Below are 72,089 nucleotides of genomic sequence, written 5' to 3' on the forward strand. Positions count from 1 at the left end.
ACGATTTCTTTTTGTGGGTTCATGTAAGAAGTCTTGCACATGAGAGATCAGCAGAGACCACATAGGATCTACTGACACGCATTGTTGATGTCTGTGACATTATCCGAATGAAACATGAGTTGTTCTAATGGGAACGACAGAACATTGTGCGAAAGTGATTTGCCTGTAATTTGTGCAGTTGTTGTGTATGCATTACCACTTTTAAGTTGCAGAAATAAACATGTTACGTTAAAAATATATCCACTTCAGGCTGAAGAGAATAAACACATGGTAAGCTGGATGCATCAAACTGGTGTCTGGATGTAGAAGGTAGATTTCTGCCATGATGCCACTCCTTGGTTGACAAGGAGTGGGATCATGGGAACTCCCTGTATTTTCTTCTTGCTGTGTTATATGCAACTTCATCTTTTAGCTTCATTGTATCTATCGTGGACTCTCCTACCCACATAATTCCTTTATCACGTTTTATTCTTCTTCTACTACACTACTATCAGTGTATTTTGCTTATTCCTTTGGCCTCTCACTGGAACAGTTTTCATGTTGTTACATTCAGCTTTGTTACAAACATATTTTTCCTTGATCCCTTTAATTCCGGCCAACTGCTCATCATTATTAGGTTGTGAGGAGTCTTCCCACATGGATTATCGTTGAATTCAAAATCTTCATGTGTCGAGCAGTGTTTGAAGCTCTTAACATCAAGAGAAACATCATTTACTATTTTCTCTGTTGATACTTTTTTGTTTGGCTTCACAACAACTGCAACCGGAACTACTACTGCTTCTTGATTCAGTATGACAGACCATTATCATAAAGCAAGAACATTAGTGGGCCATTTATAGAACCTTGTGGTACATCCATTGTAATTGGTCCCCCAGTAGCTTATGTAGTGTACATCTTTGTATTATCCTGACTGGCCAAAATAAATTTCAACATTCTGTGGTTTAAATAAGAAGTACAGGAAACACACACTAAACTATTTACTCCATAAAAACTTAACTTCTCTAAAAGAATATTGTGATTTACACGATGAAATTCATTCGGTAAGTCACGGTACATCCCAACTGGGAATATTTTATATCTTTAAATAACTGACGCCGTAAGCGGCTTTTTTTAAATCGAGCCAGTTATAAGAGAGATTCAAAAAGAAAGTTGACGGAGGCTGCAAAATGCATACCGCTGAAGGGATCGCAATGCTATTGTCTACGGAAGTAGTTGTAGACCCCATATGAGCGCTGAGGCCGCGAGAGAGAGAAATAGGTGCACAACCATGTGATGCCAGAGCGAGTGCGTGGAGTACCCATCGACCGTCCACTGCACTCAGTGGTGTGGAAAATGGTGACATGGAGGCATCAAAAGAAGAGCAGAGGGATTTAGCGCCTTTCCTATTAGCGGAAGAAGTGCTTGTGATGGAAATTCATAAAACTAAGACACAAATGTCTGGAGAGTACTGCATATACGTTCGAAGAGTCAAGGCGTGACACAAGCAATTAAAGGAAGAATACATGTCGTTGGTCGATGGAGCACGATCTGTAAAGCCACACTGCAGTATCGATAACATTGTCCAAAAAATGGTTCAAATGGCTCTGAGCACTATGGGACTTAACATCTGAGGTCATCAGTTCCCTAGAACTTAGAACTCTTAAACCGAACTAACCTAAAGACATCACACACATCCATGCCCGAGGCAGGATTCGAACCTGCGACCGTAGCAGTCGCTTGGTTCTGGACTGAAGTGCCTAGAACCACTCGGCCACAACGGCCGGTGCATTGTCCAGCAGGTGAATACCCTAATTATTGTCAACCGTTGTCCCTGTGGATGACTGAGGTTTCGAAATGCAACTGACGTACATCCATACTACTCTTCGGTGAATTTCCGTCCGCTGTAAGGAAACGCTCTACACCCTTGCATTTTGAAGCATCCCTTTGTTTTCATAGCAATTGAGTGTAGTGGACGGTCGATGCGTGCACTTACTCGCTCTGTCGTTGTTCGCTCTGTCGTCGAGCATGTATGTCCCTCTATCTTTGAGTTTGAGGCGCCAGCGCACTTGTAGGGACCACATCTTCATCCGTCTGGAATGGCATTACGATCCCTTCAGTGGTTTTAATTTGACATTCTCTTGCTAGTTTCTTTTTGAATGCATTTCACACTAGACGTATTTGCGTGTCTGCAAGCCTTTTCTAAGTGTACCTACACATCTTGTGGTTTTTCAAGTGAGAACTAGCTACAAGGGTTGAAACTTACTGCAGAATCTTGGAGTTTCTCCCATCTCCATTACACTCACCTACAACTTACCGTTGAGTACTTCAACGTTACGAGCTGGCGTCTGCTGCAGCATCCCAGTCGTGTTAAACATTCATAACTTCAAGTATCTACTTAATGTCCTTTTTCTCTACATTATTTTCTGGTCGTTAGCTAGTGACTTACGTACTGACTTGTTCAATGAAGCTTGTAATTCATTTCAATTTAGACCTCACCATAGTAATTCGCACTCTACCTAAATCGTATAGAACACGTTTGGGATGTTTTAGAACGCCGACTTCGTGCCAGGCCGCACCGGCCGACATCGATACATCTTCTCAGTGCAGTACTCTGTGAAGAATGGGTTGCAATTCCCCAAGAAACCTTCCAGCACTTGATTGAATGTATGCCTTTGAGACTGGTAACTGTCACCAAGGCAAACACCATATTGAATTCCAGCATTACCAATGGAGGGCGACACGGATTTGTTAGTTATTGTCAGCCAGGTGTCCGGTTATTTTTGATCATATAGTGTATATACCCGAGTACCTCACGAGTGGAATCCCCATCTGGTACAAATTTTAAGCTGTGGCTATTTATCCAAAGCCTCTTGGGTAACCATACAGTCTGCCTTTTCCAGAGGTTATTTAATGAAGACAAATAAGATCGTTGATTCAAATTGGTCTGTCGATTATATCAGTCAGCATCGTTTAAAGTTATTACAGCGATCTGTAAAGGGAAATGAAAGAAGCACAGAAAATTATCAGTATCAGCTACATCAGTGACTGGTATAAGAAACAGGTAGTGCTGCTGTTGTGAATTAAAGCGCCCTCTGGTGATGGTACTGTGTACTAGGTCAGTTTGAGTCTGGAGCACTTGGCAACCACGCTGGAGGGTGGTAGTGTTTCTAATTCTTTAAATAAAATAGTGCATGCAAAATAATAATGACTTTTGTCCACAACTGGTCGCGTCCTTTTTCCGCAAATACCTAGGAGGAGGTGGCTGTTGGGTGACTTAGGTTACTGGAGATGGCCTTTCTTTCCCGCCAGTTTCTTAGGTTGGTAGAGATACCCCAATTGGCCTATCTTGCAGCCAAAATTGGCGCCAGTTCCTAGGATGAGGTGGTGGTCAGATGATTTAGGTTAGTGGGGGCAGCCCAACTGAACTATTAGGTTAGTAGAGATAACCATGATGTGATGAATTATCCTGTTGGAATTTGAACTTACCGACATTTTTCTTGGGGAGAGGAAGGGGGGTGGGGCTTACGTTAGTGGAGGTAGCACAATTGACCTATCTTCCCCCCAAAATTCAAACTTTCTGCCAAAATCCACCATCTTGGATGAAGTGACTGCCGCCATCTTGGATGAAGTTATCACCGAGATCTTCGATGACGTCATCGCCACAATCTTGGATAACAGTACTATGGCATAGAACATTGTCCCGATATACACAAGTCTGGTAATCTGGCAAGACCTTGGCAGAAGGCTGGCGTCCTGTAATGCCAAGAAGGCACGTGTTCTTGCAGCAACATATGGTCGTGCTTTGTCTCGCTGAAAAATTGTGTCTGATGTGTCGTGCAGAAAGGGTATGGCTACAGTTCGCAGCATGTCGTTCACAGTGCCCTGGACACTCACCAACAATGATTTGTGGTTGTACCCAATGTCACCCTGCACCATAAGGCCTTGACGCTGTTTTTCGTGTGCGAATGCATTCACTGTGATGCCGTTTCCCCTGACTGTGTCGAAAGAAAATGCGGCCATCATTATCAAAGAAACAGAACCTAGATTCGTCCGAAAACAATATCTGATGCCATTCCTGTTCCCTGTGATGTCGTTCCATAAACCATTGCCGTCTAGCATTTTTCTGCACATTCGTCAAAGGTAAGCGGAGAAGTGGACGACACTCACGTAACCCATTCCGTAATAAACGGCGATGGGCTGTCACTCTTGATAGTATACTATGTGTGCTACTGTTCCACTAAAGCCGAGAAGGACGCAGGTCTGTCCTGCAATGCCATTCAGATGAGGTGTTCATCTTGCACTTCCTAATTGTATGGCCCGCTCGTCTGTGGCGGCATGTAGCGGGTATTCTAACCATGTACGTGCAACAGAATTAACCTTTCTAAGCAACCTCCTTAAGAAGCTTGGCCTCGTGTACTGCTGACTCTCTGCTGTATCTCAAAACTAACTCTAGCCGTTGAGTATTTCTCATTCTTTGATATGTGATCCTTTGTTGTGTATATAATTGTAGTATTCAGATTGTATAATTTTATTTTGCTTCACTATGTCCTTGTCTTAAGACAGTACCAAACTGGATGAAACCAGAAATTTTAATTTGTTATAGAGCGGTCTTCCATGTATCCCATATGTTCTGATGGTCTGTTGTTGAACTGATGCCTATGAGGAGTCTGAGACCGAATGGAATAAGCTGTAATCCGAGGAATAATCAAATTGTATATCCAACCCATTGAAACTGTGATGTCATTGGATGTCATTGTAAGTGCATATTTATTCTGTAGTGGATTTGTAGCCAATAACTAATGAAGCCAGAAGCATGCAATAGTTGTAGTACCTAAATTTCTGAGGAAAACCTTAATCACTTAGCATTTGACCCTAGATTAACGCAGAAAATTGACCTCAGGTGAGCCTGAGATACGTAAACGTAATCTCAGATTATTTCGCCGTTGGGCCATCTTGGACGGGCGAAATTTCCCGGATCTAGCCGAGTTGACCTGCAGTTAGGTTACAGCCTAGAGACATTACTAAACAACACATTTGTTTTGCGCAAATTCGAGGTAAAAAGGAGTAATCAACGAATAAGTTGTTATTAACCCAGCAAATTTGAAGTATACATTTGGATACACAAATTTAATACTACAGAAGTTCTAAATACCTTTTTAGATCTATTAGGTTAAGTTAAGAAATTATTGGCTATGTACGAGGCAATGAATGCAACGTAATAATTGATCTCATAGCAATTTTGGGCTGTGACTTATAATTAATGTGATTAGAGGATGGCATTTTAATGATAGCGCCATTGCGAGAAAGGGAAGTTCGAAATACTAGCAGCGCAAAGTTAAGAAGACGGAGTTTCACAGCGGCCAATAACGATTGAACGTCTTATCAAAAACTTTCCTCTAGCTTCGAATAGCAATAACTGAAAGATCTGCATTTAATTGTTAACTACAAAGCAAGTATTAAAACTCTTATACCAACTGTTTGTACGTTGACTGACAGGATTCTTAGTACACAATAGCAAGTCCGTTTGTAATTATCAGATGGTACGTCAGAAAACGGTTCACTAGATATACAGTAAAGCAAAGAAGAATTACTTATTTTCTTTTATCTTTTGATAGTTTATTAACAATGGATTAACATTAAAAGCTGACGACGGTTTATAAGCATAGACCACGATGAAAAACAAATAGAAAGTTAACCTCAAAAGAAATCTAACAGCTGTGGAAATGGTTCATTTGCGAAGCAGGCCGGCCCTGGTGGCCGAGCGGTTCTAGGGGCTTCTGTCTGGAACCGTGCGACCGCTACGGTCTCAGGTTCGAGTCCTGCCTCGAGAATGGATGTGTGCGATGTCCTTAGGTTAGTTAGGTTTAATTAGTTCTACGTTCTAGGGGACTGATGACCTCAGATGTTAAGTCCCATAGTACTCAGAGCCATTTGAACCATTTTTGCGAAGCAGGAGCAGAATATTAAGATTCTAGAAGAAACCTAATGATCTATCAAGATCTAGAGTGAGGGAAACTGAAACACCGGTATAAATACTTGAAATAAAATTGTTAAATGGGTATGGGAATTTGTTGAGAATGCCTGATCGTTGGTGGCCAAAGAAAATGTTTGAAACTAAACCACCTGGCTAATTTAAACGCGACAGACCACAACATTCTTGGAGAGACCACATCAGCACAATGCGAGTAATGGAGCAAGTTTGGAGGAAATAGTGCTTGCATGTTGGAATGCTGCTCAGAGTTTACAGGGTTTAATCCACAACAGTCCTTGGAATTATTTTTCCACATGTCATTTCTTTCGCCACTGATAATGTTAAGATCTTTCAGTGTAGCACTCAGAGCAAAATTAAATCGCGGTGCCGTTATTACAGCTGCAACATTTGACTTGCACAATACAGTATAGTTGTGAGTGCGTTCGATGAGGAGCCTAAAGGAACTATAGCCCGTTGTGCTTTTAAAATCTGTATAAAAACAAGAATGTAAGGAATAATATTATAAACTATCTACTAAGGGGAAAATTCGTTACAAATAATTTACTCCAACGTATTAGAACGTACGCAAATCACCGCACTTATCTTCTGAAGGAAAATCTGCATTGCATCGTGGATATGGGGTTGGGGCAGGGGGAGGGGGGGGGGCGAGTGATGGGGGATGGAAATAGGAATAAATTACGACTACAGACCTGTCATTAGCTTCTGCCCTTTTTATGTAAGAGTAGAACTGACGGAATTACGGCTTCTGATTTTATGCATTTAAACCTTGAAGAGTTTTGACATTGTACTTGATCGAGCTAGCTCATCACTCGTACACTGAGGTGACAAAGTCATAGGATAGCAATATGCACATATACAAATGGCGGTAGTATCGGGTACACAAGTTATAAAGAGAAATTTTTTGGCGGAGCTGTCAGTTGCTGTCAGGAGATTCACGTGAAAAGGTTTCCGACACGACTACGGCCGCGTGACGGGAATTAACAGACTTTGAAAGCGGAATAGTAGTTTGAGCTATACGCACGGGACATTTCATTTCGGAAATCGTTAGGGAATTAAGTATTCCGAAATCTACATTGTCAACAGTGTGCCGAGAATACCAGATTGATGGCACTACTTCTCACCACGGACATCATCGTGGCCGAAGGCTTTCACTCAGTGACCGAGAGAAATAGCGTTTGCGTAGAGTTGTCGGTGCTGACAAACAAGTAACACTGCCTGAAATAACCGCATAAATCGTCAAGGGGCGTATAACGAATGTATCCATTAGGAAATTTGGCGTTAATGGTTTACGGCAGCAGCTGTCTGGCGCGGGTGCCTTTGTTGTGAGCACGTCAGCGCTTCTCCTGGGCTAGTGACTATATCGGTTGGATCGTGGACGACTAGAAAACCGTGGTCTGGTCGTATGAGGCCAGAATCATTTTGTAAGAGATGATGGTGCATCAGTATGTGGTGCAGACCCCAGGTAGCCATGTACCCAAGCTGTCAACAAGGTACCGTGCAAGTTGGTAGTGACACCTAATGGTATAGGCTGTGTTCACATGCAATGGACAGGGTCCCCTGGCCTAAGGGAACCGATCATTGGCCAGAAACGGCTATGATCGGCTACCGTGAGACCATCTGCAGCCATTCATTGACTCCATGTTCCCAAAGAATCATGTATTTTTGTGGATGGCAATGCACCACGTCACCGGGCCACACTGTTCGCGTTTGGTTTGATGAACATTCTGAACAATTGGAGCGAATGATTTGGTCACCCACATCTCCCGACATGAATCCCAGCGAACATTTATGGGACATAATCGAGAGTTCAGATAGTACACAAAATCCTGCATCGGCAGCCCATTCGCAATTATGAACAGCTATAGAGACAGGATATTTCAACATTTCTGCTGGGGACTTCCAAAGACTTGTTGAGCCCATGCCATGTCGAGTTGCTTCAGTAAGTTGGGCAAAATGTGGCCTGACACAATACTAGGAGGTATCCCTTAACTTTTGCCTCTTAAGTGTAATTACATAGGGACAAGATCCAATAGTGTGTCATTAAATTAAAGGATATCGTGTGTGAATGCTTTCTTTCTTTTTCTCTTAGTACTGACCTAACAGATTTTTAAACATTTCCAGTTACGATTTGTCCCTATGCTATGTGAAGTCCTCTACATTATTGGTCGTTGTCAGTTTATCAGTTTCTTTTCCTTCTGGGGTGCCATTATGCTGACACTATACGATTTCAAGCATAAAATCTTTTTCTGCTGGGGAGATGTTAGAAGATCGCAAATTTTTTGATTACTTTCGTTAATGTTTATGAGACGACCTTAGTTAATAAACACTGTGTATCTATGATGCACAATTAATAACTGCGGTCAAAGCGTGATAATCGTATCAACAGCTGATTTTAGCTGTGCTGCTAAGCACGTTTCATGGTAAACTGGATCAGCACTGAACTGCAGTCGGTAGACCCAAGTTCAGTGTTATACAATAGAGTGGAGCAGTAAACATACAGTAGTTCAGTTTCTGAACTGTGATATAACTGGCGTTCATTCATCTGTGTTTTCTCATACGTATCAGTGAAGGTGGGAATTAGACTGTGCAGTGCTGATGTGAGTCACATACATAATAAGAAACAAAGACTTTTCAGTTTTTCATAACTATAATAATTATCTCAGTCTTTGGGAAGACTAAAAGGCGGTGAATTTGATTCAATTTGATTTTCGGGAATTTGTTTTGTAATTTCGTGTAAATCGATTTTTGAACTGGGATTGGTCTGAAAACGCGGAATACCAACCTATGTAAATCGAAGTATGAAGCTGATTGGCTGTTGCGTTGTATGACTAATCAGAAATGAGATCTTCTGTTCCCATTCGTACTGGGAGATGGATTTTGCACGTGAGCCGAGAAGAGTGTGTAGTCATCTTTTGCAACGAGAGGTGAAGTCTCACAGACGTTTAAGCATATTCGTTAAGAGTGAGTAAGGAATGTATCTTGAGGGATATAATTAATCAGTAAAAGTTTTTATCATGCTTAGATGCCACCTATGGAGATTTAGGTCATTTTTGTGAGAAATGAGACTGCCTATCAATAGGTATAAATTCCAGGTGTACAGTCATCACCATGAACTTACGGAGTACTGAAAGTGATGAACTGCGTAGTATTTGAGCGAGCATTCAAAATTATTGAACACCATGTGTTTTTGAGAAACCGGTTATTAAAGGGAGTTGGAACGCCCTATCCCAACAACGTTAAATTTAGTGAATTGGCTTCCCTGTATTTCGGGAACCACTGTAGCAGTTGACAAGAAACTTTTACAGGACATTAAACTGTATGTTCTGAGTCTACTATACTACAATAATTGCATTTCAGCCACTGCTTAGGAAATAAAATTTTTCAAGTACACAGTTTGAAATTTTGTGTAATTTTTGTACGTTATCCTAAATAATTTTAATAATACATAACGTTGTGTTCTTCTTTTAGTTCAGTAGACTCAGGATATGTATGCTATTACTCTTCGAAAATTTGAATAATCTACTGGAAGTGGTTTATGAGATTTAGGGAAAAATGCAACAGAAAATGTAAAATTTCAGGAATGGATTCTGATGTTTCAAGAGACAATAACTCATTATATGGTTAATTTTTTATTTTTAGTCGCTCAGAAGCATCATGCACCATACTATATATCATCCTCTTGATCGATTTCCAAGTTTTTTGTATTTTTCTACTTTCTGGACTCCTTAGTGGCCCACTGTGCTACATACTCTGCTTTATCAATGCGAACCTTGTCCATCCATTCAAGTTCTGTGATGCAGTTTGCTCCAGGATTAATTTCCATATGCTGTAGCACTTCCACCCTACCAATGTTTCCATCATTACAAGCAATAACAGCATCACTGTCTTCATTCCAACAGAAACATATTTTGGTAAGCGAGTCTATATAAGTATAATGAAAAACTCATTGGGATTTTGAGTCTGACCTTGCAGACACTTGTTCAGTAATTCAGGATTTGACAGGTTTAGGTTTTATGGTATCTGCGACTGCTGGTGGAATGGAATGTTTATGGCTGTATTAACTGTTTGAGTACTGGGCATTGCGGTAATTGCGCCATGAATCAGGTCCAGGAGGGCAAAGGCGGTGTAATGGTTTTTCATCAGTTGACAGTTTGTGGAAGAAAGCAGCCCATACTGCCTGCTTCATTTTCAACAAATCCTCAGTATTATTTCTAATAGCCATCCCATAATACTGATGTAGTTCATCAGTAAATTTGTCTGTCAGCCTGCCTCTTATGGTTTTCCATCAGAAAGCTTGTAGCCTCTCAAACTTTTTTCAGCTTCCACAACTTGATGCCTATACTCTTCTGGATGTGACCTACACGAACATGTAATTTAACCTTTATAACACAGCAATCCACAGCCTTCTACATAAAAAATTACGATTTTATTAGATCTTGAAATAATGCAAGTAGGAATTTTAATATTTTCAACCAGTGTAGATCATATTTTGAAAAAATGAAAAATACTTCCCATGTGAGTCTATATATATATATAATTCCGAAAATTACAAATTTTATGAGGAGATAAAAATCCGAAAATGCGAAAAAAATTGAAATCCTGTTCTAACTCCCCTTAAGTAAGAAAAGGAAGATGTCTTCAGCACCAGATGTTAGTCATAATAATGAATAATAACTACATTGCACAATATTATTGACCATCTGAAAGCGGTATTGAGAGTCTGCAGAATATACTGAAGGAGACTGCAGAACTTGAAAAAAAAGTGATATTGTACAATACATGGCAGTTCATGCCGGGACTTGTACCAAAATTCATCCTTTCGTTGGAAGTTTCGTCGTTAAATCATAAAAAGTGCCATCAGTCATTTTTCTGTGCTGCAAATTGTCTTAGATTGGTCGTGTATAGATCGCCTTCCAAGCCACTTTTCTCGTCAGTCACCGCTCCCTCTTACTTTTTCTTCTAGTAGCTCGTAGCAGTACGTGAAAGTCAGATACCACCGGACGCTGACATGTTCACTACCAAGGCAATGTTCTAATTGTCGCTTACCGGGAGATAATTGCACAATGAGATAGTATCCTTAAATCCTTAAAGGACTTGCACTTTCGTGCAATGCATTCACACTTTTTTATAGAAGGGTGGGGCTTTCCATACCCACAATGACGTTGTACCATCTCATAAGATCTACAGGCATTCTCCTCTGTCTTTGTTAGTTGTTTAAGGGATGTGGGGCCGTGATGTTATCCGAGCGTCTGTGCAGGATTAGCCACTAACACGTTCGCATCGAGGAGATAGGTAGTGGACGAAAAGCGAATGAAGGATAGCGGTTTCAAGGGTAGAGGAAAAAAGGTGGCAATGCAAGCGCCAAGGGGAAAAAACCTCTGCAATAGTCTCGTCGAGAGTAAGAACAGCAGCGGTTTTTTACTACCTGCAACAGATAATGCAAGGGTAGGGTGGTTGTTAGTTTTGCGTATCGTACAGTGCTCGGTAGTGTTCTCATAGCTTAGCTCGTTATAAAGAGTGTCCTTTCGAGGAGGGGTATTGCTGTTCAGTGCACCTGCGATGTGTCCTGGGTCAGCTGTGGCGTCTGTATCTGTAACATGCCAAGATTGTTATATAAGCGGTCGATCCTTCATAAATCGAACACTGTGTAAGGTTTTTGTTTGAGTTTGATTGCGTTTAGTGTGCAATACGGCTTCTCCGGGTTGCCAGGTGTTCAGTCAGTTTTTGCTGAAGTGCAGGAGTTACCAGTATTTGTCATGTTTATGTGTTGGTAATATTCTTAGGTTCTTACTTGTTCCATAAGTACCAGTGGTTATGAGTGGTTCTGTTTCCACCTATGGTTGTGATCGTAGTTACCCAGGTTAAGGACGAAACGGTTGTTCAAATGTCTCGTTTTCTTGAACAGCCGTGTGACAAGTTTTTCAATACTTCTGGAAGAGTCTCGCGGAGGTATTCTCTGTAAAGATCCGCTGTGCGTATGTACCGTGGAACGTTCCTTATGATACGTAGCACTTTGTTCTGTATGATCTGCTGGCGGTGCAGACGTGTTTTAGCTGTGTATCCGCAAACTCGAACTGCATGAGTCTTCAGTGGTCTAATTGGTGTTGTGTACATGGACCTCGAAACCCTCCTATTCAGTGTGCTGTAACAGAGCATTAAGTGGAAGGAGTGGGGGAGGAGGTAGGCGTAATACAACAGTTCTGAGCATAACCTTATTGTAATCAACCATCCAGTAAAATCCACTGATACTCTTAAAACCAAACAAAAAAAAACATTAGAGTGAAACGTTTAATTTAATTTAATGCGGTACCTATCTTTGCTCAATGCAGTTACAAAGGAAAACACAACTATTTGACTTTGTCTCTGGAAGGGACACGAAAATAACCATCTGAATACAGTACATATGAGTAGCATGAAAAGTTTTCGTACTCTCGCCCCCGCAGAGCTCTCTTAGTTAAATATACGCCGCAGCTGAACCATATAGAACACGCCCGGTATTCAGATCCCTGGGCGACGACCGTTCCAATCACCACAGCTCACTATAACTCAAAAAAGTTAATTATCGATGTCTTCGATACCGACCAAAGACATCTTCTGTCCGGAACACGTCGTGTAGCAGGTTGACGCAGTCCGGGCTTCCGCTCTTCCGTCTCGATCTCTGGTTGCAACCGTTCTCTCGTAGCTGGCTCCGGCCGTCCCTATTGGCAGTCGGCAGAGGGCGACAGCGGAGCGACACAGGTCGCGCCAAAGTGTGGTACCGGTGCGGTAAGGTTGCGCGCGGCATTCAAAGGCGTCGGACATGTGGCGATGATACCATCGGCATAGTGTTTAGCCTGTTGAGCATGGATTGAAGTTGTTTAAACCTCGCGTTTGCTCTATTGGTTCGTATTCAGTATGATCTCCCACGTACGTTTCTGGTCCAGCCAGATACCGAGGTATCTGACTTTCTTACAGAAACGGATTGGGCGCGTGTGTGGTGTTATTTGTCTGCAATTTTGGTGTTTGTTCAGGTGTTTCGGTTTGTGTGTGAACAGAACTGCCTCGCACTTGTCGACGTTTACTTTAACACGCCATCATTCCAGTCAAATCTCGGCAGTTCTGAGGGCTGTCTGTAATTGTCAATAAATGTTTGACGGATTCCACTCTCGCGCTAGGATGGCTGTGTCATCTGCGTAGATGGCTACCGTAGTGTTTCGTGTAGCTGTGAAGTCACTGATGCACAGGTAAAACAAGAGGGGATGCTGCCATGGGGTACTCCTGCTTGTACACCGCGTTGTGTTGACTATTTACCCTGAACGTCTGTGTGGAAGCATCTGTTGGCGAGATATGTGTGTATGAGACGGACGAGTCCGTGGGGGAAAGCAGCATCACTGAGTTTGCGAATGGGACCATTGTGTCTTAGACGATCGAAGGCCTTTTTCACGTCCAGGAACACAGCCCCTGTGGCTTCGTTGGTGTTGCAGCAGTATGTGATATCTTCACTTAAAACTTCCGGGCTGATAGGCCGTGGTCGAAGTATAAGACTATCCCCTGACGTTTCGTCTCCGACTGCGGGAGACATCCTCGGAGGTAAAGCGGCGAACTGCGAAGAGAACTCGAGGAAGCACTGATTATAAAGGCAGTACAGAGGGGGCCACTGTCGATCACGTGGCATCGGCTATGAGATTGTCTCTGGTAATGCCAACATTCACGCTTGAAAGTAATCGATAGTCACGCTTGCGGTGCAACACTGATGTCCAAATTTTATCCAGTTTAACACCTTCATCTTTCCTGTTAAAATTATTCGGTCTTCATCAGTCTCTATAGTGTCTCTATACATGCGTGCATAATAATGCGAGGTTTTTGATATGACGCTCGTCTCGCTGAATTTTACTTCATGATCACCTTCCTGGTAACCATATTCCGCTACGGCCGATTTATCCGTGTGACCCAGGTGGCAATTCCTCTTATGCTCAACAAGACAGGTGTTCACACTACTCTTTGTGGTACCACAACTACAAGAAATTTTATATACCCCCGATGTAGCCAAAGGGTGTCGTGCATCTTTTGCCGATCTTAAATATTCTTTTATTTTCCTGGTGGGTCTGAAAACAGTTTCCACCACATACTTGCTTAAAACTTTCCCACTGCGATCTGTGACCTTGCTAATGAACGGAAGAAAAACTTTGCCCTTGGGCGACTGTTGTTCGTCGTTGCTCCTGATTCTCTGCGTAGAGCGAAGTGCTCGATCTATATCCTTGCTAGAATAGCCATCGTTCATGAAAGTTGACCGTAGATGTTCAGTCTCAGGTTTTAAATAAACAGGTTCACAAATTTTGTACGCCCTGTCTTCCAAGGTTTTCATTACACCTCTTCTTTGTCTAGCCTGGTGGTTTGAATCTTTATGCAGATAACGATCAGTATGTTTGGCCGTTCGATACACCTTATGGCCGAACTTTCCGTCCCGTCGTTTAGTCACAGACACATCCAGGAATTGCAAGTGCCCCCATCCTATCAGCCCAGAAGTTTCATGTGAAGACAATACCGACCGTGAAATCCTACATTGCATGAGTATATGGTCCACTACGCAGAGGGGGAGGAGTTGTTGCGTTCTTGTCTATTCACACAATTTTATTGCACAATAAATAGTGAGCATGTGAGGGCGTCTTACCGTAAGTGCTTTCTACGGTAAGTAATTTCTGTGATAGTAGGAAGGTAGGAACTATCGGCGCCGCCTCGAGCAGTTGCCGGTAAGCGGTCTAGGGGTCGTCACCAGCTGGGGCGATATGGGCAGCTGGGATGTAGCGCGGGCCTGCCTGCCTGCAGGGGTGTCACGGACAGCGGGCCGAGTCCCGCTCCGCACAGACGTCAGGTCCAGAGCGCGGGCTACGCGGCGGTGTCCGGAGCGCTGATTACGGCACAATGGCGGGAACGAGCAGAGAGTGCCTTTGTCTCGGAACGGGCCTCGCCGTTGTTCGCGGTGAAAATGCGCAATCACAGGACATCGACCGACCGACCGGCCGGCCAGCAGGGTGCATGCAGGCGTCCCGTGCAGAGCGGACACGGCCCGTCCGGACCACAAGTACTTCTAAATACCATGCGATCACGTGACGTCATTTTCCTATTGCACTTCATCTCCCAACCAGCGAAATTTTGTAGCGTACGGGTATTTGTGCGTAAATGAGACAGTGAGAGAGGGAGGGAGGGAAGTAATAAGTGCTATCGACAGGGAATGTCAAATTGATTCCATATTTTTAGTTTTCCAGAAGGCTTTCGACGCCGTTCCTCACACACGTCTTCTATCCAAACTGCGTGCCTACGGAAGTGCGACTGCATTCGTGTTATCCTGTCAGAAAGGTCACAGTTCGTAGTAATAGACGGAAAGTCATCGAATAAAACGTAATATCCGGCGTTCCCCAAGGAAGTGTTATAGGCCCTCTATTTTTCCTGATCTACATTAACGACCTAGGAGACAATCGGAGTAGCCGTCTTAGATTGTTTGCAGATGATGCTGTCATCCATCGTCTTGTAAAGTCATCAGACGATCGAAAGGACTTTCAAAATGATTTAGATAAGACATCTGTATAGTGCGAAAAGTGGCAATTGACTCTGAATAAAGAAAAGTGTGAAGTTATTCAGATGAGTACTAAAAAAGTCAGCTAAATTTCGATTACGTGATAGGTCACACAAATCTGAAGACTGTAAATTCAGTTAAATCCTTTGGGATAAATTGGAACGATCAGATAGATAATATTGTGGGCTGAGCAAACCAAAGACTGCGATTCATTGGCAGAACACTTACAAGGTGCAACAGGTCTACCAAAAAGACTGCTTACACCACGCAAGTCCGCCCTATTCTGGAGTATTGCTGTGCGGTGTGGGATCCGCATCAGGTGGTACTGAAGGGATGACACCGAGAAAGTACGAAGAAGGGCAGCTCGTTTTGTATTACCGCGAAAAAGGGGAGAGAGTGTCACAGACACATTGGAGTGGCAATCATTAAAACAAAGGCGTTTTTCGTTGCGACGGGATCTTCTCATGAAATTTCAGTCACCAGTTTTCTCCTCCGATTGCGAGAACATTCTATCGGCTGCCACCTACATAGGAAGAAATGATCATCAAGATAAAATAAGAGAAATGTGGGGTCGCACAGAAAAATTTGTGCTCACTTTTCCCGCGTGCTGTTCGAGAGTGGAACGGTAGAGAGACGGCTTGAAGGTGGTTCATTGAACCCTCTGCTAGGCATTTTACTGTGAATAGCAGAGTAGCAGTGTAATCACGTAGATGTAGACGTAGATGAGAGAGAGAGAGAGAGAGAGAGAGAGAGAGAGAGAGAGAGAGAGAGAGAGAGTGTAAAAATACACCTCGTATGTCAATGATATTTATGTGATTCCACAATGCTTTAACTTACACGCGAAAGAAGATAGCAAGTCGGGGTGAATTTTACTGAAGAAGTTGTATATTGTTGAAGATTTGACTGACAAAGTTGTATGTTGTTGACACGAGTATTTACTGGCAAAGTTTTGCTGATGTATTGAGGTTCCTAGTCGTTTACTTGATATGCTTCGGGTCCAGATGGTAATAATATAGCACCAAAGGCGTTCTGGTAATTCAATTGCAATTACGCTGCTACAGCAGTGTAAGAGGCATGCAGATGTCGTATTTCACCATAGGCCGGCAAGGACACCACGTATATACCAGATGGCCCTCTGTAGTTTTATGTTTCCCCCCATACGTTAGTGCAAGAAGGATTGCCACGTCACTGCTATCTAAAGATGACGTGGGCGTACAAGCGAACCTCCACCAAGCTGTGCCGCCATCTGCGTGCGTGTTCCTCCTGCTTCCGCTGTGATAAGGTCGGATGGTCGTCTGTTTTTAGCTCGTCAGGTCATACAGTCAGAGAGTTAACAGGTGCACTGGACTACAATGAAGTCTACACCGCTATGGTACGATCTCTGGGGACATGCACCACAATGCAACTGAAGCCCGAAGGCTGTATTCACAACGTTTTCCAAAGCGACGTTTTTAGACTACAATGAAGCGATTAAGAACCGAAGGAGCTTTTCAGGCACAACAAGTTGTGGAAAGACCAATATGTGACACACACGATGTTATTGAATATTTTGGAGCACAAAAAAAAAGTTCAAATGTGTGTGAAATCTTATGCGACTTAACTGCTAAGGTCATCAGTCCCTAAGTTTACACACTACTTAACGTAAATTATCCTAAGGACAAACACACACACCCATGCCCGAGGGAGGACTCGAACCTCCGTCGGGACAAGGCGCACAGTGCATGACTTTTTGGAGCACATCCCACGCACGGTAAGCATAGCTTAAATGAAAATAACGCGTATGTTCAAGGCAGTATAAACGAAAGTGCTATCGTCTATTACATTTAAGTCGCAGCGGACCTGGTGATATCGAGGTCTTCGGTACAAAGGATTGTAGGGAGACAAGAATGGGATTCCTATAAGCTGCACCACACCAACAGCTATATGGAAACTATTTCCAAATTCGGGTATCGTTCTGCATACATTTCGTAAATAAAACACCCCTAATTCCGGATTTCATCTGGCAGATTTTATGGAGGGATGAGTGCTGTTTCACCAATGACGCCACTGTCAGTAGACACAATCTACATTACTGGGCTCCTGCAAATTGTCACTGGTTATGACCATAACAATTACAAGCACAGTGGGATGTTAACCTGTGGTGCGGCATTCTAAGAAGGCACTTCATTGAACCAGTTTATTTGTCTCCAAAACTAACTGCTCGACTGTATTTGCTAATGAGCTGAATCTTGGGCATCTCCTAGAAGACATCCCACTTGAGTTAGCTGTGAGGCACTGGTTTTATCACGATGTTGCACACCCACACTATTGCAGAGAGGATGGGGAATATCTCAACAATGTGTATTCCGAAGACAGCCGGAGTGGCCGAGCGGTTCTAGGCGCTTCAGTCTGGAACCGCGCGACCGCTACGGTCGCAGGTTCGAATCCTGCCTCGGGCATGGATATTGTGTGATGTCCTTAGGTTAGTTAGGTTTAAGTAGTTCTAAGTTCTAGTGGACTGATGACCTAAGATGGTAAGTCCCATAGTGCTCAGAGCCTTTTTTTGTTCTTTTTGTATTCCGAACGGCGGATAGGTCGTGGTGGTTACATTCGATGGCTAGTGAGATTCCCCGATTTAACGCACTAAGATGTTTCCATATGCAGTTATATCAATGCCACGGTTTACGGAATGGAGCCGGAAAAATGCAGATGTTTTAAAAAAATGGATAGGTCACGCTTGCGCTTCGGCATATGTAGAAATATAAAGCATTCACGCTAACACGACTGGCACTTACATCAATGCTTCCAGCAATGAATAATGTAATTGTAAAGATCTGTCACCCTATGACATAGGTTTAAAGGAACTTCATCTGTGATATTCATTGTATTCATTGCTCTTTATTGCAATAAACGATACCATAGCATTTATATAATAGTGCCAATTAAGTGCACGAATTGGTGCGTTGTGTGTTGCTAATATACTAGCTATCATACGTTTATGTGTCTTAAAACAGATAATTAATATGTTTTGGCCCTTGTGCGCGTTGTTTTGGTCAGGGACAGTTATTCTTCTATACAAACACCTTTCTCGAGTCAAGGAATCGAACTTGGCGCCCCTTGTACGGCAAGCGAGTGTTTTAGCGAGGTGCTACAGGACCAGTTATAGCTGTTTTCAAGCGCTAGTCTTAAGTTTAGCAGGACCTCCTCTCTGTTGGTGAGGAGTCACCTTTACTGTTATGCTTCGGGAAACCTTTTGGAGTCTATGGTATCTGCGATTAATTAATGTCAACGGGGGATGGTTTAAATGAGCCACCTGGTATGTAAAAAGTGACGTAGATGTCAACCTAAAGTTTGCCTTGAACACCACAACACTTTACTAGGCGCCGGCTTGTTGTAGGTGATATAAGGGACCCACAATCTCCCGGAGCTAACTAGAGGATTATTGCATTTTGTTTGGTTGCTTGCCCCTATTACCCTTTTATTTACACACCTGGAAATTGAAATAAGAACACCGTGAATTCATTGTCCCAGGAAGGGGAAACTCTATTGACACATTCCTGGGGTCAGATACATCACATGACCACACTGACAGAACCACAGGCACATAGACACAGGCAACAGAGCATGCACAATGTCGGCACTAGTACAGTGTATATCCACCTTTCGCAGCAATGCAGGCTGCTATTCTCCCATGGAGACGATCGTAGAGATGCTGGATGTGGTCCTGTGGAACGGCTTGCCATGCCATTTCCACCTGGCGCCTCAGTTGAACCAGCGTTCGTGCTGGACGTGCAGACCGCGTGAGACGACGCTTCATCCAGTCCCAAACATGCTCAATGGGGGACAGATCCGGAGATCTTGCTGGCCAGGGTAGTTGACTTACACCTTCTAGAGCACGTTGGGTGGCACGGGATACATGCGGACGTGCATTGTCCTGTTGAAACAGCAAGTTCCCTTGCCGGTCTAGGAATGGTAGAACGATGGGTTCGATGACGGTTTGGATGTACCGTGCACTATTCAGTGTCCCCTCGACGATCACCAGTGGTGTACGGCCAGTATAGGAGATCGCTCCCCACACCATGATGCCGGGTGTTGGCCCTGTGTGCCTCGGTCGTATGCAGTCCTGATTGTGGCGCTCACCTGAACGGCGCCAAACACGCATACGACCATCATTGGCACCAAGGCAGAAGCGACTCTCATCGCTGAAGACGACACGTCTCGATTCGTCCCTCCATTCACGCCTGTCGCGACACCACTGGAGGCGGGCTACACGATGTTGGGGCGTGAGCGGAAGACGGCCTAACGGTGTGCGGGACCGTAGCCCAGCTTCATGGAGACGGTTGCGAATGGTCCTCGCCGATACCCCAGGAGCAACAGTGTCCCTAATTTGCTGGGAAGTGGCGGTGCGGTCCCCTACGGCACTGCGTAGGATCCTACGGTCTTGGCGTGCATCCGTGCGTCGCTGCGGTCCGGTCCCAGGTCGACGGGCACGTGCACCTTCCGCCGACCACTGGCGACAACATCGATGTACTGTGGAGACCTCACGCCCCCCGTGTTGAGCAATTCGGCGGTACGTCCACCCGGCCTCCCGCATGCCCACTATACGCCCTCGCTCTAAGTCCGTCAACTGCACATACGGTTCACGTCCACGCTGTCGCGGCATGCTACCAGTGTTAAAGACTGCAATGGAGCTCCGTATGCCACGGCAAACTGGCTGACACTGACGGCGGCGGTGCACAAATGCTGCGCAGCTAGCGCCATTCGACGGCCAACACCGCGGTTCCTGGTGTGTCCGCTGTGCCGTGCGTGTGATCATTGCTTGTACAGCCCTCTCGCAGTGTCCGGAGCAAATATGGTGGGTCTGACACACCGGTGTCAATGTGTTCTTTTTTCCATTTCCAGGAGTGTATATTGCACTTAAAATAGTGCACAGTAGGGCTGTGTATTTATTTGGAAACAAACGTGTTCCATTCACTTACGGTCCGTTATCACATAGCAGTAATGCCCACTTTACTCTCTGTTCTGCAGCTTGCATTCAGTATCGTTCTGTTCCGCCTCACGTTTGTTATTCAGCCAGTGTTACTTGTACGTTAACAGTGAAACACAACAAAATGAGTAGTTTACTATTGAAGAAGTGGCCAACATCCACCTCGTGTACTGGTTCACCGAACGCAACAGAGCAGTGGCACAGCAATCCTATGGCGAGCTGTTCCTGCACCCTCCGCAACCAGATCATAGCACTGTACTTCCGCATCTGTGGGTTGTTGCATTGATCATAGTTTTGTGTTGTGCGTTCGATGACAGTCTAATACAGACTTTTTCACTTTTGTGAATGTATTTTCAAACAAACAAGGGTAGGTAAGGTAGCAGACCGGTGAATCATTATAACATTATTACTCTGTAACGTGCCGCCGGAGACTGTCGTTACTTACTACAAAAGATTGAAAAGATATCCTAGAAGAACCTTTGCAATATTGTCGGTGGAGTTCTGGTTCACCGTATGTATGTATAGATACTGCAATTTTTGCTGTGTCGTAGTTCATCCACAGTTGTTGGCAGAGGAGTCTTTCACAAACAACAGTCATATATAATAAATAGTGTGTATCACCTAAAACTTTTACCACAAATATTGAGGAATTGGGAATTGCTACTGATGTGCGGTTTTCACAGAATGGGTTGGTAGAGACATACTATTAGCCAATCAACAGATTGTAGTAATACTTCGAAAGTGTACTTTTAGTGCAAACATGCACTTTTTAAATGAAATAATGTCTATTGACACTAACAAACTAAACGTACGTTAAGTTAGGATATGAATGGTGTTTCTTGCACGATTCTAGAGCAAGTCGTTCATGAGCTATCGTATTTTGAAAGTTTTACACAAAAATACCTGTACAATGCCTACGGCAGCACACACCAAACAACAATTAAGATCATACACTAGTTATATGGATTTTGACCAGTAATGAGACAACTGACCATCACAGATTGTGTTCAAATGAGCACTAGCAGTGGCAATACACGCTTCTAGTCTGGTGTCAGGCCACTGGTGCACACGTGGTAGCACTTACGTAGAGATGGCCGAGCAGGCTGAATTAATACGTTGTTGCATATCATAGGATGTAATCGATATTTCCTTGTAGACAGCGTCTTTCAGCTTTCCCCACAGAAAAATGTCTAAAAGCGTGAAATCCTGGGAATGGATCAGCCAAGGTTCACGTCCTCAACGTCCACTCCAACGACTTGAAACAATTCGTAAAGACGTGCTGTAGTATTTCGGACACTTTGGGCTCGGCAGTAATCATTTTGATACCACAGGTACCTTCCAGTCGGCAGAGGAACGTCTTCTAGCATTCTTGAAAGATGGTCTGTCAGGAGGCTGCGATACCTGTGCATGTTCAGTGTCCAGCCTATGGAAAACAGGTCTACGAGCTGGAGCTTCACTATCGCATACCACACATTTACACTCCATGGATGTTGAACTTTCACCTCACGAAGCCAACGGGACTATCAACAGACCAACAATGCATCTTAATGCATCTTTCGGCGGTTTACCTGTCCATGATTGGTAAATGTGTCTTCATCACTAAACAAGGTTCATGATACATCTGGATTATCCTGTGTTAATGCCTATGTACAAAAGTTTACACCATTCTCATAATCGTTCCCATGCTGCTCTTGACACAGAGAATGCGATAGGCATGGAATCTATGTCGATGGAGAATGTGTAGGACACTTACCTGAGTCATGACACTTCCTCGTGCGATAGTGCGTTAGCTTAACGTGCGGATCAACTCCAACAGCAACAAGAACATTAATTTCACCCTCTTCTGTCGTCATTTGTTTCCTTCTGTTACTTTGTCGATGTTACGGCACCATTTTCATGTAATTAAGTTGAAGAGACTGATAACTGACTGCCCGTCTATTGGGATATCTTGCCGCATACACTGTACAAGAACGAACTGCATTCTTCCTACACTCCCCTACACCATGAGTAAGTCGGCTTTTACTGCGGTGGTAAATCCCATCGTCCACTCACGACCTACTGGTTGGACTGTCACACACTAACTAACAATCGGAATGGACTAAGGAAACACACAAACACATTGGAAGCAAAAGTGACGACATAGTACCTAGCAAGCTGAAGTGCACAAACAATTGCTGGAGTGGAAACTTTTTAAAATATATCTTTTAAGCGACTCGCACTAGAATCCTGCCACAAACACCACAGATATTCTAATTTGCCGTATTTTTAGTTTGTCAATATCAGTAGGCATTGTTCCATGAAAAAAACGTACGTTTGCACAAAAATACACTTTCTACGTATTATTACAGTCTGTTTATTTGCTAGCAACACGGCCACCTGACTACCAACACATTATGTGAAAACATGACATCAACAGCACTTCCCATTTCCGCAATATTTGCGGTAGAAGTTTAAAGTGATTCACTCTGTATATAGGGTGTAATGGGTATAGGTGCAGTTATTTTTATATGTGTGGTACCGCAGTATGCACACACGTTGAAGAGAAAGACTGAAGTGTATTGTCTCAGCGACAGAGGAACATTTTGGCGATTGCCTAAGCGGCAACATGACAGACGTCTACCATGGCGCTGATTATCCACTCATACTGCCATCACTGAATTAGCAGATGTGATATCGCCACTCGTTGCCAGTAAAACGAATGGACTAATTGCTCATCGAGATACTTGCGTTCCTTGCTCTTCTGGGCATCAGTATAATGGATCAAGTTGCGAGCACAAACTTCGCGCAGTTTTTATCTGTGCTGACGCACGTATTAGCTGCAGTTCAAAGATAATATATGCAAAGGAATTAAACGTTCTGTACGCTGTTTTTCTAAGCTCGTTACGTATGCGTGCAAAAGTTCATTTTCACTGGCGGGCGTGGCTCGTTGTACTTGCGGCGTAAGGTACACAACCCTCAGGGTCGATAACGTATGGTTGTGCATCAGGTTAAAGTCGATCTGTGCTCGAAGGCGTCGCCATAATTGCGATGGAGTCTTGTCACTTAAAACTTGGTCGTAAATGTGACAGATATATTCCTCTAGTGAGCGGGTGACGCGGCCGAGTGCTAATATTTTCACGTTTCGATACTTGACGTCCGCTGTGAAATGGGGAAAGGGGGCGAAAATAATATCACTTATTGTGTCCACATGTTCTCCTACGTGGGTCTGTAGGGTAGAACGTGCCGCCACTGATGACGTCCCTCGATGCTAAGATGCTGTCCACAAGAGTGAATCAAATCGCTGGATGAACTGGCAGGAATTGTGGTAGTTTGTGGTGTGACCTGTGGCTGGTGCGTTGACAATGTTCGTAGTGGGGAGGACGGGCATAGCAGATATTGTTGCTAAGCAACATAGTATCGTACGCGGTAGACTACGTGGGAGGTGATGCAGCTGTCTCCGTGAGGTTCGGACTGATCAGATTCGTACAAGGCACTGCTGATGTCTTTTCGAAAGACAGTAGGTATGAATTCAGCCTGCTGGACTGTTGCGGCTCGGATACAGCCTGGTTTGCCAAAGGAACAGGGTCCTGAACGCGATCACAGTTTACATTCCATTGTTCAGTGGTGCTAACGTAGCACTATCCAAGAGAGTGTCACTGTTACTTATTGCCATGCGGGCTGTATGAGTGGTGTCATCTGAACTGTCAGACGTCGTGGAGTGAAAAACGTTATCCTCAGGCGTAAATTGGGCTCCAATATGGGGGCACGAAGGCAGCATTGCAGTTGCGCAATATTCGGAAATTAGGAAATAACCTGTGAATACGGTCGTCCGGAGTGACCGTGTTAGTCTACAGGGCATGGGCAATGACTGCGGTGAATAAGCACCAGTCAGGATACAATGTAGAACACTTTTATTATCTCACAGTGCATACACAAAACAAGCGTCCGAACACAATAAAGCCATAGAGTTCCTGCCCTGGGTTCCTGTCGACCTCCAGCGATGTGATTCGTCAGTGAAGTGTTCCCACAAATTTATCGAATTTACTTAAGAATATTTGAAATGCTTCCAATGGAGAGCATTAAAATTGATATAATTTGTCTCGAGTGAACCACTGTAACAGGGGCTCCCAACAAAAAAGTTCCAGGCTTATTTAATTTAGCGATATTAAAATCATAGCGGGGCTCTAGAATTCGCATGTGGTTCGCGACGTAGCTGAAAAAGCAATTGAGTTTAAAGTGTTAGGACAACGACTAAATGTTTGATTTAGCTCTATGAGCGATTTAAAAACTGCATGCAGTGCAAAGCTACTGAAAATAACTAGCCACGGTTTCATATGAATTTCACTCTATAAGTTAAACCGTTGTTCACGGAATTAAGAATATAATATATTCTCCAGGAGAATTACATGAACTGCGACTGACGTTATAGTAATAGGAGGGTACCAGTTTCATAACAAAGACCCTCATTGCCGTCCTTAATGAAAAAGAAAACCAGTCACATGTGCTAGTCTAATTAACTGACCGTTAAATAAAGGATCCGTTCACTTGGGTACATATGTTGTTTATTCAATTCATAATTAATGGTGATTAACTGTCATGATAGTTACCGTAATTTGCGGGCATGATGTCGACCTAGTTGACTCATGTTTACTCACGTGTTCAGTGCTTTTAGTATAAAGTAATAAGTGCAGTCAGTTTCAGTGACGGAATTTGTGACCCAAAGATATGATGCCCCACCATTTACTGTGGTGCCACTGACCACGTGTCCACCACCGCCCGCACTCCTCACCATCCTCAGACTATCTTTCTTAAAGTCGATCCCATTGGAGCAGCAGCATCAGTAAACAGAGGTGATGTTGCACACTTCCAGCACAGTACAGTACCCAGCATTTTCGGTACATTTTTCGCAAATGTTCCCCAGCCACGCTATTTTCTGCAACATATGACGCTATTTACGGTTTTGTGTCTCATTTTTAACGATTTTTAGCATGGTACAGTGTGAATACTGTTTTTTTTTATGTTTTACTTATTTCTTATGAGGACACACCTAAGTGTGGGTTTTGTTACTACGAGGGTTGGAACTTTAATAGTGGCAAAAATTTATTTACAGCTCGTACAAACTAGATACGTGTTTCATAGTTTCAGTAGTCATCAGAATTGTGTTTAACCCTTTGCCAGCCATGTGGAAGTCGTAGGATACTCTTGGCAGTGCTAGTTGTGTTGACAGTTCGAGCGGCGCGGTCTATTGTCCGACGAATTCGTAGCAGTTCTGAAGCGAATGCCGTGAAGTGTTTCCTTCAGTTTAGAAATCGAGTTGAAATCACGAGGGCTTAAATCAGAGGAGTGCAGTAGGTGGTACAGCATTTAGCAGCCCCATCTGTCAAACAAATCAGTAACAGCTTGCACTGTACGTGCTTGAGCGTTGTCCTGCAAAATGATGGTCAGGTCCTGTACAAAGTATCATCACTTCTGTATCTATGCTGTTCATGTTTGTAACACACCCTACGATCAGCTTAGAGCCGAGTCTAGAACCACTCGGCCACTGCGGCCGGCCTTACTTGTTAAATACTTCAAATGATAAGGCAGAGCAGTTATATGAGGAATAGAGAAAACCAAACCAGTGGTATGCTCCCACCACAACCGACACCCCTCATACGGTTTTGGTGTCAACTGTCGGGATTAATCTCCGAAATCCCGCGATTCTCGAAGTCAAATTTTCTTTTCACTCATTTTAGCCGTAGTGGGTATAATAAATGAACATCATCAAATCCACACTAACTTTAAACGTATGTACTTTTACTAAATTGTGCCTTTTTCCCAGCAAACAACATAATGTTAGTGAAGAGAGGTCTATCATTATCCGGAGTACTTATCGTTGAAATTTTGGGTTAAATATTGTTATGTTTTTGTCTGCGCAGAAACATGTCAGGCTATCTAGCAGTTGAAGAGAGGTTTGTGCGGCAAACTGCATTGCGTGATCTGCCTCATTTCAGGGGTAAGATGCATGAGATATATAATTTACGTCTAGGTGCACTCAGTGAAATATTAGTTGTTATGGCACATCTTGTAACAATTATGTATCCCAATTACGTGAAAGTTGTAAATGTCGTGGCACTCCGCACGTGATTTTCAAGAAGGTACGAGGATATAAAAATGCAGTAAATGAAGCAGGCAAAAAGGAATACAAACGTCTCAAAAATGAGATTGACAGGAAGTGCAAAATGGCTAAGCAGGGATGGCTAGAGTACAAATGTAAGGATGTAGAGGCTTGTCTCACTAGGGGTAAGATAGATACTGCCTACAGGAAAATTAAAGAGGCCTTTGGAGAGAAGAGAACCACTTGTATGAATATCAAGAGCTCAGATGGCAACCCAGTTCTAAGCAAAGAAAGGAAGGCAGAAAGGTGGAAGGAGTATATAGAGTGTTTATACAAGGGCGATGTACTTGAGGACAATATTATGGAAATGGAAGAGGATGTAGATGAAGATGAAATGGGAGATAAGATACTGCGTGAAGAGTTTGACAGAGCACTGAAAGACCTGAGTCGAAACAAGGCCCCGGGAGTAGACAACATTCCATTAGAACTACTGATGGCCTTGGGAGAGCCAGTCATGACAAAACTCTACCATCTGGTGAGCAAAATGTATGAGACAGGCGAAATACCCACAGACTTCAAGAAGACTATAATAATTCCAATCCCAAAGAAAGTAGGTGGTGACAGATGTGAAAATTACCGAACTATCAGTTTAATAAGTCACAGCTGCAAAATACTAACGCGAATTCTTTACAGACGAATGGAAAAACTGGTAGAAGCGGACCTCGGGGAGGATCAGTTTGGATTCCGTAGAAATGTTGGAACACGTGAGGCAATACTAACCTTACGACTTATCTTAGAAGAAAGATTAAGAAAAGGCAAACCTACGTTTCTAGCATTTGTAGACTTAGAGAAAGCTTTTGACAACGTTAACTGGAATACTCTCTTTCAAATTCTGAAGGTGGCAGGAGTGAAATACAGGGAGCGAAAGGCTATTTACAATTTTTACAGAAACCAGATGGCAGTTATAAGAGTCGAGGGGCATGAAAGGGAAGCAGTGGTTGGGAACGGAGTGAGACAGGGTTGTAGCCTCTCCCCGATGTTATTCAATCTGTATATTGAGCAGGCAGTAAAGGAAACAAAAGAAAAATTCGGAGTAGGTATTAAAATCCATGGAGAAGAAATAAAACTTTGAGGATCGCCGATGACATTGTAATTCTGTCAGAGACAGCAAAGGACTTAGAAGAGCAGTTGAACGGAATGGATAGTGTCTTGAAAGGAGGATATAAGATGAACATCAACAAAAGCAAAACGAGGATAATGGAATGTAGTCAAATTAAATCGACTGATGCTGAGGGGATTAGATTAGGAAATGAGACACTTAAAGTAGTAAAGGAGTTTTGCTATTTAGGGAGTAAAATAACTGATGATGGTCGAAGTAGAGAGGATATAAAATGTAGACTGGCAATGGCAAGGAAATCGTTTCTGAAGAAGAGAAATTTGTTAACTTCGAGTATAGATTTAAGTGTCAGGAAGTCGTTTCTGAAAGTATTTGTATGGAGTGTAGCCATGTATGGAAGTGAAACATGGACAATAACCAGTTTGGACAAGAAGAGAATAGAAGCTTTCGAAATGTGGTGCTACAGAAGAATGCTGAAGATAAGGTGGGTAGATCACGTAACTCATGAGGAGGTATTGAATAGGATTGGGGAGAAGTTGTGGCACAACGACTAGAAGAAGTGATCGGTTGGTAGGACATGTTTTGAGGCATCAAGGGATCACAAATTTAGCATTGGAGGGCAGCGTGGAGGGTAAAAATCGTAGAGGGAGACCAAGAGATCAATACACTAAGCAGATTCAGAAGGATGTAGGTTGCAGTAAGTACTGGGAGATGAAGAAGCTTGCACAGGATAGAGTAGCATGGAGAGCTGCATCAAACCAGTCTCAGGACTGAAGACCACAGCAACAACAACAACAACGAGGATAAGTATAAGGAAGTACGCAATGCAATGGTGACGTCTACGTAAGAGCAGCGTGTAGAGAATCAGACCGTGGGAGGTCCTGCCACACTATTTTTTTCGGTTTAAATAAAGGAGTAACATAGCTCTCTTTTCATTGCTTTTGTGATATAAAGACGAGGACTTTGAAACGTTTGGTGTGGCTGAAGTACGGGAAGTTCTCGTTTTTTAGGACAGAGCATAGCTGTCCTCTTACTGTAGTGGTAGCAGTGGAAGTGTGAAACATACCAGAGAAGTATACCTTTCTCTGTATAAACTTTTCCAGCCGTTATTTTTTTACACGTCCACTATGATCATACATCAGCAGATGGTTACATCACACACTCAAAGTCCAAGTGATAAATTCGTTTCAAGTGAAAAATGTGCGTGGTGCATATTTTGTTGTTAAATAAAATCTGTTTAGCGCTGGGTAACCGTGTAATCTGTTAGATCAATGCAAGATCAGGATGGGTCGATCCGTATTTTTACGTGTGTCTCCCTGAAAAAAAGTAACAATTTGTGAGATAATACGAAAAAACTTATTTCAACATGTGTGGTCGTATATATCTACATGTGTTTCCACGAAATCGATAAAATATTAGTGTTAACCGTATGTTTATTGTCCTAAAATCGGTAAAATGAGCCAGCAAACCACTATTCACGTTTACCTTATTAAAAATGGTTCAAATGGCTCTGAACACTATGGGACTTAACTTCTGAGGTAATCAGTCCCGTAGAACTTAGAACTACTTAGACCTAACTAACCTAGGGACATCACACACATCCATGCCCGAGGCAGGACTCGAACCTGCCACCGTAGCGGTCGTGCGGTGCCAGACTGTAGCGCCTAGAACCGCTCGGCCACTCCGGCCGGCTATCTTCTTAAATGTTGGTGCAGATAGTAACAATACCTTTATTTACGTGTGTCTTCATAAGAAATCATCAAATATCCAGAAAATCAGTATCTACAATGTCTCTTCTTAAAAAATCGTTAAAAATTAGCCAGAAACCGTAAATACTTTCATATGTTGCAGAAAATAGCCTGGGTGGCGTATATTTCGGAAATAGGCCAAACTGCTTGACGCTACACTATGCTGGAAATCTGCAATGTCACCTGTATTTACAGATGCTGGTGCTGCTGTGAAACCCACGTTAAGAACGATAGTCTGAGGTCTCTAAAGAGGAGTGGGGATGGTGGTTCGGGCATGGTGAAGAGCAGCATAGTGGGGGCAATGGTATGTCTGTTCTTGGGTCATAAGTTATCATAATAAAAAATGAAGTGCATTGAACACCTAAGTAAACATGAACCCACTAGTCTGCCATCCTGCCCTTAAATTTGGTAACCATCATGATATTTATTGAGAATTAACTGTGGCATAGATGAACAATACATGCGCCCTACAAAAGAGTTCATTTGCATAAGGATCATTAAATTAGGCTGGGCAAATGGCTGGTCTGGTTAGTTAAGGAGAAATGGGGGGTCTCTGCTCTGAAACTGCCAACCCCATACTGCACTTTCTAACAATCCCTAAAATTTAGTAACAATAACTACGGTCGCATTGGCCTGGGTCAACCATATTCATGTAGTCTTGATGAAATCATTGTTACAACATCATATTGGTCTAGCTTCGTTTGGAAAGATAAGCTGATTGTGGACGCAATGCCACTCAGGTCACCGTTCTGCCGGCTCACCCCATTCAAATCAGTTTCCGAGGGTGGACTCGTGCATTCCAAAGAGCACGAAGCTGGGTGATGGCTCGTATGTTGTTAGTCCAGTACAAACAGTAAATTTCTTTTCCAATTGATTAATAAAATGATTTTCACCTGTTTTCGCTCTTCTTTCATGACACGACCACAGTTTAGGTTTCATTCTCCGGTTTTTGCGCTTGAAATTAATATTTTTGCCGGAAATACAAGAACTTATGCAAACGAACCCTTATAAACTGTATCAATAGTAATAATAAAATTATAACTACTAGTTGAATTTTCGTGGAATTTTCATAGGTGAATTCCGAGCATGACTTCGGGCAACTTACAGGCTTTATTTAATCAATAGGAGATAGCACAAAAAGAGATATCGTGCTCTGAAGTTCTCTCTTAAGCCGTCGTGCCTGTCAGTCTGTTTGACCTCGCTAATGTCCAATAGCACTAGAAGAATGCTCATGAGATTTTCACAATTAACCTCCTTGTAGCTAAGGGGCAACGATAGGCTTTTTTTTCCTGAAAATCGTCTCGCGGAAAAAAAATTATTGGAATTTAAAAGTTTAGGAGTCTGGTCACAATAATAGTTCGGATGTTTACCTTAGATACGCAATGGTCATGGTATAGTATACTGTTAGTTTCTTAATTCACCCAAGAACCAATAGATGGCGCAATTAGATGGTCTACCTCAATGACTGAAGTATTTTCGTAAGTTTAAGTCAGTGACAGAACTGACGCAATCACACGTTTACCTGGCTAGGTTATAAGGACTTGGTGATCTCCCCATTGTTTATGATAAAAATTACGAAATTGCTTTGCTTCTTTCGATAGGATTTAGAGTTTATTTATATTTAACTTCTTGGACCACGGCCGTTCACTGCTGTAAGAAAATGAAACGCCAACAGCCATCCTTATGATCCTGTTTATTGTGTAGGTGCCACAATGTGCCAGTTTCGGCGCTCCCGGGTGCCATCTTCAGACCATGTTAATTGGTTTACGTTGGCTACTGATGCAGCGTGTATGTGGATCGTGTATCGATATCTTCAGTATCAACTACAGCATGAACATAGTGCACTCAAGCACCGAAACTGGTAGCTAAACATTAAATAAGATGATAAGGATGGATGTAGGCGTTTCATTTTCTTACAAAACTTATGCAAACGCGTTTCGTTAACTTATGTTGCGATGCACGGGTCTATAATTAGTACATACACTACTGGCCATTAAAATTGCTACACCATGAAAATGACGTGCTACTGACGCGAAATTTAACCGACAGGAAGAAGATGCTGTAATATGCAAATCATTAGCTTTTCAGAGCATTCACACAACGTGCTGACATAAGGAAAGTTTCCAAACGATTTCTCATACACAGCAGTTGACCGGCGTTGCCTGGTGAAATGTTGTTGTGATGCCTCGTGTAAGTAGGAGAAATGTGTACCATCACGTTTCCGACTTTGATAAAGGTCGGATTGTAACCTATCGCGATTGCGGTTTATCGTATCGCGACATTGCTACTCGCGTTGGTCGAGATCCATTGACTGTTAACAGAATATGGAATCGGTGGGTTCAGGAGGGTGATAGAGAACGCCGTGCTGGATCCCAAAGCTCGTATCACTAGCAGTCGAGATGACAGGCATCTTATCTGCATGACTGTAACGGATCGTGCAACCACGTCTCGATCCCTGATTCAACAGATGGTGACGTTTTCAATACAACAACCATCTGCACGAACAGTTCGACGACGTTTGCAGCAGCATGGATTATCAGCTCGGAGATCATCGCTGCGGCTACCCTTGACGCTGCATCACAGACTGGAGTGCCTGCGATGGTGTACTCAACGACGAACCTGGGTGCACGAATGGCAAAACGTTATTTTTTCGGATGAATCCAGGTTCTGTTTACAGCATCATGATGGTCGCAGCCGTGTTTGGCGACATCGCGGTGAACGCACATTGGAAGCGTGTATTCGTCATAGCCAAACTGGCGTATCACCCGGCGTGATTGTATGGGGTGCCATTGGTTACACGTCTCCGTCACCTCTCGTTCGCATTGACGGCACTTTGAACAGTGGACGTTACATTTCATATGTGTTACGACCCGTGGTTGTACCTGTCATTCGATCCCTGTGAATCCCTACATTTGATCAGGATAATACACGACCGCATGTTGCAGGTCCTGTACGGGCCTTTCTGTATACAGAAAATGTTCGACTGCCCTGGCCAGTTCATTCTCCAGATCTCTCACCAATTGAAAACGTCTGGGCAATGGTGGCCGAGCAACTGGCTCGTCACAATACGCCAGTCACTACTCTTGATGAACTGTGGTATCGTGTTGAAGCTGCATGGGCAGCTGTAGCTGTACACGCCATCCAAGCTGTGTTTGACTCAATGCCCAGGCGTGTCAAGGCCGTTATTATGGCCAGAGGTGGTTGTTCTGGGTACTGATTTCTCAGGATCTACGCACCCAAACTGCGTGAAAATGTAATCACATGTCAGTTCTAGTATAATATATTTGTCCAATGAATACCCGTTTATCATCTGCATTTCTTCTTGGTGTAGCAATTTTAATTGCCAGTAGTGTATTAGGTTTCTTACGTGATCATCCTCTGGGTTCGTAGAGAACTTAGAAAAATCATATCGTGAGCAACTGAAGCATTGCAGTACAAGAGAAAGAGATAGAGAGAGGGGGAAGGAGGGAGAGAAACTGTGATACGCGGAAACAGAGGAACATGGTTTTTTGATGGAAATTGTAAGATCTAGTAGTTACTCCTTTCTGTTCTAAGCCGAAATAGAACATTGGACAACAATTTACGTGTTACGTGCAATTAATTATTTCTGTCTCAGCTAACTGCTGATATTTTTCATGGTGATTTAGTGTACGTACATGACGTGCGACGTTAAGAGTAAAAAATGTGCTGGCGGGGTACGGATCGCTTTTCGATTCATTCTAAAATCCTCCGCAGGCCGTTACCCGCGCGCAAAAACCCTAGGCACGCAATTTGTTTAATGGAGTCAGATAAAATCGCTCATCTATCTCGATATTAACCACGGGCGTAGCAGTGTAGGCGCAGAGCTGGAAACGGCGTTGCGAGTCGCGGCACGTAATCTGGCTGTGTTTTATCTGGCGGCGGCCGTTCATAAAGTATTATGACGGCCGCTGTCATCGCTCTCACCAGGGCTCAGCCGCGTCCCGGTCGGGCGACCGACCGCGAAGCCCTATCGTGGGGTTCAGCGGTGTATGTGGTCTGCGGTCCGGTGGAGATGAGTCCAACACACCGTGGCTACCAGCTCTGTCAAGGATCTCGGTCCATTTCTTACAGTCTTCAGCAGTTACTCTACTGTTCTGGCTTATGGAATAGCTGTTCTACAATATTTCAGACCACTTCGGGATTCTGACAATTACTCGGGAACGCTTGCTAGCTGTTCAGAGTAAGTAGACCGTTTATTTAGGATACGGGATGTTTTTTCTACTATTTCCGCCAGTCGTTGTAACACACAGGACGGTTCGTGTCCGATACAGAAGACTGTTCAAAAATGTTCAAATGTGTGTGAAATCCTGTGGGACTTAACTGCTAAGGTCTTCAGTCCCTAAGCTTACACACTACTTAACCTAAATTATCCTAAGGGAACACACACACACCCATGCCCGAGGGAGGACTCGAAACTCCGCCGGGACCAGCCGCACAGTCCATGACTGCAGCGCCCCAGACCGCTCGGTTAATCCCGCGCGGCTTCAGAAGACTGTTACACGATACTGACATTAGGAATTTGGCATCTTGTTTGGAGAGTTACGCTGTTGTTTTGTGATTCGTAATTCTGCTCTATATTTTGGACTTGGTTTGTTATTTGGCCAATAAGTTTTGGGGATTGGACTGTTGTCCATGCTTCTCGCCACCTTTATTTTATCAAGCAAGATACTTTGATTATCCCAACAAAGATTTGTGATTTAGCGTAATATCTGTTTTCGGATATAGTTACTTTCAGTGAATAGCTTTATTTAGATACAAAGTACAGTAACTTCATACCATTCATAAGAAAAATTCAGTACTGGAAAGCTGTAAAATTGTAAATGCATACATTTTGACTGTCAGGCCAATAAACTGGTACTTGGCCTCAAAATAGCTAATTACGTTTTTGAGGTGTTCATTCAGGTACACATTTGACAACGTGCACTTTACAGTAACAATTTATTGGCTCTGAGCACTATGGGACTTAACATCTATGGTCATTAGTCCCCTAGAACTTAGAACTGCTTAAACCTAACTAACCTAAGAACATGACACAACACCCAGTCATCACGAGACAAAGAAAATTCCTGACCCCACCTGGAATCGAACCCAGGAACCCAGGCGTGGGAAGCCAGAACGCTACCGCACGACCACGAGCTGCGGACTAGCAATTTATCCTCTCTGTTCATTTGAAACAGGGTTTCTTCCGGTCTCGCTTTCTCTTGATATCACAACGGTGCCGGTAATTTGAAACACTGAATCTGGATCACTATTGTTCGAATGTCAATTGCACACGCTTTCAGCGCGTCTTGTACTTTCACTGAGGACAGCCATGTCATCAGGGATCTTATCAGTGATATCCTTTCATTCTTCAAACTTTCTTTTATTTCTGTCCTTCTTCGATGTATAGATTGAAAAATTATGGCATAAGACTACATCCCTGTCTTACACCTTTTTTAATCAGATCACTTGGTTCGTGGTCTTCCACTCTCGTTTTTCCCTCTTGGCTTTTGTACATATTGTATATTACCCGTCTCCCCTTAGATCTTAACACTATTTTCTCGAAATTTCGAACATCTCGCTCCATTTTACATTGTTGAACACTTTTTCCACGTCGAAAGATCCTGTGAACTTGTCTGAATTTTTCTTTCGTCTTGCTTCTATTATCAACTGCAACATCGCAATTGCGTCTCTTGTGCCTTTACCTTTCCTAAAGCCATACTGATTGTTATCTAACAGATCGTCAATTATCTGTTCCGTTCTTGAGCATGTTATTCTCGTCATATATTTGGATGCATGAGATATAAAGCTTGTTGTACGATAATTCTCGCACTTATCAGCTCTTCCAGTCATCGTAATCTTGTTGATGACTTTTTTCGAAGTTACGTGCTATATCGTCAGACTCATACATTCTACGCACCAACTCGAATAGTCAAATGGTTCAAATGGCTCTGAGTACTATGGGACTTAACATCTATGGTCATCAGTCCCGTAGAACTTAGAACTACTTAAACCAAACTAACCTAAGGACATCACACAACACCCAGTCACCACTAGGCAGAGAGAATCCCTGACCCCGCCGGGAATCGAACCCGGGAACCCGGGCGTGGGAATCGAGAATGCTACCGCACGAGCATGAGCTGCGGACTTCTTTCTAACTTCCGTGATTACAGTTGTTACAGTTGTCGTAAACTGAACTGCTTACGGAGATATTTACAGTCACACTATCTATGGCCTCAGAGTACTTGAAGTGTATCTCTTCATTCCTTAGTACATCCGTATTCCGCATCTTTGGACATTGATTCTTCCTGGATAGTCTCTTAAACTTCGGCCTGATCTTCATCACTACTGAAATGTGATCTGAGTTTATATCTCCTCCTGGATACGCCTTATAATCTAGTATCTGTTTGAAAATCTCTGCACAACCGCGATGTTGTCTAACTGAAATCTTCGCGTATCTCCCTGCCTTTTCCTAGTATACCTCCTCCTCTTGTGATTCTTGCACAGATTGTCATTATTATTAACTGAAATTTATTGCAGATCTCAATCAGCTTTTATCTTCTGTTGTGGCGTAACAAGCTAGCTACGCCACACTGAGAAGGGAGCCGAAAGGCACGCGTACACACACGCCGACTGGCGTGAAGTCTGGAACAGGATAACTATTGAATGCTAATAAGAAAAGTATGCAGCTCCTCAAATACTTAACTTTATTCCATGTTGTGGTACATCGCTGTTGATAATACAAATAAGACTATCTTCAGATACGGTTTATGGCGCCTTGCTAGGTCGTAGCCATGGACTCAGCTGAAGGCTATTCTAACTGTCTCTCGGCAAATGAGAGAAAGGCTTCGTCAGTGTAGTCGCTAGCAAAGTCGTCGTACAACTGGGGCGAGTGCTCGTCCGTATTTCGAGACCTGACTTGTGGTGGCGCTCGGTCTGCGATCACACAGTGGCGACACGCGGGTCCGACATGTACTAAAAAGACCGCGGCCGATTTAAGCTACCACCTAGCAAATGTGGTGTCTGGCGGTGACACCACATCTTCTCTCATTCCTCGTACCTTGCCCATGTACTCCGGTAAATCTTTCTTCGAGGTTTTTCCCTGCAACAGCATTCCAGAGATTTTCATCTCTCTTTACATACTGTATTACCCGTTCAATATCTTCCTATACTTTCTATAAGGAATAGCGCAGTAGGCAGTACAGTTGAAGAGGAATGGACATCTCTAAAAAGGGCCATCACAGAAGTTGGGAAGGAAAACATACGTACAAAGAAGGTAGCTGCGAAGAAACCATGGGTAACACAAGAAATAATTCAGTTGATTGATGAAAGGAGGAAGTACAAACATGTTTTGGGAAAATCAGCAATACAGAAATACAAGTCGCTGAGGAATGAAGTAAATAGGAAGTGCAGGGAAGCTAAGACGAAATGGCTGCAGGAAAAATGTGAAGACATCGAAAAAGACATGATTGTCAGAAGGACAGACTCAGCATACAGGAAAGTCAAAACAACCTTTGGTGACATTAAAAGCAACGATGGTAACATTAAGAGTGCAACGGGAATTCCACTGTTAAATGCAGAGGAGAGAGCAGATAGGTGGAAAGAATACATTGAAAGCCTCTATGAGAGTGAAGATTTGTCTGATGTGATAGAAGAAGAAACATGAGTCGATTTAGAAGAGATAGGGGATCCAGTATTAGACTCGGAATTTAAAAGAACTTTGGAGGACTTACGGTCAAATAAGGCAGAATGGATAGATAACATTCCATCAGAATTTCTAAAATCATTGGGGGAAGTGGCAACAAAACGACTATTCACGTTGGTGTGTAGAATTATGAGCCTGGCGATATACCATCTGACTTTCGGAAAAGCATCATCCACACAATTCCGAAGACAGCAAGAGCTGACAAGTGCGAGAATTATCGCACAATAACCTTAAGAGCTCATGAATCGAAGCTGCTTACAGAAGAATAGAAAAGAAAATTGAGAATGCGCTAGGTGACGATCAGTTTGGCTTTAGGAAAAGTAAAGGGACGAGAGAGGCAATTATGACGTTACGGCTAATAATGGAAGCAAGGCTAAAGAAAAATCAAGATTGGTTGGTTGGTTGTTTCGGGGAAGGAGACCAGACAGCGAGGTCATCGGTCTCATCGGATTAGGGAAGGACGGGGAAGAAAGTCGGCCGTGCCCTTTGAAAGGAACCATCCCGGCATTTGCCTGGAGCGATTTAGGGAAATAACGGAAAACCTAAATCAGGATGGCCGGACGCGGGATTGATCCATAGTCCTCCCGAATGCGAGTCCAGTGTCTAACCACTGCGCCACCTCGCTCGGTATAAAAATCAAGACACTTTCATAGGATTTGTCGACCTGGAAAAAGCGTTCGACAATATAAAATGGTGCAAGCTGCTCGAGATTCTGAAAAAAGTAGGCGTAAGCTATAGGGAGAGACGGGTCATATAGAATATGTACAACAACCAAGAGGGAATAATAAGAGTGGACGATCAAGAACGAAGTGCTCGTGTTAAGAAGGGTGTAAGACAAGACTGTAGCCTTTCGCCCCTACTCTTCATTTTGCACATCGAGGAAGCAATGATGGAAATAAAAGAAAGGTTCAGGAGTGGAATTAAAATACAAGGTGAAAGGATATCAATGATACGATTCGCTAATGACATTGCTATCCTGAATGAAAATGAGGAAGAATTAAATGATCTGCTGAATGGAATGAACAGTCTAATGAGTACACAGTATGGTTTGAGAGTAAATCGGAGAAAGACGAAGGTAATGAGAAGTAGTAGAAATGAGAACAGCGAGAAACTTAACATCAGGATTAATGGTCACGAAGTGAATGAAGTTAAAGAATTCTGCTACCTAGGCAGCAAAATAACCAATGACGGACGGAGCAAGAAGGACATCAAAAGCAGACTCGCTATGGCAAAAAAGGCATTTCTGGCCAAGAGAAGTCTACTAATATCAAATACCGGCCTTAATTTGAGGAAGAAATTTCTGAGGATGTACGTCTGGGGTACAGCATTGTATGGTAGTGAAACATGGACTGTGGGAAAACCGGAAGAGAAGAGAATCGAAGCATTTGAGATGTGGTGCTATAGACGAATGTTGAAAATCAGGTGTACTGATAAGGTAAGGAATGAGGTGGTTCTACGCAGAATCGAAGAGGAAAGGAATATGTGGAAAACACTGATAAGGAGAAGGGACAGGATGATAGGACATCTGCTAAGACATGAGGGAATGACTTCCATGGTACTAGAGGGAGCTGTAGAGGGCAAAAACTGTAGAGGAAGACAGAGATTGGAATACGTCAAGCACATAGTTGAGGACGTAGGTTGCAAGTGCTACTCTGAGATGAAGAGGTTAGGAATTCGTGGCGGGCCAGTCAGTAGACTGATGAAAAAAAAAAAAAAAAAAAAAAAAAAAGCTTTCTATGACTCTTCATCTTGAGCTTGCGATGTCGGCACGTGTACCTGAACCACCGTTATCGATGACGTTTTGCTAATAATTATAGTGGGAACAACCCTACCAGTGAACTGTTTATAATAAATCACTGTCTGATCATCTTCCCTATTCATAACCAATCCTACTTCCCTGGACACCAGTCTCCCCTTATTTAAACCCAATCGGGGATGTGCGGAGCCTCATCTATCGGGATTTCCGCCCCATGGACCCTCAACCAAATGCTAGTGCTCCTTGCGTTCCTCCACTTCCTTGTCCGTACCTTCCCGAACCTCAAGTGACTCTCATCCTGCTCGCCAGCTCTGCAGAAGTTGGTTATTCAGGCTTTTGACTGGTTCTCAAATTTGTATGACTGGACCCTTATCTAATTGTCAGAATCTTTTACAAAGTATACCAAGGAGTCAGTAACGTTTGGCGGTATTTCAATTATCGCAGAGCTACATGGTCATAAAAAAGTTGCAAATTATCATAAGACATAAAGAGCAGAGTCCGATTCCTTTAATGTAAGCTCATCACCACACTAAGATCAAGGCTGAGTTGATTTCGCCTTCTGACAATATCTCTCTCTCGCATAGACTTCTGCGATATGAAGGACTTCATCGTACTGATATTGCATGAGACCGAGTACCACTTTACAGAATAGCATGGCATTATCTCTTGCACCGAATGAATTCCAGGAACCACCATATTTCACTTTAGACTGTTTTTGATGGCTACAAGGTGTGGTGGGCGTTTCGTATATCAGTTCAGCTTGCTGTTTTCATTTCTCACGACGCAGTTGTCGTTAGAAGGATTTAAATACCTGTCAGTAGAGTCTTGGATAAATCTTGCCGTATAGGAGACGAAGCATGGGAAATTACGTCTTAAACTATGGTCTGTCATGGAAGGCCAAAGAAGTGAAAGTAGAAAATGAAATTAAATATCCATTTTGATAGCACGTTTTCTATGACAAACTTTTGTTGTTCTCACTGGAGATCGTAAATCGTATGTAGTTTTCGAACCTCGTTTTCCCTTCAGTTTATTTACATCTTTAGTCTGATAGTGTACTTACGTACGGACATCGGAATGTAAATTACGATGCCATTCCATGCTAAGACCAATGAGTAACAAGAGCGGTGGGTTGTCAGAAGATGGTGCATATTACGGGTATCCTGCAGATAGTTCACCTGCGGAGAGGATAACAAGTGCATCACACTATGGAAGTGAAATGGCACGGCAATAGGAAACATACGCCAAATTACGCGGAACGGTACGACTCTTGTGGACGAAATAGCCCAATTTTACAAAGGTTCACTGTGAAATTCTTACGGTATAAGTGCCATACGCAATTTAGCTTGCAGCCGCAGGGAAATGGTACCAACAACATAAACAACGCATCATCGATCAGGAAGGTCATCAACGTTGGCAGCAGAGGACAAAGTATAGCTAAACGAGGAAGAACATTTGGCGCGAAAGAGATTTTTCAAAGAACAGAATGTTCACACGGTAGCTCTCTAACGTCTTTGTGCCGTGACCTCCTGCGATGATCTTGCTTTCGAGGAGCTTTCTCTGACTAAACGAGGTGCTTTGCGGCGCGTTGAATGGCGAGAGCCTCCTTGAAATGCAGGCCCGGCGCTCTGCGAGCGGAAGGAACACGGTGTGGATCAGCAAGGGGCATCAGTTGGCGTGTGGTGTACTGCTGTGCCTCACTGGTGTTGTCATTGAAGCGCCTATGGCTGTTGACGAGCGGAACAGTAGTGTGGCTGCACCGACCGGTAATCATAGGCTCTCCTTAATAGTCGTTATGGGCTTGTGTTGGGACGAGTCTTTGGCCTGCAGTTCCCTGGATTAATTTTCAGATGGTCAGCTGTCTGTCTGGTTGATCGTTTTCAGACTTCGATTGCTCCGTGTTGCCACCCAGTTTGTTCGACCAGTTTGCCTCCCTGTTAATTGGAATGGAATTAGGAACTTGTGGCCTGGTTGATTTTACGATCAGTTCTTGATAGCAGTCAGATGTGGACGATATTTGCCGAATTTTTATCTTATCTGAGTGATTTTGCAAAAACAGACATAATGTCTTATGGGATAACAGCAATAAGTGATTTTATAATGTTACTATAAATCCGTCTTGATTGCACATTTTTTTAGTATTCATATGACCGGTTTCGGTTCATTCAGAACCATCTTCAGATCTGTAAAAATAATTATACTAATTTACTATTTCACGAAAGCAAATCTTTTTCATCCTATCTAATCAACATCAAATGTACCAGAACGTACCTGATATTTAAGTTACAGGAGTAACCCGTCCAATTCAGCAACTTTCACATGCCACATCACATAAAATTGGTTGGCAGAGTGCACGTCATTTATATTAAATATAACACTATTACCGACAGGTGGCGTGTGGTACATTTGTTACATTCCATTTGCACATACTGTATTCAGTAGATCTTTTTTATATTAAAAATATTTAATTAAAATATGTAGATGTCAAAGCTAAAATCTGTACTTGACAGGATTAAAAAACAGTAAAATTATCATTTTTATACGATCTAAAAGGCATAGGGCGATTTATATATATATGGTGCTGGTGTGAACTTGTTTTCTTCTACGGTCTGCTTCCGTGGTTCCCGCCACTTTGGTGTTGTGCCGCGGTCCGCTCAGTCGTCTGCTGTCCATCGCCGCGGGCAAGAGGGCCGCACAGGAGGGCCCCGTCAACGACGCCAGGCGTTGCACGCGTCTTCCGGCTTCTCCACCGCGCACCATCTCTCATCCCTCGGCCTGGATCTCCATACGCAAGAGCATTTATTACGACCTACTAAGATGACAACTGTTGCGTATGGAGATCCAGGCCGAGGGATGAGAGATGGTGCGCGGTGGAGAAGACGGAAGACGCGTGCAACGCCTGGCGTCGTTGACGGGGCCCTCCTGTGCGGCCCTCTTGCCCGCGGCGATGGACAGCAGATGACTGAGCGGACCGCGGCACAACACCAAAGTGGCGGGAACCACGGAAGCAGACCGTAGAAGAAAACAAGTTCACACCAGCACCATAGATATATATATCGCCCTATGCCTTTTAAATTGTATAAAAATGATAATTTTACTGTTTTTTAATCCTGACAAGTACAGATTTTAGCTTTGACATCTACATATTTTAATTAAATATTTTTAATATAAAAAAGATCTACTGAATACAGTATGTGCAAATGGAATGTAACAAATGTACCACACGCCACCTGTCGGTAATAGTGTTATAATTAATATAAATGACGTGCACTCTGCCAACCAATTTTATGTGACGTAGCATGTGAAAGTTGCAGAATTGGACGGGTTACTCCTGTAACTTAAATATCAGGTACGTTCTGGTACATTTGATGTTGATTAGATAGGATGAAAAAGATTTGCTTTCGTGAAATAGTAAATTAGTATAATTATTTTTACAGATCTGAAGATGGTTCTGAATGAACCGAAACCGGTCATATGAATAATAAAAAAAAAATAATAATAAAAATAAAAAAAAATTTGCAATCAAGACGGATTTAAAGTAACATTATCTGAGTGAATTGCTGCTTTCACGATTTCTCAACGAATTCCTCGTCTATGTGCTAGAGCTTAACTTTCAGCCTAAGTTGGACTTTATTGTGCCACTTTCTGCTTGTGGACGATTGTAGCCTGTTAAAAACCTTGTGCCGTAAAAGGGCGCCATTCTTAGTAGTTAAAAGAGCATGCTGGTTTTCGTTAAGGTCAAAGTCCTTAGTGGGTATGCAGATGAATATTAATTTGATACAGGCTATCTTAACGACAGATTAACATCAACTGTAGCTGCAGTTTACCACGCAATACCGAATTTAAGAGAACTTGAGCCGAATCTTATCTCGATTTTTTTGTACCTTGATGATACTGTGTTTCGCCGTTGTGGTGATTGGTTTAAGCGAACTGTACATTAATGTTGCTTTGTGTATTGTAGAAGCTGTTGTCAGTGTACAGCCCGTGCTGGTTGTTGTTTCCGGTCGGGTCTCACACACGAAACTCGGATCCACGGCCGATGTTGAACGCCAACCGTCAATAGTGTGCTAGCTCGTGTTTATTCTTTTCAGGCTACTGTATTATGTAATGATCACACTATATTCGTTGCTTTGCTTTTCTCTGTGAGCTGCACATTCGTTCGTTATTAATCAAGTTGCTCAATTATGATAAACAATTTCACTCTTAAGACATCTTACATTAGAATGGTTTGAACCCTTCTAGCTTGTTGCAAACTGTGTTACCGTATTGGTATTTGTAAGGGACTATCATGCTGCCTGGGTCAGAATTAGTTCATTCAACTTACCTCAGTTTAATTGTGAAGTTAATTCTATGTTGCAGTAATACTGTTTTATTAAGGTTTGGCCGCAAGGCTGTTAATATAGCACACTATCAGGAATTGTTTGCTTAAATGGGTGGTTACTTTTTTTAAATTTTGTTTTAATTATTCTGTTACCACAAGTATACCACCGGTTGCTTATGACAGTGTTATTCTGTAACTGTGTTTGGTCAGATAAACGGGTTTTTAATTTTAATTTTAATTTATTTGTTTTCACTGTATCCTGAAACAGTGACTCAGCATTTCACTCCAGCAGCCTTCTGCCCTACTCCTTGCCGGGGAGCGGATTTCTGTCTTCGAGGAATTAGACAATTCGTAGATTTTTCCGTCCATTGTTTACAGAGACTTGTACAGAACGCAGAAAGAAGTCTCTGTGCCAGTTTGAAGTGTAGTGAAGCATTCAGTAAAAGTTAACTGGCACGTGTAACTCGCTTTTTGAAGTCTCTTTGTCCATTTCGCGTCCTAAAATTAACTTGTTACTTGACACGACGCCATTAATCATTTATTCTCTTTGTGAAGAATGGTTGCTGTCTGTAAATGTTTGCATGTACGTTGTTTCATATATAATATTCACACTTGTTTCTAATTACTAATTTGTTTAGACCTTTGGTTGAAAACTTATCCCTTTTTAAAAACGAGGGCTATTCTCATGGGATCCGGATCCATTCACTGAACTGTCATTCTATATTTAAAGCTCACAGAGCCTCGTTTACTTGATAGTCTTGTTCTTTACTATCTTCTGAAGACTGCAAGAGCGTCGTATGGGGAAGTCTGATACGAGAAGGTTACTACGTTGGCATGTTCATAAAAAAAAATTTAAAAAAAATAATTGAGACGGGGTATGGGGAATCAGTAAACAGTTAAATGTACGGAAACTGTACGGAAACGATGCTTGTGAAATTTAAATTTTTGTAGCATTATGTACAGAACTGAGGAATCAGAAAATAGAAATAAAAACAAGCCTTCCTTTTTCGGTAAATATGTTCACGAAGAGGAGGGTCAGTACTGTCTTTCTAGGAAATTTTCTGCTCTTGGCCTTCCTCGAGATGACTTGTGAAGAACATAGCAAAAGTCAGTTACTCTTTTCCTAAAAGTACACAAAATTAAACAGTGGTAAGTGAAGTTTACCGCTCATTGGATTCATCAAAGGAAACCAACAATTCTCTGAGCTTTGAAATTCTGTTCTTACTGTCATTCATTTTTCTTAATTTATATACATAACCTTGGGTTTTTGTGCTAGATGTCCAGTTTAGGACACCTTTTGAAAATCTGCGAAAGTGCATTGATTTCGAAAAATTGTTCTTTCAGAAATTATTAATGTTTATGTAAAATATATGTATTATAAATCTTTACTAAGTGCAAGTGAGATACTTTAAAAGTTAATTGTTGGCAACAATCTATATGAAGGAAATATGAACTAGATGAGGTCCTGGATTTGTAAATGAATTAAAAATAACACGACATTGTGTGTGAGTCGTACACAGATTGCACAGTGAAGAGTTTGGCATACGAGAGGAAATTTTACTGTTCAATACGAAAGGAGTCAGTAGGAAAATGAATAGTAAATGAAAAACAAACAGAAAATGTTAAAGAAGACGGATAAAAACGCGAAAACACGTTCGCATTTAGACTCATAAGAGCCGAGATTTGTGTGTTAAAGCAAAGCAGTGAGTGTTGATGGGACACTCTGCAATTACTGGAAACCAAGGAACGCTGGGAACGCAAAAGAGAGTTCGGCCTGGCTTCAAACATCTATTAATATGAGTTGTACGATCATATTTTCAGAAAAATTTCTTCATCTTTCAGAACAGAAACGTTTCAGCACGAGAGTAAAAGATATCATGAAATTATTTTCACTTCCACTTTGATGCCTAGTATCATACGTAAATGTGATGGGTGAAAAACTGAAAAACTTCACAAAAATCAGTTTGATTTCAGAACGGTGATATAAAGGAGATATGAAGCGTTTATCAGTAATGCAGGGATGGGTTGTTTTGCGGGAGGAGACCAGACAGTGAGGTCATCGGTCTCATCGGATTAGGAAAGGAAGTCGGCCGTGCCCTTTCGAAGGAACCATCCCGGCATTTGCCTGGAGCGATTTAGGGAAATCACGGAAAACCGAAAGCAGGATGGCCGGACTCGGGATTGAACCGACGTCCTCCTGAATGCGAGTCGAGTGTGCTAACCACTGCGCCTCCTCGCTCGGTGGTAATGCAGGCAAAAATATATCAATGCTGATTGTAGACGAAGATAGAGCGTTTCAGAGTAGAGTGCAGCACAAGATGTTTGGATTACTGAATGAAAAGAGAGCAGCATCTGGTACAAATAAATAGTAAGTGGATTATCAAAACTGTAATACTTACAAGATACTGTCTCGTGTTACGAAGAACATAAAAGAGTTTTCACCTTTTTTCCATTTCACCATTAAATCTCTATTTACTTCGCCTTCAAGTTTTTCAAAGAACATACTCACAGCAAACTGGATACTTTTACATGCATTCTTTGTTATTACGCTATGTAATAACAGAATGTAGTAAGTTTGAAATGATGACACAAATATCAGATATTTCTGTTATTCAGAGCAGAAAGTCTACGATTTTTGACTAAGGACTGTTTTCATCCTTCAAGTCATTACTGCACATAACTCAAAGATTTTGTTTGAGTTTGCAATACGCGACAAATTTCGACAAATAATAGTGTAAGTGTCTGAGATTCGGACCATATAACGTTTGCACGAAGTTTTCTCATTCTGATGAAACTTTATTCCGACGATTTATATTGAAATGGTTTGGAAAACTAATGGCAAAATTTATGTCTTTCTTCATTAGTGTAGTTTTAATGTGAGATTAAGTAGCATGTCGTGTTATACAAAGGAAATTTGAGAGAAAGAACGCTGCTTAAAACAATAGCTTATTGATGTTTCACACTTAAAGCAACAGCTTCGTGATGTTTCACATTTAGTGTGTACTTAATGATTAGAGATCTCTTAATAAGTGAAGTGACTTAAGTAAGAAGAAATCTACCTTAGTTCATTGATATAGGAAAAAGGAGCAGAGCTGTGCTACTTATAAATGTGTACTTCCATATCCACGAGATCTTAGTTGTAGATACAATCATTGTATTAACCAGTAAGGGCTATCAGTCTGTGGAATATACCTTCCACCGAGTCAGTTTCGTATTTTTCCCACGTTTATGGGAGATTTTAAAGCCCACAGGTTGCTATTAATATTGCAAAAATGACTCTTACGTTGGTCGCTGATCTGCATAATATGGCCGCTTCCAGCATTACATACTAACGCTTATCATTTTCTTATAACCCTTTGGCCTCATATGCCTGTCAAAATGTTAATAACTGTTCGCCATTGTGTTGTTTTTAAAATAATCGATGGCAGTTGACCATTGCACGTGATGTAGCGTCCTTTTCCAGCAAAAGCACTCCATGCTGCTAACAAGCACCGCATAGACTCTATTTAAATCATCGCTGGATTTAACAGCAGGCCCACTGTGAACTGGGGTTCTTTGAAGTTGACGTTTCCATCCCTTTCTTGATGTAAGAGGCGCTTTTGCCATTCAGTAGAACACATAAAACATAACACTTGTCCTTATGTTTTTCGCTTAAATATAACTGACATTAGCTTCTTTACCATTTAACCAAAACCTCTTACAACTATATCATGTCTAGCAATAGCAGCCTGTCTTGGTAAGAATCCACCGACCAAGTCCTTTCATGTGAGTTACATGTGAAGTTTATGAATAAATCAGGAAAATGTGCACACAGAGGCCTATACAATTTGAGTATAATCATGAAAATATTGTGGACTGTTCACAAATGAAGTGGGTACAATTACCATATTGTCCACATTATCAGTATTTACATTTGGCATAGAACCTTTCAGATGAATATAGTTCTCTGCTCTAAAGTTGGCTGGCATTACTGATATGTATCATAGTCGTTCGCTTTCGACAAACATATCGACATAAAACAGATTGGTCAGTACCTTGCATCGTGATATCATATTAAAATCATTCTCTCCTTTCGTTATACAGCATTCACGAAAGCCCATATGTGACTTTTTCTTGTTTGAAAACTATAAGACACTTACGTGGTTGAATTGTGGCATTTGAAAAGCATAATGTTCCTGCCCCACTGTAAAAATTAACGAACACTCCAATACAGAATAATATTTGTGCGTATCAGACAGTCTCGGTAATTTGTCATCAGATTCATAAAAAACGATGTCGTCACTTGTTCACTGTTTGTCTGTAACCAATCCTGCTACTTCATTTATCAATGGTGCATTATATCGTGTCTTGTGCACCCAACTTGGTGTGAGGTCTGGATGGATCATTTACTTATAATATTCCGCTGCCATTTTCTCTTAAGTCGATTTAACAAGGTTATTAGATGCTTATGTTTATGCAGCATTCTCTGAATATTCAAATCCGTCTCTTTCTCAGCGCGTTAGGTATAATTACACCTAAATTCCGCTCCATTGGTTTCATAGCTCAGGAAGTACACGTGTTGGTACTTACGTTGATTATTATCTGGTGGAAGCAAGCAGCCATTTCTATTGTAAATCTGACTTTGAATCGTAAAAGTAGGTTTAAAACCTGGCATTTGGACTTTTATATTTTCTAATTAAATTTTAAAAAACAATCGATTTATTACATTCTTACATAACTGTAGCTTTTAGGGGCTCTTGTGGCTCACCTAGTGCTAGAAGTGAAATTTTCCATCACAGCAATACATACCAGGTGTTTCTTCCCACAATTTCAGCGCATTAAAAAGACTACATTTTCGATCACTTCTCCCTAAGATAAGTAACTGATAATTAACATATTCAATTAATGAATAATAGTCGAATGTATCCTCACTAAAAGCCTCCCGCATTCTATATGGAAAGGCTCAACGTCTCTTGCGTTATCATACAGCCTTTAAATGACGCCTTCGTTATGGGTCTTCAGGCGTTTCAGAAAGTACAAGACACGAGCGACGCTCACCGTCTAAATTGCGATGTGCTTCTCCCTGTTGTAATCGCTCTCTATCTGTCTCTCTCTCTAGTGGTTAAGGCCGCATGGCATTCTGCATCTACGGTGCGGCTGATCTGAAATTGCGCCCAGGTTTGTTGCGCTCAAGTAACTTTCCTTGGTCTGTGTGCTAAATAGAAGACTTACGTTTTCGAGGCATATCACAGAAATTATAAACACACTATTCATAATCACCAAGAAAATACAATGTTTCCTCGCTGGCGGCCCATGAGATTTTATTTCAACTCGATGTGGAAGTTTGTTTAAACAAATCTTTTTTCACGTTTTTGATAGAATTTTATATTTATTTTCGGTTTGGGAGACAACTATTTCTATGCAACTTACCTGCGCAATGAGACAAACAAGGGAGACGCCAAGGAAAACGACAATAGCAAATTGGAAGCTGTGCTGGAGACCCACAAAAAGAGAAAAGAAATTTTACTGTTATAAAAGTGGATAAGAGCCAGATTACCACTGCAAACGTCCAGGGTTCGAGCCCCAGTGTGTCAATCATTTAACGTTATTTCGCTTATGGAAGTTTCTTTCGCATTTGCTTATTGTATCTCCACAAAAGCTGTTGAGATATGGCAGGTGGTGTACCAGATCAATATCATAGACGGCACATCCAATAATATTGGATTCGCACTGTCATAGATTAACCTTTTTTTTTTTTGGTTATCAGTCTATTGACTGGTTTGATGCGGCCCGCCACGTATTCCTTTCCTGTGCTAACCTCTTCATCTCAGAGTATCACTTGCAACCTCCGTCCTCAGTTATTTGCTTGACGTATTCCAATCTCTGTCTTCCTCTACAGTTTTTGCCCTCTACGGCTCTCTCTAGTACCATGGAAGTCATTCCCTCATGTCTTAGCAGATGTCCTATCATCCTGTCCCTTCTCCTTATCAGTGTTTTCCACATATTCCTTTCCTCTCCGATTCTGCGTAGAACCTCCTCATTCCTTACCTTATCAGTCCACCTACTTTTCAACATTCGTCTATAGCACCACATCTCAAATGCTTCGATTCTCTTCTCTTCCGGTTTTCCCACAGACCATGTATCACTACCATACAGTGCTGTACTCCAGACGTACATCCGCAGAAATTTCTTCCTCAAATTAAGGCCGGTATTTTGATATTAGTAGACTTCTCTTGGCCAGAAGTGACTTTTTTGCCATAGCGAGTCAGCTTTTGATGTCCTCCTTGCTCCGTCCGTCATTGGTTATTTCACTGCCTAGGTAGCAGAATACCTTAACTTCATTGACTTCGTGACCATCAATCCTGATGTTAAGTTTCTCGCTGTTCTCATTTCTACTACTTCTCATTACCTTCGTCTTTCTCCGATTTACTCTCAAACCATACTGTGTACTCATTAGACCGTTCATTCCGTTCAGTAGATCATTTAATTCTTCTTCACTTTCACTCAGGATAGCAATGTCATCAGCGAATCGTATCATTGATATCCTTTCACCTTGTATTTTAATTACACTTCTGAACCTTTCTTTTATTTCCATCATTGCTTCCTCGATGTACAGATTGAAGAGTACGGGCGAAAGGCTACGGCCCTGTCTTACACCCTTCTTAATACGAGAACTTCGTTCTTGATCGTCCACTCTTATTATTCCCTCTTGGTCGTTGTACATATTCTATATGACCCGTCTCTCCCTATAGCTTACCCCTACTTTTTTCAGAATCTCGAATAGCTTGCACCATTTTATATTGTCGAACGCTTTTTCCAGGTCGAAAAATCCTATGAAAATGTCTTGATTTTTCTTCAGCCTTGCTTCCATTATTAGCCGTAACGTCAGAATTTCCTCTCTACTCCCTTTACTTTTCCTAAAGCCAAACTGATCGTCACCTAGCGCATTCTCAATTTTATTTTCCATTCTTCTGTTATATTATTCTTGTAAGCAGCTTCGATGCATGAGCTGTTAAGCTGATTGTGCGATAATTCTCGCACTTGTCAGCTCTTGCCGTCTTCGGAATTGTGTGGATGATGCTTTTCCGAAAGTCAGATGGTATATCGCCAGACTCATATATTTTACACACCAACGTGAATAGTCGTTTTGTTGCCACTTCCCCCAATGATTTTAGAAATTCTGATGGAATGTTATCTATCCATTCTGCCTTATTTGACCGAGAGTCCTCCAAAGCTCTTTTAAATTCCGATTCTAATACTGGATCCCCTATCTCTTCTAAATCGATTCCTGTTTCTTCTTCTATCACATCAGACAAATCTTCACCCTCATAGAGGCTTTCAATGTACTCTTTCCACCTATCTGCTCTCTCCTCTGCATTTAACAGTGGAATTCCAGTTGCCATCTTAATGTTACCACCGTTGCTTTTAATGTCACCAAAGCCTGTTTTGACTTTCCTGTATGCTGAATCTGTCCTTCCGACAATCATATCTTTTTCGATGTCTTCACATTTTTCCTGCAGCCATTTCGTCTTAGCTTCCCTGCACTTCCTATTTATTTCATTCCTCAGCGACTTGTATTTCTGTATTGCTGATTTTCCCAAAACATGTTTGTACTTCCTCCTTTCATCAATCAACTGAATTATTTCTTGTGTTACCCATGGTTTCTTCGCAGCTACTTTCTTTGTACCTATGTTTTCCTTCCCAACTTCCCTGATGGCCCTTTTTAGAGATGTCCATTCCTCTTTAACTGTACTGCCTACTGCGCCATTCCTTATTGCTGTATCTATAGCGTTAGAGAACTTCAACCGTATCTCGTCATTCCTTAGTACTTCCGTATCCCACTTCTTTGCGTATTGATTCTTCCTGACTAATGTCTTGAACTTCAGCCTACTCTTCATCAGTACTATATTATCTACAAACAGATTAATACACTAAAAATCGCCGACAACAGCGCAAGAGTCGTCCGCAACACACTCACGTATATAATATTTAAAAATATAAACAATAATCACAAAGATAACACGACTTACTTAAAACGTCAGGGCCGATAGGCTGTGGTCGATGTATTGAACTCTCCCCTGACGTTTCGTATCCTACTGTGGAGACATCCTCCGATCTAAAGCTTCTAACTGCAAAGAGAACTCGATGAAGCGCTGATTATGGAGGCACTACATAGGGCCCAATAGTCCATCACGTGGCGTCGGCTATGGGACTGTCTCTGATAATACCAACATTCTCAATTGAAAGTAATTGATCGTCATGCCTCTGGTGCAACGTTGACATCCAAAATTTATCCAGTCCTTCGTCTTTCCTGTTAAAATTATTACGGCGTTTATCAATCTCGATAGACTCTGTATAATATTGCGTGGTTTTATATATGCCCGCGTCTCGGTGAATTTTTTTTCTTGATCATCTTCCTGGTAAACAGGTTCTGCTACGGCCGATTTACCTGTGTGATCCAGTCGGCAATTCCTCTTATGTTCAAACAAACTTCTAATTCTGTCACATATCGACCAGTGCAAGTATCTGTCAGAACGATCAAAAAAAAATGGCTCTGAGCACTATGGGACTCAACATCTGTGGTCATAAGTCCCCTAGAACTTAGAACTACTTAAACCTACCTAACCTAAGGACATCACACACATCCATGCCCGAGGCAGGATTCGAACCTGCGACCGTAGCAGTCGCGCGGTTCCTGACTGAGCGCCTAGAACCGCAGAACGATCAGTTGGCCGATGAGTTGCACCAATGTTTTTTTCCTACATCACAGAACATACAGAACGGGAGATATAAATTAAGCGAGGTATTTGTTATTCTTGTTCCTTTTGTGACTTTAGATTATGTTTAGTGTAGCCAGTACCATTAAATATGCTATTTCGCATAAATGGGTTGCAAGAAAAACGTATACTCCGTTCTTGAACAAGGATTGTAATCTAAACCCACTGCACTGCGTGTAGAATACGTTGATTTCTCAGTTAGCTTTCACTACTGTAGAACACTTTGAACTAACACAGACTTTCTCCGAATTTAGAACTTCAAGAAACTTTGGACTGAAAGTGAAGAGAAATTGATCATCGGAATATTTGATTATTGTTATTTGAAAAATTTTAACAGCACGTTTAATGTACTACATACATGAATAAACAGTCCACTTCCTACTGCTTTTTCATCTGCTTTACCTCGATAAATTCCTGTACATTCAAGTTCATAGCGGTTGTGTACAGGACCGTACTATAGATTCAGTACTTCAGGGTAAACAAAGTTCACTACAAATTCAGTATTTATCTACTATGTTGACACAAACAAAAATTTCATTGACACGTATTCTGAAGCAGACCTACTGGAAACTTCTTCTGAATTTAAATAATTATGACCTGCAGGATATCGTCAACTAGATCAGTTGTTGTGATTCGCTAGCTCCATCATACAACACGTTCACACTAGTTTGATTGGCTCGTAACTGACAGCGGAAGATTGATGTAGCGAGCAACATTCTGTATGCATTACCTCCCGACATGCAGGAGCACACCTCATGCAACTGCCGTGCTACATTGCTTGTACCACACTCCTGCAAACACTCCTAAGAACGTTTCTTCGCCGAACTATCACTCTTTAGTCTCAGGCAGTAGCGTCATTATCGATGTATCTAGTTCACTGGTCGTCGTACATTTTGCTCAAGACACAATACTGACATTTTGGAGCGTCATCTCTGGGGGAATATGTACCGATTTTATTATTAATTGGTAATGTACATAAATGAGTACGTTATGATCCGCCAATAGACTAGCTGAAATAAAGGCGAAGTACGTTAGTCGCGGGCTCCAGGCACTGATCGTTAAAAGGCGGCACCATTGGGCACATTTCGTATCGATAATTCTCTCTAGCACATTATAAAAGGTTTATCATCGGCAAAATTTGCAAAAACCAAAAGCAGTTGTGCATTAGGCTGTGTCCATAAACATATTGTAAACAGTTGCTTGTTGCATCATAAGAACATGGTACACAAAAGCATAACATTTTACACATGCTGAACATATTCTAAACATTGCATCATTAAAACAAGGTACACAAAAGCCTACTTGTGTACATTTGCTGTGCATATTGTAAACAGTGCACTGTTTAGAATATGTCTAGCGTGTATGAACAGTTGTGCTTTTGTGTACCGTGTTTTTATGATGCAACAAGCAACTGTAAATAATACGTATACGGACATAGTCTGGTGCACAAGATGTATTATGTTTTTGAATATTTTAGCGATTACAAACATCTTTTAATGTGCTTCTTTTATCCACCAGACTTCTTTTCTGTGATGGTAGCGTAAAATGAATATGTTTTACAGCAATAAGATTTTAAGTTTTTTGAATGTACAGGTCCACTTCAGGTTATTATAATACCAATCAAAAACTTTTATGTTAACTTATGAGACGTATTCTAGTTACATGCAAATCATACAGACTTGAAGACGACAGCATAGTGTATTGAAACCGATTGTCTTAAATTTTAAAAAAAAGTAGTGTGATCTGTCTATTGAATGATTTTTCGCAATTAAACAGATCGCCCTTCAGCTCTTTCAAAAATGAAAAAAATCGGTTATCACAATTGTTTACTAAATGTTTTACCGTCATTTTTCTTCCACTGATAGTGGTCTATTACAATAGCCTTTATTTAATGTCACAGTCCTTGCTACAAATATGTAACCCACTTAAAGATGCCTTTCTCTCTATAATGCCCATTCACAGATCATTGTTACGTTTGTATCCAATTTCGTACCGTTGCATCTGAACGGTGTGCGTCAGACATACATTTGAAGTTTCAGCATTGGAAGGCAAACAAGAAAATAGTCATGAATCAATTTCGCTGTAGTAACTTCGCCGGCCGTGGCGGCCGTGCGGTTCTAGGCGCATCAGTTCGGAGCCGCGCGACTGCTACGGTCGCAGGTTCGAATCCTGACTCGGGCATGGATGTGTGTGATGTCCGTAGGTTAGTTAGGTTTAAGTAGTTCTAAGTTCTAGGGGACTGATGACCTCCGATGTTAAGTCCCATGGTGCTCAGAGCCATTTGAACCATTTTTTTTTTAGTAATTTCATTTATGTTTCATGCAAGCAAATACTCTTTGAACATGTATTCCGTTTGTGTTTCGAATTTAAAAATGCAGAAAATCAGGATAATGTTCGCTTGATTCTTGTGGAAGGCGAACTTTGTTATAAAACATTTGTTCATGAAACAAAAACAAGCCCAGTTCTGTAAAAATTATCTCACTAGAATGTTCTCCATTTTGCCAATCTTGTGATTTTCATTTTTACAGACAGCTTAAAAGTTTCTCGAAAAGAAGTTGAAAAAGCTTCTAACCTGCTAAAGTCGAATACAGAAATTGCTTCGTGAGAAGATTCCATAAAAACATTTTCTTTAATTCTCTATCAGTTTAGTGCACCTGCTTTCATACGAACTTATGGTCCGCACGAAAGTTGATCGAGAAACGAACAATCTATCTGAATCAATACGACCTCTTTTCTGGCATCGCTTCTGAAAAATCCCTGTGCGAACAAGGCAGTAGTTCTACGAATTTGTGTTTCTGTTGATTCTACTACAAATACCGTCCAGGATTTCTAGGAAAAAGTAGCGATGCAAGCCGTATCAAGTAAGACGATCCTATAATCTGTTCTGTGACAAACGGTATACACATTTGAAGAAAGTTTGATGTAGTGATTAATTTATTAATGAATTTACTCAGGCAAAAATGAACATTTTTGAATAATTTTGCACAACCTATACTATTTAGTGATATTCTGTACGATAGAGCTTAAAAATACAGCACATGGGCTCGATTTGAAACTATACCGTCGACATGGAACTGCACTGCTATTGTTTGACCGTCACACGTCTAAAGTTGCAGTTATACACTCTGATGACAGAAGTCATGGAATGGCTCTAGGCGCTTCAGTCCGGAATCCTGCGGCTGCTATATTTACAGGTTAGAATCCAGCCTCGGGCATGGATGTGTGTGATGTCCTTAGGTTAATTAGGTTTTAGTAGTTATATGTCTAGGTTACTGATGACCTCAGATGTTAAGTACCATAGTGCTTAGAGCAATTTGATCCATTTTTGAAGTCATTGGATACTTTTTAATATCATGTCAGATCCCCATTTGCCTGTGTAGTGCAGCAACTTGACGTGGTATGGATTCAAGTTGTTGGAAAGAACCTGCAGATATACTGAACCACTCTGCCCCTACAGCAGTCCATAACCGCGGAAGTGTTGCCAGTGCAGGATTTTGTGCACGCACGTACCTTTTGCTTATATGCCATGAATGTTCGATGCGATTTATGTCGGACGATACGGGTGGACAAACCATTTGCACGAATTGTTCAGAATGTTCTTCAAGCCAATGGCGAACAATTTTTGTCCGCTGACGTGGCGCGTAGTCATCCACGAAAATTACATCATGGATTGGGAACACTATGTCGATGAATGGCTACTATGTTCTCCAAGTAGACGGAAATAGCCATTTCCAGTCAATGATCAGTTCAAATGGGCCAGAGCACCAGTCCATTCCATGAAGTACAACCCATACTATTATGGAGCCACTACCAGCTTACACAATACCTTTAAGACAACTTGGGTCCATGGTTTCATGGGGTCTGCGATTTGTTCGAACTATACCATAACGTTTTGCTAACTGAAATAGGGGCGTAAGTGATTCAGGTCACGGTTTTCTAGTTATCTAGGTTGCAACCGACAAGGTGACGAGCTCAGGTCAGGCGCTGCAGGCGATGTCGTGGTGTTAGAAAAGGTAGTTGCTTCGGTTGTTTCCTGCCATAGCCCATTAACGTCAAATTTCGTGCTAACGAATACGTTTTTCATACGTCCCACATCGATTTCAGAGACTATTTCAAGTAGTGTTACTTGTCTGTTAGCACTGAAATCTCGACGCAAGCGCCGCAGCTCTTGGTCGTTACGTGAAGGCCTCTGGCCACAGCGTAGTCTGTGGTGAGAGGTATTGCCTGAAATATGATATTCTCGCCACACCCTTCACAGTAGGGATCTCGGATCATTGAATATCCTAACGATTTCGGAAACGGAATCTCCCATGCGTCTAGCTCCAGCTACCATTCCGCGGTCAGAGGTTGTTAAATCCCATCTTGCGGCGGTAATTACGTCGAAAACCTTTTCACATCCAGAATGAAATTTTCACTCTGCAGCGGAGTGTGCGCTGATATGAAACTTCCTGGCAGATTAAAACTGTGTGCCCGACCGAGACTCGAACTCGGGACGTTTGCCCTTCGCGGGCAAGTGCTCTACCATCTGAGCTACCGAAGCACGACTCACGCCCGGTACTCACAGCTTTACTTCTGCCAGTATCTCGTCTCCTACCTTGGTAGAAGTAAAGCTGTGAGTACCGGACGTGAGTTGTGCTTCGGTAGCTCAGATGCTAGAGCACTTGCCCGCGAAAGGCAAAGGTCCCGAGTTCGAATCTCGGTCGGGCACACAGTTTTAATCTGCCAGGAAGTTTCATATCAGCGCACACTCCGCTGCAAAGTGAAAATTTCATTCTGGAAACATCCCCCAGGCTATAGCTAAGCCATGTCTCCGCAGTATCCTTTCTTTAAGGAGTGCTAGTTCTGCAAGGTTCGCAGGAGAGCTTCTGTTAAGTTTGGAAGGTAGGAGACGAGATACTGGCAGAAGTAAAGCTGTGAGTACCGGGCGTGAGTCGTGCTTCGGTAGCTCAGATGGTAGAGCACTTGCCCGCGAAGGGCAAAGGTCCCGAGTTCGAGTCTCGGTCGGGCACACTGTTTTAATCTGCCAGGAAGTTTCACCTTTTCACATCATTTATCTGAGTACAAACGACCGCTTTACCAACGTACTGCCCTTCTATATTTGGTGTACGGGATGCTGCCGCCATCTATATATGCTCATGTCACTATCCCATGACTTCTGTCACCTCTGCGAACGTGTTAAGCCTAAAACGTCAACAGCGATTTTCTCGGAAAGTAAGAATCGTCGCCCGAAAAGCCGCTATCCGGGTATTCAGTACAACCCCCGTACTGTATACATGAGAATCCGCGTTTAACAGGTCCGGTACTCTCCTTGTTAGTTCATGGCTGAATTTAACTATTTCGGTTAAGATTGTTATTGTCGTGGTGTTCAGTCCTGAGACTGGTTTGATGCAGCTCTCCATGCTACTCTATTCTGTGCAAGCTGCTTCATCTCCCAGTACGTACTGCCGCCTACATCCTTCTGAATCTGCTTATTGTATTCATCTCTTGGTCTCCCTCTACGATTTTTTACCTCCACGCTGCCCTCCAATAGTAAATTGGTGATCCCTTGATGCCTCAGAACATGTTTTACCAACCGATCTCTTCTTCTAGTCAAGTTGTGCCACGAACTCCTCTTCTCCCCAATTCTATTCAATACCTCCGCATTAGTTATGTGATCTACCCATCTAATCTTCAGTATTCTTCTGTAGCACCACATTTCGAAAGCTTCTATTCTGTTCGTGTCCAAACTATTTATCGTCCTCGTTTCACTTCCATACATAGCTACACTCCATACAAATGCTTTCGGAAACGGCTTCCTGACACTTAAGTCTATACTCGATGTTAACAAATTCCTCCTCTTCAGAAAAGCTTTCCTTGCCATTGGCAGTTTACATCCTTTCTACTTCGACCATCATCAGTTATTTTGCTCCCCAAATAGCAAAACTCCTTTACTACTTTTAGTGTGTCGTTTCCTAATCTAATTCCCTCAGCATTACCCGACTTAATTCGACTACATTCCACTATCGTCGTTTTGCTTTTGTTGATGATCGTCTTATAACCTCCCTTCAAGGCACTGTCTATTCCGTTCAACTGTTCTTCTAAGTGATTTAGGACATTTTGAAGTATTACTGTCTCTGTAAGTGCTTTTGTTAATTACTGAGCAGGTAAACTACTCTCTAAAGAACCTCTTAACGTTAGTTGACATTTTTGTATTCTGTTGTTAGTTGCTAGGTGCATATTATTATAAGAGATGGCTGAGAACCGCGGGCAGCGCGAAAACTCCATTCGGGCCGCATGGGGCTCGCAGGCGTCAGTTTGACGACCTCTAATCTACGAAGTCTCTTCAGCCAATAAAGCCCGATAGATCCTGAAATGTAAACCACGATGGAAATCAAATATATTTTATTTGCAGTAGTTTAGTACACCTTCCAGCTGCTTCATCTCTTCATAGTCGCCGCTCCGACAGAGATATCTGTCATAGTTTTGCATCAGCTTCCCAATACCGGCGTCAAAGAAGTCTGTATTTTCCGCCACTTCTCCAAGCTCGTCTGCAGCTCCTTGTTTGTGGCAAAATGTTGTCTTCATAACCAGCGGTTCATGTGAGCAGAGATGAACATCAGAGGGAGCCAATTCCAGGCTGTATGGTGGGTCATTAAACACTTCACCTCGCGAATGCTGCAGGGCCGTCCTCATTGCCCCTGCAGTGTGGGACTGAGAATTGTCATGAAGAAGGAAATGTAAGGCGGGTAAGTTGCGTGGGGTTGCATGAAATCAGGCGGAACCCTTCAGCACGTGCGTACACTTGGCGGGAAACACTATTATCTAGTCATCTTAATGTGCCCAATGTCTGTTTAGGAAGGACTGAAAAGAGCGAAATTACGCCATCGAAAAACAAACTACAGACACTGCCCAAAACATCTGTGCAAAGCCATATCGGATTGTAACTGTCTTTCCCATTTCTTGAGCTGTAGGATCATACTTTTCGAATAGCCGTCGTAATTGCTGAACAGGAAGTAGTGGAAATACCAAACATGTAGACCCAACATATTTCTGTTGGAAAACTAATCGTTTACAAATTATGATATTAGAGCTTAACGTGCAGTTAACGGCAAGAACTTTGGAGCTGGAACATAAGCTAGAGGTGGTATGGAACGGTTAAGGAAATTGGCCATGTAATTTTCATAAATTTTGTGTAATAACTTATATATTTATTACTATCACAGAACATTTTTCACAAAAGTCTTTTCTGCTTCTTCTCTGTGTTATTAGATAATGGTTTACTTTCCTCAGAATCACCTAGTGTATTTTTTACCTTACGTTGTGAACAGTTTATAGTTCCGTCTGAGGAGCATCAACAATATATAACACTAATATTTATTATAGATTACTCCCAAAGTTTCGTTTACATTGATTCAAACCGTATAGCACGATGGGAAGGTCACGCTAAATTTGTGTATCCGAGAAGAAATGAAGGGTTTCCCTAGCTAGCGCACAGGAATTTATCTCCGAATTATGCGGAAGATCAGAGGCTGTATTTCTGTAGCGCGACCTCCGACGTCTGAAGTCAGGAAAGAGGGGGTGAGGCTTGCGTAATGCGGTGGAAAGCGACTTGGGACCACCGCCTCCGCGCCACGTAGCGTGCGGACCGTGACATCTGTAGCGCCGCAAACAGTAATTTGCCCGCCGGGTAGTATTGCTCTCGCGGAAACAATTTACCAATGCAAATACCAGGGCGGCGGCGACGGCGGCAGCGTCCGGTTGCATATGCATGACGCCCGTCAGCTGACGCACACCCAGCCGGGAGTCGTCTATTACGGCGACGGAGCCTTAAGGAATAAGACGTAACGCACAGCTCCGGTACGCTGTGCATCTTATTCTCAATGCTACCAACCTGACGACGTTCGTACAGCTCGACAGCAAAGATAATAGAATTGCCTGAATTTCGCTACAGGAAAGCGAAATCGCAGTATCTTGATGCAACTGAAGATGTGTATACGGCTCCGTAGCAGTAGAACTAACGCAAGCTTGTACGATAGCGCTCGATTCGGAGGGACCCGGTTCGAAACCCAAATGCGGACATGAGTTTTCACGGTATATTGATAATTTTTACTTATGGACCGTCTGACAGCAACTGAATAAAACACAATTTTAGTGCCATACGCGTTTCGCCTTTATTTTCTGCAAGGCATCATCAGTGGCCTAGAATATGTACATATGTTAGCTATTTTATCTACATTTTTGTCATTGTGCCTATGGGTTATAAACAGTTCTGGTGGTTGGTATTTCCTATTAAGTAGTCCTACTTAATAGGAAATACCAACCACCAGAACTGTTTATAACCTATAGGCACAATGACAAAAATGTAAATAAAATAGCTAACATATGTACATATTCCAGGCCACTGATGATGCCTTGCAGAAAATAAAGGCGAAACGCGTATGGCACTAAAACTGTGTTTTATTCAGTTGCTGTCAGACGGTCCATAAGTAAAAATTATCAGTATACCGTAATATTACACGCAACTGAGGAAGACAGGACTATAAAAGTTGAAGATGAGTTTTCACCTTCGGTGTTTTCCTGGTGAGAGGAGGAGTACCCGACCGACATGTTTTACACCAGAATGAAATTTTTACTCTACAGCGGAGTGTGAGCTGATATGAAACTTTCTGGCAGATTAAAACTGTGTGCCAGACCGAGTGTCGAACTCGGGACCCGGTTCGGCACACAGTTTTAATCTGCCAGGAAGTTCCATGTCAGCGCACACTCCGCTGTAGAGTAAAAATTTCATTCTGGTGTAAAATCTGCCAGAAAGTTTCTTATTTTACACCAGTTTCCTAGAATAAGTTAAAAATATTTGAGAAGTATCACCCAATGAGTGAATGTGATAGGTTCCGATGACCTGTCCCTCGGAAGGAGAAGTTAAGCTACGTGTCCCCCTTGTCGATATTCGAGAAAAGTAGTCTGAGTGCCAGTAGCAGGCTTAACCCTCTCTCTTCTTTCATTATCGCACAACACAAGCTACGCACCATTGTACAGACACACCCCGTAAAGACAAATTTTATCCAATACACTTAACACAGGTCTCACACAACGTGAGGCAGAGGCCCTTGTGCTCGGAGGAAGAAAATCTTTACTGATTACGTCACTGAACCTTCCCCTAGAATTTTCGCAGCCAAAAATTCCATTCGAGGTTTTCTTTGAAACTTCCTGGCAGAATAAAATTATATGCCGCATCAACAATCCAGCCTGGGATCTTTGCCTTTCACTGGCAAGTTCCTAACCCACTGAGGTACCCTAGCACGACTCACGACCAGCCCTCACATCTCGAGTTCCGGCAGTACAAGCTTTTCTTCTAAACTTACAGGTCTAGCACTTCTGGAAGAAAGGAAATTGAGGACACATGACTTAGCCACAGCCTGGAAGACGTTTCCACAACGAAATTTTCACTTTGCAGAGGAGTGTGGGCTGATGTGAAGCGGCTGATAAGAAACCACCTGGAAGACAAACCTTTGTACCGGACCGAGACTAGAAATAGGGACCTTTCCCGTTTGCGAGCAAGTGCTCTACTGACTAAGCTACTCAAGCACGATTCACGATCTGCCCTAAGAGCTTTACTTCCGCCAATACCCCATCACCTACTTTCCTGACTTTACAAATTTCTCCTACGAAACTTGTAGAGCTAGTGGCTTCTGCAAGAAAGGATGCTGCGGACACACGGCTTAGCCAGAGTCTGGGGAATGTTTCCATTACGAAATTTTTAATCCATTTGTCTTCTACAGGCAATTGATCACCGACAGAGCTACGAACCCACGCATGACTTACGACCCACTCTCCGGCACCGACTTCGACTTTACCTCTACCAGTATATCCGCTGCAGAGAGAAAATTTCATTATGGGAACGTACCCAGGCTGTGGCTAAGCCATTTCTCCGCAATATCCTTTCCACCAGAAGTGCTAGATTGAAAGTGTTCGAGATGATCTACTGGCGGAAGTAGAGCTGTGAGGGCGTTCGGAGTCGTGCTTCGTTAGCTCTTTCGGTTGAACAATTGCTTACGGAATGCCAAGGTCCCGTAATCGAGTCTCGGTCCGGCACACTGTTTCATACCAGCGCACACTCTGCTGCAGAGTAAATATTTCATTTTTTTTTCTTTTTGCTATTCGGGTTTAATTAGGAAATATATAGTCTCAGGCTGTGTAATATAAACGATATACAGGGTGTTACAAAAAGGTACGGCCAAACTTTCAGGAAACATTCCTCACACACAAATAAAGAAAAGATGTTATGTGGACATGTGTCCGGAAACGCTTAATTTCCATGTTACAGCCCATTTTAGTTTCGTCAGTATGTTCCTCCACCTACACTCAATGGATATCATGATTTCATACGGGATACTCTACCTGTGCTGCTACAACATGTGCCTTTACAAGTACGACACAACATGTGGTTCATGCACGATGGAGCTCCTGCACATTTCAGTCGAAGTGTTCGTACGCTTCTCAACAACAGATTCGGTGACCGATGGATTGGTAGAGGCGGACCAATTCCATGCCCTCCACGCTCTCCTGACCTCAACACTCTTCCATTTATGGGGGCATTTGAAAGCTCTTGTCTACGCAACCCCGGTACCAAATGTAGAGACTCTTCGTGTTCGTATTGTGGACGGCTTTGATTGAATACGCCATTCTCCAGGGCTGCATCAGCGCATCAGGGATTCCATGCGACGGAGGGTGGCTGCATGTATCCTCGCTAACGGAGGACATTTCGAACATTTCCTGTAACAAAGTGTGTGAAGTCACGCTGGTACGTTCTGTTGCTGTGTGTTTCCATTTCATGATTAATGTGATTTGAAGAGAAGTAATAAAATGAGCTCTAACATGGAAAGTAAGCCTTTCCGGACACATGTCCACATAACATATTTTCTTTGTTTGTGTGTGAGGAATGTTTCCTGAAAGTTTGGCCGTACCTTTTTGTAACACCCTGTAGGTTGATGCCTATCCTTGGAGGTACTTTCATCGTAGGACAGTGCAATAGAAGAACGAGAGCAAGTAACTTACTTCTGTTGTCAGACTTAACAGGCATGCAAGTTGGCACCCACCGGTCGTACACTGACGGTTGTAGGGATAAGTGGGGAATTTGTGGCGCACCTAAGGTATTTTGACTATAACCTTTATTCTATAATGCCTAGAAGTTCCAATTTCTGTATAGCATTAGACGCATGTGTTTACTGTAACATAACCGTAAGTACACACCTAGACATTTTAGATAATATTGATAACGACATCACTGCACTGCGCCATTTTATCCTACTTACCGGGTAAAATCAAGCAGTAAACGAGGTAAATTGGTGCAAGGAATGCTATAAGGTATTTAATTCCACACATCTTATACTACATAATAAATGTATCGAATATTCTGGTCATTAAATGAAACACTGAACAACATAGTTTACAAAAAGAAAATAGCGAAAATATCAGCTTAATTAATTATGAATTAATAACAAGACAATAATAATAGTATTCTTATAAAACAGAGACAAAAATGAAGAGAAAGGCTCGAGTAGTAAGAGTATAAATAATTGATCTCTTGCATATCAGTAAAACAACGCTTCTTCAAGGAGGAGTCACAGTTATAGTTCTCACGAATATCGCATCAAAAGCATTCAGAATGACACAAAAAAAACATAATTAAATACTCTGGTTTCATTCCTCGCCATCTACACCGAATTCACCACATACTACGCACAGGTCTCTGGTTCTTGTATGTTTTGCTGGATGCGGCTCTGTCTGACAAACCCCATTACGAAAAGCAGGCATTTCTTGATTTACCCATTGTGCAAGAAACTCTCTCTGTTTTATACGTTTAAGTCCACAGCTTCTGAACAAAGGAACACATACTTGAAAAAAAAACTGATGCTCTATGTTATTTTCATTAAATATGCATAAACGTATACTATGTGATCAAAAGTATACGGATACCTCCAAAAACAAACGTTTTTCATACTAGGTGCATTGTGCTGACACCCAGTGCCAGGTACTTCAATCAGCGACCTCAGAAGTCATTAGACATCGTGAGAGAGCAGAATGGGGCGCTCTGCGGAACTCACGGACTTTGAACGTGGTCAGGTGATTGTCACTTGTGTCATACGTCTCTAAGTGAGATTTCCACACTCCTAGGTCCATTGTTTCAAATGTGATAATGAAGTTGAAACGTGAGTGGACACTTACGGCACAAAAGCGTACAGGCCGACCTCGTCTATTGACTGACAGAGACCGCCGACGGTTGAAGAGGGTCCTAATGTAGAACAGGCAGACATACATCCAGACCATCACACAGGAATTACAAACTGCATAGCGCTCCAATGCAAGTACTGTGACAATTAGGCAGGAGGGAGAATACTTGGATAGTCGAGCGACTGCTCATAAGCCACACATCATGCCGGTAAATGCCAAACGACGCCTCGCTTGATGTAAGGAGCGTAAACACTGGACGTATAAACAGTGGAAAAACGTTGTGTGGAGTGAGGAATCACGGTACACAATGGGACGATCCGATGGCAGCGTGTGGGTATGGCGACTGCCCGGTGAACGTCATCTGTCAGCATAACAGCCAACAGTAAAAGTCGGAGGCGGTGGTGTTATGGTGTGGTCTTGTTTTTCGTGGAGGAGGCTTGCACCCGTTGTTGTTTTGATCATGTAGTATATGTCGAACTCTACGTAGGTCGCAAAATACGTACTCAAGTGCTCACGCTCAGATCAGAGGTGACACGTGCGTTTTTGGTCATGCGTTTCTTGGTCCACGAGTTGGTGTGTACAGGAGTGAAACGGCGATGAGGTTACGCTCAGATTTTTCTAGTCTGTGTTAGTGGAGACGGTACGAAATTACTTGAATGTTATGCTCAGCAGATAGACACGGTGATAATAAGGAAATGAGACTCTAGGTAACATCGCCGCCTAATCTTGAATGCCAGTATGTAAATGCCCTAGTAGTTTTCCTCACTGTATTTGCACTGTTTCCTGTTATTATGGAATTAAGTGGTAAAGGTTTTGCTCTGACGGAAGCGTGAAAAGCTGGAAATAAACGCTAGTCATAAAATCATCCTTACACAGGTATGCTGCACTAGTCTGCTCGTAGAAGTAGTCCACTGTGCTCCAAACTCGTCTTCATAAGTTTCTCTCTTCTTCTTACTTCCTGGAGTGTTCTCAGAGATTTCATCTCGGTTGTTTGAAGTTTGCTATGTGTTCTGCAGTACATAGTCCAGTTTTCACTGCCATAAATTGATACAGTGTCACTGTTATATCGTTAGTACTCTTCCCTAAGCGGTCTTTTGATGATGACGCACATCATAAGGAGGTTAGCAATCACTGTTTCAATGAAATATCACTGAGATATAATGTGTCACAGCCCAAGACCCGGACAATGTTAACTTGTTCAATAGTTATGTTTTGTAGTATGAATTTACTTCCTAAATGCTGTGAACCTAGAAATTCGTGGACTTGGTTTCATTTGTAGATTATATTGCTTTGCTAACCATGTTCCTTGACATTCTCGGATGCTTTCGCCTATCTTCACTATCTTTTAAATTATCTTCTATTGACTTACATTAGTGGGACAATCAGGCAAGTTTTTGAATTTCTGTATATTTAGGAAAAGCATTTCTTTTATTTGCAATTATTTAAAGTTCACTTTGTTTCCTAACATATTTCCGTTCTGCTTATCTGCTGCTACTCCATTTATTTGAGTTAGATCCTTAACGGGGCGTTGTCCTATTGTAGCGTTCATATCTTTTCCCATAAAAATATAGCAGCTCTCATTTGTGGAGTCAAGGACACTTGGTAAGCTTTGGGCCATTTAGCAGATTCGCACTTTCTTTTTCAGAGGCACAGAGTGCTACAATGTTCATATGTCCTGTAGATATTTTGAAACTGGAAGGTACAGTTCTTTCATATTCTGAACTGTATAATGTTATTATGCACTTCCATTACTCATTTACTGGATTAGTTGCTCCCGCTGCTGCTCTGTTTGCGGGATGTATAACTTCTTTAATAACGTTTTCCTTTTTGCTTCTTCTGAGTCTCCGACAACGTAACCAAGTCCGGCGAAATACTAAAAGAATTTATAAATCATAGAAAAACAGGATCTTCGAACCCTGAGCTGATAATCTGGAGCGAAGTCCACATGCATTATCAGCCTGAAGCTACAGGTACCATCGAGCGAAGATACAACCTTCACAAAAGTGGCAGAGAGAGATTCAAAATAAAAGGGGAGTCCTTAAGATCAGAGCAAGTCTTACATACAGTGTACCTGATTTTTTCCATGAGTTTGTGTGAAGTGCTTGGCTGAAAGATTAAAAAGAAAACCAGAAAAGTACGAATAGGACTTATCTACATAGCTAATAATAGTAATAATAGTTAGAGTGACAATAATAATAATAATACCGAGGCTCAGTTGCCTGGGGCAAGTATTTGTACTGGACGCCCCTTCGGTGATTTGCGTGTCCTCAACCTACCAGAGTTACCCAGCTGGGTAATGGGTATCTACCGCCTATTGTTTTTGGCTACACCTCACATGCTTGCTTAAAACAAAGCCTAAAATCCGGTACAGCTGAGCCAAAAGGCCAGAAATGTATATGGACACTGCATCTACAGATTTTGGTGACTGAATTTACAAGTATCAACTTATGTAACGCATATGGCCGTATTATTTGATTGTATTATCTTAAAAACTTAAATTATTTAAACCGCTAAGGGACTGTAGACCTTGGTATGCGACATAAATTTCAACCGGACTTAATTGCTGGACAGACAGACAAAAAGGTGGACTAAAAGTGGTCCTACCAGAATTCTTTTTTTACCAATCGAAGAAAGGAACTCTAAATAGTAGGAAATTTGAATGAGTAAAATTTATATTGCGATATGACAGACTGGAACAAACAAACTGAACAAAGTAAATAAGCTTTTTTGCGTGTTACTTGTCAGTCCATGACATTCTGCAACTCTGAAAATGAATACCAGCATACTCGACTACCCTTAGATCTCTCGGCGACAGAAAACTGCTAAAGATAATATTACTACGGCGAAGTACTCTCGCATCAGCGAACTTTGTGCACCAGTGCACTGGAACTCTACGTAGTTACCGCAGGCGTAGAGGGGTAGGAATTTATCGGGCTTCCATTCATACATAATGCAAGGATGTGAGAGATTGTGGAAGGAGATAAAGTAGAATCCTTTCGAGCTAAACCAATACTGCTACGACCATCTGCGAGTCTAACGGCGAGAGATTATGAAAGAAGATAAACTAGAATCCATTGAAGCTGATCAATATTGCTGTCGGTTTGCATACAGTGAATTTTTTCGTCCTCCCCACATTTCTTCCCTTAGTAACGAAATTACATTCCTTGTTTAGTCCGTTTATTTGCTTATTGAGGTCAACACGATATTACAATGCTTTCAGTATTTATTATTTGTATTATAAATTTCATAACATGAAAAATCAAACAGTCTACTGTTGCACTTCTTCTAGGAATAAAATGAGTCCTTTTTTAATTTTGTCATTATATAATGATGCGATTTTGTAATGAAAATAAAATAACAAAAAGCACAGATTGTATTCTTTATACTGCACTGTGACACTTGGCATCACGACGGGGGCTCCACCTACTAAATAAAACAAAGGAACACACATCTTCGTAGCAGGGAGAAGTAGTTATGAAACTGTTTCTGATCCCAGTCCATTACTGAACTGCTTATGATTTCCTTGGTACATTTCAGCTGTTCACCCATTTTAGTGATTTCCAATACATTTTCATCAACTTCTTTTTCTTCACCTTGTCATGTCGCATATCTCTTTTCTCTTTTGCTCACCCAAATTCTATTTACCCGTCACAAAAAATACGGTGACTACTTAAGAACGGCACCCTCTTGTAACGGAGCACTGGACCCCATACCATCGATACACCTGTATACGCTGCTATTGTACAGGGCGGCTGTATCAGGAGATTAAAGTGCTATTGCTGTAACATGCTTACTAGTTTGGATACCGTAACGTGCGGAAACTAGTAGACGGAGGTCTGCTGTGTAGTGTTCAAAGCCATTTGTCCCCCACCTATACATTGACCTGTAGCCTTGCTGCGCAAAGAATACATCCAGCAGCAACCAACAGTCTGCATGCAGTATGTGCAACGACATCAGCAAAAATACTGCAAGGTCGCCATCGGGTTCCCGACCGAGAATGAACAAAGCAGTGACAGGATGTCAAATCTCACCTGCAACTCTTTACCATTATCTCTGCGTGAGCGCTATTTAGAACTTACGCTACCACTTTTACACAAAAGGTGAGACCACGTACAGGGTGAAAAGTACTTAAACCGACAAACTCTGGGAGGTTGTAGGGGACATCAAAACAAAAAATTTTCCCTAATGTCCTTTTTTCCTTTGAGGAGTATTTAAACCGGTAGAGGAAGATTTCTCTGGCGGCAAATTAATTAAACCAACAAACACTTTTCCATTTTTTATGACCAAGAGACAACACATTAACACAACCCAATTTCAATTACAGTATATTTTCAAAAATTCCTCCAATGTCACGTAAACCAAGCTTACACTGTCGGATCATGTTCTGTCTGACACGAGCAAAACCCCAGGAGTATCCTGAATTGTTCCTGCTGCTGCTACTATCCGGGCAACCAGATCCTCTTCTGACGCAACAAGAGTTGCGTAAACAAGGTTGCGCATCTCTCCCCACACCAAAAAGTCCAGAGGGGACATATAGGGGATCGAGCAGACCATGGTACAGGACCACCTCTGCCAATCCACGTTTCTGGGAACCGTCGGTCCAGGAATCGACGCACACGACGACTGAAATGTGCCGGCGCCCCGCCATGTTGGAACCACATGCTTTGTCTTGTAGGGAGTGGGACGTCTTCCAGGAATTCTGGCAATGCTCTGGCGAGAAAATTGTAACAGAGCCTGCCATTTAATGGCCTAGGTAGCAGATACGGCCCAATTAAACAGTCCCCAACAACACTGACGCACACATTAACGAAGAACCGCACTTGAGCTCTAGTAACTATGGGATGTGGGTTATCCTCACTCCAAACAAGCGAATTGTGCATGTTGAAGACTCCATCACGCCCGAAAGTTGCTTCATCGGTAAACAACACAGAGGATGGAGATGAAGGATACATTTCACACCGTTCCAGATACCACTGCGAAAACTGTACTCTGGGTGGATAATCAACTGGTTCCACGTTGTGGACACGCTGGAAGTGAAATGCACGTAATAATTGCTCTCGAAGGACTGTTCTTACATTCGTCTCATTCGTCCCCATGTTAAGTGTAATTGCACGAGTGCTGATTGAAGGATCCCGCTCCACACGCTGCAGGACAATTTCCTCAAATTGCAGCGTTCTTACCGTTCGACGGCGTCCCTGTCCAGGTAATCTGCTAAATAACCCCGTCCCACGCAGACGGTACACAGCAGCAAAGGTCGTTTGGTGCGGGATACGGCGATTAGGATATTGTTGTTGATAAACCCGCTGTGCAGCTCGTTCGTTGTGGTGCGCTACGTAGTAAACACAAACCATATCAGTGTACTCACTCCAGGTGTATCGCTCCATTAGTAAACAGAGACAATGCACTACTACACTGGTGGACAGCAGTTGCCTATAACTGAAGAGCGTAATATGCCCTCTAGCAATGAAGATCGTAATACGGCTTCCAACAACTAAAGAGCGTGATACGGCCTCCACCGGTTTAAGTAATCCTCATAGGAAAGAATGACATTAGGGAAAAATATTTGTTTTTATGTCCCCTACAACCTCCCAGAGTTTGTCGGTTTAAATATTCACCCTGTATATGGGATAGTCAACCGAAAACGAAACAGGTAGAAAAAAAGTAAGTAAACTGTTGATTGCTTAAAACTAGTCGCCATAACTGTTAACGGATTTATCCCACCGTGAGAAAAGGCGGTCAATGCCTGATGCAAAAACATTTGCGGTTACCTGCTGAACCATAGTTGTGCCCATGTGTACATCTCATCGCCTTCGGAGCTTCAAACAAATGTGGAAATCGCATGCGGAGGGTCGGAACTGTATGGAGGGTGTGTAAGGGACTCTGCACGAATCTTGTGTAGTGTAAAGGAAAAAACCTGCCAACAATATGCCCAACCACACGTTGCCATGGTTGCTTCGAGTAGGCTGCAAAGTTTCCTCCATGCAGTCCCGATGGCTCCCCATGCGATTTCCATATTTTTGGAACCCTTAAAAAAGACACTGGCTGCAATCATGGCTACGTTGGCAGCGGCAAACACTTTTAAGTGAGGGCACAGACTGTCTTGTCTCACACTGGGGTATACGTATTAACAGTTGTGGGATCACTACCGGACTTATAAACAGTGTACTTACTGTGTCGTTTTCATTTAATTGCTCTTTATAGCTAAGCAAACCAGTCCAGTGTGTCGAGGAAGAGTTCTTTTCGGTCCAGTGTTCTTGAGTGTCCAGGACGAAACATTCTCAAGGAAGGCATCTTCTGGCCGGCTCGCACACCGAATATTTGTGACAGCAAGCTTTTAGCTTCTACTTATGTACATGGTGGTCCATTGATAGTGACCGGGCCAGATATCTCACGAAAAAACTACATAGAACGAAACTCGTCTAGCTTGAAGGGGGAAACCAGATGTCGCTGCCATAGGTCAAACGGATATCAACTGTTTTTTGTTTTTTTTTTATAGGAGCCCCCATTTTTATTACATATTCGTGTAATGTGTAAAGAAATATGAATGTTTTAGTTGGACCACTTTATTCGCTTTGTGATAGATAGCGCTGTGATAGTCACAAACGTAAAAGTACGTGGTCTCCAGTAGCATTCCGCCGGTGCGGACGGTATTTGCTTTGTGATACATTAACCGTGTTAAAATGGAGCGTTTACCAATTGCGGGAAAGGTCGATATCGTGTTGATGTATGGCTATTGTGATCAAAATGCCCAACGGTCGTGTGCTATGTATGCTGCTCGCTATCCTAGACGACATCATCCAAGTGTCCGGACCGTTCGCCGGGTAGTCACGTTATTTAAGGAAACAGGAAGTGTTCAGCCACGTGGGAAACATCAACCACGACCTGCAACCAATGATAATGCCCAAGTAGGTGTTTTAACTGCTGTCGCGGCTAATCCGCCTATCAGTAGCAGACAAATTGTGCGAGAATCGGGAATATCTAAAACGTCGGTGTTGAGAATGCTACATCAACTTCGATTGCACCCGTACCATATTTCTATGCACCAGAAATTACATGGCGACGATTTTGAACGTCGTGTACAGTTCTGCCACTGCGCACAAGAGAAATTACGGGACGATGACAAATTTTTTGCACGCGTTCTATTTAGCGACGAAGTGTCATTCACCAATAGCGGTAACGTAAACCGGCATAATATGCACTATTGGGTAACGGGAAATCCACGATGGCTGCTACAAGTGGAACATCAGCGATCTTGGCGGCTTAATGTATGGTGCGGCATTATGGGAGGAAAAATAATTGGCCCCCATTTTACCGATGGCAATCTAAATGGTGCAATGTATACTGATTTCCTACGTAATGTCCTACTGATGTTACTACAAGATGTTTCACTGCATCACGGAATGGCGACTTACTTCCAACATGATGGATATCCGTAGCTCCCTTCAAATGGCATCTGTGACGGATATGCTGTCCAAGCAGAGAGTTTCTTTTAGCAGAAACCAGATTTTTAAGGAGCTTGTAGAGTGTCTAGGGAGACCTGGCAATGAACAACTGCATGGTGACTCACTGAGTGGGACATCTGTCATCAAAACAAGATCAGGCAAAACCGTCCGAACTCCCATGTGCCAGCCAGCCGCTCACATCTGTGCTACTCTCAGTAAATTTAAGAAACAACTTCAGCGCGTATGTCGCTAGAAAAATGCAAACGAACTACTCCTTCTCCATGACAACGGAAGGCCTCACACAGGACATGGCACCCGAGAAGGTCTCACAAAACTTAATTGGACTGTTCTTCCCCATCCACCCTACAGCCTGGATCTCGCACCTTCGTCTGGTACCGAGCGCCGCGGGTTCCGAATCCGCGCCAGACGGCATGGACCTCGATTGCCACTAGAGGTCTCTGCAGCCGTCAC

This window comes from Schistocerca serialis, chromosome 1 (genome assembly GCF_023864345.2).
Source record: "Schistocerca serialis cubense isolate TAMUIC-IGC-003099 chromosome 1, iqSchSeri2.2, whole genome shotgun sequence".
NCBI classification, from domain to species: Eukaryota; Metazoa; Arthropoda; class Insecta; order Orthoptera; family Acrididae; genus Schistocerca; species Schistocerca serialis.